This window comes from Diabrotica undecimpunctata, chromosome 6, assembly GCF_040954645.1.
Source record: "Diabrotica undecimpunctata isolate CICGRU chromosome 6, icDiaUnde3, whole genome shotgun sequence".
In the NCBI taxonomy this organism is placed as follows: domain Eukaryota; kingdom Metazoa; phylum Arthropoda; class Insecta; order Coleoptera; family Chrysomelidae; genus Diabrotica; species Diabrotica undecimpunctata.
This window is the reverse complement of record NC_092808.1, coordinates 99,128,309-99,200,397: the sequence shown is the minus strand read 5'-3', so window position 1 is coordinate 99,200,397 and position 72,089 is coordinate 99,128,309. Positions and strand designations below refer to the sequence as shown.

Here is a 72,089-nt window from a genome sequence, read left to right as displayed (position 1 = left end):
CTGCCTTACGAAGATGGAATGGTAAAAGCAGAACTTCTAAAAATTGCCCTTCTTCTTCATGTGCCTTGTCCGTTCCGAACGTTGGCAATTAACATGGCTATTCTGACTTTGTTTACGGCAGATCTGAATAGTTCAGCAGATGACAATCCGAACCATTGCCGCAAGTTTTGGAGCCACGAGTGTCTTCTCCCTGGACCCCTTCTGCTGTCTATTTTCCCTTGAACGATCAGTTGTAGTACTCTATATTTATTATGTCTCATAACGTGACCCAAGTATTCCAAGTATTCACAAAAATTGCCCGGCAACACAAATCTAAGTTCAAGGAATACGTATTTGACAAAATGGCGGAAAAACGAAACATTACAGTCCTTAGACTTCCACCCTACCACTGCGAAATAAATCCAATTGAACTCATTTGGGCACAAATGAAAAGTTATGTGGCTAGAAAAAATACGTTATATAAAATACAAGCTGTACGTGAATTGTTATATGAGTCTTTACAACATATTACAGAACAAAACTGGAAAGATGCAGTAAGGCATCTAATAGAAGAAGAACAAAAAATGTGGGATCTTGATAACATAAGTGATGCGACCGTAGAGACACAACCGCTAATTATTAACCCTCAAGATGACTCGGATTCCGAAGTTGATCCTATTTATTTTGAATTTGAATAGTTTTCTAATCGTAATTATATAAGATAAGTAATAATAGTTGTAATCGTAAGGTATTAAAGGGGAAAGGCGCAAAATATCGCCTGTCAAAATGTTCAATGTGTTTTAAATGTATCCATTTTTTTTTCAAATCCTGATAAAACTAAAAAACATTTTTGAAAAATTTAAAGGCATAATGAAATATTTAATAGAATAAATAAAAAGTTTCTTTTGCATGCAATATTTTCAATTAAAAATTATACTATATTTTCTCTTTTATTTTCACCCCTGTTACATAACATTTTAAAATAAACATTGTAGAAGTTTTCAGGGACTTTCTGCCCTCAGTAATAATGTAATCTTTCATTCTGCGTTTAAATTTTTTAAAAATATTTATTAGTTTTCTACGGATTCGAAAATAATGGATACATTTAAAATACATTGGAAATTATGCCAGGCGACATTTGGCGCCTTTCCCCTTAATTAAATAAATGTATCTTTTACAAATGGCAAGAAACTTTTTATTTTTGAATAAAATAAAGAAGTTTTATTAAAAAATACAATTTACATAAGTACAATTTAAAAAATATATTTATTTAGTCCAAAAAAATGTTTCAATCATTTACTCTACGACACTAGTGTATCACATTTGTAACCATTCAAAATACCCTCGTAATAGGATTATAAGGTATTGTATTCCTTCAGATACAAGGTGGGTTAGTCGAAAACATCTTAAACCGTCAGTTTCAGGTTGGGTTTTACTATTATATCGTATTACCTATCCTCTCTGTATTTCAGCTCTCTAATTAGGGTTAAACTTGTAGTGAGCTATCGACAAATTGTGAACCGTGTATAGGTGCGCTTATAACACTAAATGTCGTCAATGTTTCTCGTTGACAATGACCGAAATCAGAAAATTGAACAAAAGCTTTTATAGCAAACCATCAAAATCTTATCAAGACATGTTTGTATTGAAGCACTACGTAACAAATAATCTAAAAAGACCTGGTACGAAAATTAAAGAAAACGTTCTAAATAAACTAAAAACAGTCACTGTTAAGTACATCATCAACACTTCAAGAGGATCAATTCCTGTTTGTAAAAAAACATTTGTAGCGATATTGGGTATTAAAAAAAACCGATAAAAGGGATAATAAAGGAGTATCATAAAACAGAAGTTTTGCCAGCAGAAAGAAAACGAGGTGCCAGAACTTCACAAAAATCAATTTGTAAAAAGCAAGCTATAACACATTTCATTGAATCTATTACTTGCTGCGAAACTCATTACGCCAGGAATAAAATGGTTGTTAGATTGTATTTACCTTGTGAACTAAATACACTCGCGATCATAAAATCCGGGTCACCTTGAAAATTTCAAGTTTCTTGAATATTTTTGCATCTGGTGCAGTAATAACCTTTTTTTAAGCTAATGTATTTTTTATTTGTCATCAATGTTTGTTTTGAAAGAAAAAAAAAACGGTTTTTTTATTGTTTTTATTGAAAAAGCAGAAAACAAACCAAATTGTTGAAACAGACATACGAAAGAAAAAATGAAAAATACAGAACTTGGTAAAACATCAGTAGAATTTCAATGACTAATATCGTGTATTGCCTCCCCTTGCTCTAATAACCTCTTGCAGACGACGGGGCATATTCTCAATTTTTCTCCGGATTACATGTTGTGGTATGTTATTCCACTCTCTCACTAACAGATCCTTAAGCTCCTGTGCGTTGTTAGGAGGAGGTGTATGGGTTTGAATACGTTTTTTCAAATCGTCCCAGAGATATCTGATGGGATTCAGGTTCGGAGACCTAGCTGGCCAGGGTAACCTCGTCCAAGTATTGCATACTGATCCTGGCAACGTGCGGTTGCGCGTTGTCCTGCATAAAAACGGCGTCTTCTCCTAGCCCTGCCATGGTGGGTATAACATGTTCTTCCAGAATCTCCGTAATGTACCTTCGTGCAGTTAAGGACCTATTTTCGATGAAGGGTAATTCTGTGCGGAAGTCGGAAGATACACCTCTCCAAGTCATGACCGAGCCTCCACCAAATGGCATTATTGGAGCAATGCAAGCTTGGGAAAATCGTTCACCGGTTCTCCTCCAAACTCTTACACGTCTATTGGATCCAGTTAGGCAGAAACGGGATTCATCTGACAATAACACTTTGATTCAATCATTAATTCCCCAATGCGCGTATTGTCGAGCAAAAGCTACTCGTGCAACTCGATGCGCCCGGCCAAGTGGCGGTCCTGTAGCCTTACCCGAGAAGATAGTCCGGAAGAACGAAGTCTTCTCCTGACTGTTGCAACGCTAACATTGCAATTTCGTACTTCCTGTAGGCAATTTCGATGCATAACCGCAGTTGAGGTCCGGTTTCGTAAAGCCTGAAACACAAGAAAACAGTCATCTCGTGCCGTGACCGTCTGCCACAAACGCAACAATGCGTGCGGTCTCAACAACAGTCAAGGCATTTTTGGCAAAAAATAAACAATAATAGACACTAATAAACACTAATGGCGGCAATAATAAACGTTTGTTTATTGCGTTTGAACAGAAAGTCGAAGCACAAATGAGACGTTTAAAACAAGCGGCAGTTACAGGTACCATTCATTTTGGGAAGTGTACAGTTTTCCGCGCAATCGGCATTATTGGAATTCTTTGTTACAAAGGAAACCGCTAAGCTGACAACAATTCTCAGAAACATGCATTAGTTTGTATTTGTGTTATTAATATTTACGATAAAGCTCGTTAAAAATGAAATAACGGCGATTTTCAAGGTGACCCGGATTTTATGATCGCGAGTGTATATCGAAACTGTGAAAGATGTATAATTCTACAACGGAGGAACATCTAAAAGTAAGACAGTGCTTCTTCAGAAATATTTGCATATTATATACACCAAAAGTTGATGTATCCAATTTTCCAATTTTTAGAAAAAATGAAAAAAATCACAAACCCACAAGAAAAAATAAAGATAATGAGAAAACAGCGCGTACACAAAGTTGCGAGAAGACAATTGCACAGTAGCAATATTTCCCTTTGATTGCCAAAAGAATCTACCACTACCAAAGATTCCAGACCAGGCCTGCTATTTTAGTATGCAAATAAATTTGTACAATTTTATAGTTGTAACTGGAAATTCAAAGTCCTCACTTAATCTTGAATCAGTAAAATCGTTTATATGGACAGAGAATCATTGCCAGAGCAGTTCAAATGAAATAGTTTCCGCTGTTTATTAAACATTGACAAACTTTATTTGGATGAAGGGGTAGAGAAAGTGCGTTTAATGGCTGATGGTTGTGGGGACCAGAATAAGAATATCACAATTGTTGGAATGGTTCAATACTGGCTACAATGCTGTGCTCCACTTCATATAAAGTGTGTAGAATTCGTATATACGCGTATATACGTAGAAAAGGTAAAAAATGTGCTACCATAATTGATCCAGAAACGTATATTAATTTTATTAAAGATTATTCTACAGTGCTGAAGATGGGAGAAGATTACACAGTTTTTGACTGGAAAGGTAAGGTGAAAAAAGTTTTTAAAAGTCCTGAATCCTGGCATTTTCGTTTCCATCCTACCATTTAAACGAATATTATTTTCAAAAAACAAGAAAGGGTGTGTTTATGTAACAGGCGAACCATTTTATAAAAATGCGCTTTCTAAGCCGTAGAGCATCTGCAAGAAAGGAATGAATATTACTTAAATCCAGTTACGTTTATTAAGTGTAGGAAGACGTTTAAAACCAAATAAAATAAAAAGCATATCAACTTTGTTAACGAAACACTATGGGGTGAATTGGGCGGCTGATGAACGTCTTCATTCCTTCACAAGAGATTTTAACTACTTGGAAAACACTAACCAGGCGGAAAATCATCCTGAGGGACGAAAGATCATCCTGAAGGTGCAGAAGACAAAAGTATGATTAATTCATCTGATACTGAAGATATTAACTTAATAATTAATTTTTGTTTATATATTCATTAAAAGCAATATTTTTCAAATTTAGTTTTATATTATTATGACCCTTTTTAAGTATAACACCCGAGGCTATCAATGCTATAAGAAATACAGAATCAGTTGAGGTTTATTTAGATGCATAAGCAGACATGTGCAACTCTAACGTGCAAAACAAGACATGTTTAACTTTTAAACCAAAATGTCTTTTTACTAACAAGTCTAATTTATTTTTTGTTTTATGTTTTGTTTAGTAATAAATATTTTATCAAAGTTAAAAAATTTGGTTAAAACACGATATTTATTGGTGTCAAATTACGATTTTGGTAGGTTTTTTGCGATTTACTCAAAACAACTTATACGTCAAATGTCTGGTTTTGTATTTATATGCTTCATTGTCATTCAGTCCACCGCATGTGTTTTCAACTTGTTAAAAGCTTTCGAAATGTGGTGCTCCTGGAGACATATTAGGTCATCAATGAAGCTGTCTCGCAAAAAATAGGTCAACCATAACAACTACTTTTAACGGTAAATCAAAGAAAATTATCAAACTTTGTTCACGTGGACCGGTCACGTGGACCAGTAAAACTCTGTTGTAATTATTTAGGAAAGCCGTAAATAAGGTTTTGTGGGCTAGAGTGACTTCCAACCTCCAACGAGGATAAGTCACTGCAAGAGAAAGTCTACGATAGTTACTATAATCGTAAAAAAAAAACAGATATAGCCCTTAAGGCTTGGGAATTGTATTTTCCGGACTCTACACTCATGCACAATTCACGAATAGCTTGCAAAAATCAGAGTATAGTACTAGAAACCTTGTTATAGCAGTTAAAGACGCAGGAGATACATTGTTGAAATCAAAGTTCAAAGTTGTATTAGGTCTCTCACATTTTGTAGGCGTTCTGAGTTCATCCCTATAATTTTTAAGAATATAGAGATGTAAGACGGTAGACTGGAATATTTCCGGCTTACCATAAACTTAATAGTTTTCAGCCACTTTTAAAGAGCTATTTAAAGATGATGTAAGAATGGAGACAATACAACTAAGAGGTAGAGATGGACCTACAATTACCAAATCAATTTATCTATAGGCTGATTGTATAGCAGATATGATATTGCTTCTTCCTACGAGCATTCACTGACAACAAGTGCTGATATGGTCTCAGCTAGTAGTTTTGAGTGTAATTATGTGGCTCTTATATAATATAATAACGGATTTATTACGGCTGTCGCCGCTTCTCCGCCCCCAATTTCCATCTTTTTCTGTCATATGCAGTTGCCTCTTCTAAGTCTCTTGCCGCCATTGCTTCATCAATATCGTTGCGCCAACTTCTCCGTGGTCGTCCTCTCTTTCTTCTTTCAGGAGGGATCCATTCCAGTACTCTCCTAGGCCATCTGTACTCTGGCATTCTTTTAACATGTCCGAACCAGATTAATTGTTTTCTTTCTATGTCATCATTGATATTTCTCTCCATTTTCATTTCGTTTCTTATTTGTTCGTTTCTAACTCTCTCCAGTTTCGATCTACCGCAGCTTCGTCTCAGATAATCCATTTCTGTCGTCAAAAGTTTGTTTCTATTAGCTTTGGTGACGTCCCATACTTCCGAACCGTAAAGTGTAATACTTTGAACTATACTACCGTAAATGTGTTTTTTGGTTTCTCGTCGAATTGTTTTTTGCCAGAGAAGAGAGTTTAAGGCACGGGTCGCTGCTCTGCCCTTGTTTATTCTTTCCCTGATTTCGTCTGCGCTATTTCCCTTCTTGTTGAAAATGACCCCCAAATATTTGCAGGATTGCACGCCTTTGATTTTGTCGTCTTCCAAGACTAGGTCACATATTTCATCTGTTCCCACTGAGAGATATTCACATTTTGTCATATTCATGTTTAGACCTGCCACCTCATATTCTTCTTGCAGTTTTCTTACCATATAGCTAAGATCGTAGCTGTCTTCGGCAATTACTACCTGGTCATCCGCAAAGAAAAGTGTATATAGCTTGTTTTCTTCCACCGTTATTCCCATGTTTCTACATTTTTTTACCCATTTCACTAAGGATCTGTCCAAATAGATTTTAAATAAGGTGGGTGACAGACAGCAGCCTTGTCTTAGTCCTTTTGTTGTTTGAAAAGGAGAGGTGATTTCTTGTCCCATTTTAATTTAATGTGGCTCTTACGCATGCATTATATCTACCTGCAGCTTACTTCTTATATTTTTTTTTTGACTCTAGATGGTACTCCTGATTTGTACATTATATTGGTCTTAAAGTAACGGTCTTTCGTTCTTATTCAACCAGTATTCCGGCTCTATTATGTCTGTAGATAAGTTTTTCTATAGTTTTCATTACAAAAGACATTTAGCATACTGCTTTAAGTGACTTTTCCAACACCTATCCATTTTACCAGTTTTGGTGTAAATACTAACCTTGTTGACCTCCATGCTTTTGGTATATACCCAGTTCGATACTCAGCGGAAGCAACATACTCATTTGTCTGTACAAAAGTTTTGTTCTCTTTTGTAACAACAATATATATATATATATATATATATATATATATATATATATATATATATATATATATATATATATATATATATTGTTATATATATATATATATATATATATATATATATATATATATATTGTTATATATATATATATATATATATATATATATATATATATATATATATATATATATATATTGTATCTTAATAAGAGATCTGAGATCCAGAATCTTAGCAAAATTTACAATTTTATATTGACTTTTGACTGAGCTATTTTGCATCTCAGAGTTTTCTTTGGTTCTTTCCTTTTTTTGAAATTTCATTATTAATTGAATATTTACGATCAAACTGCTATTACTAATTCAGTTTTGTTTTGTTTTGAGTTGTTTTTTCTAAACCTATTTACTAAATACTATTTTCTTTCGATTGCTTATGTTATAATTTACATTTTTAATTTCCCGCTTAATTTCAAGTTGGTAATACAGTTGGCAGTACTAAAAATTCACTAACAGTATTCTGTTAGACGTTATTTTCAAAGTTGTTTTTTGTATTTTCTCCAAACTATTTAAACAATAACTATCCACTCACTTTCTCTTTCTGCTCGTGAAATGTGACTGAAATCAAGCCTGCAACGACGACTGTTTCAACATGTCGTCCTTCATTTTGTTTTTAACTTTTATCGTTTTTAGTAATTTTTAAAGTGTTTTTTAACAGTAACATTTTTAAGTTTAGTTGCAACCTCAGTTTTATCATGTTATTTAACGTTGTTGTTTATGCCACGAATCTTACATTCGGGTAAGTTTTTTATAGTTTTTTACAGCCTTTTTGGCACCATTCAGTTTGTTACAACATAGTAATTTTCTTTGTAGACCTTGATAAAGGTGGCAAAAAACCACCGAAAGCTTGGATTCAGAATAAATAGTACGCCTTAGCAAAGCTCTATTTTTTATTGACTACCACACCCAAAAAGAAAAAAGTATTTACATATATATATATATATATATATATATATATATATATATTTATATATATATATATATATGTATATTTATATATATATATATATATTTATATATATATATATATATATATATATATATATATATATATATATATATATATATATGTATATTTATATATATATATATATTTATATATATATATATATATATATATTTATATATATATATATATTTATATATATATATATATATATATATATATATATATATATATATATATATATATGTATATTTATATATATATATATATTTATATATATATATATATATATATATTTATATATATATATATATTTATATATATATATATATATATATATATATATATATATATATGTGTGTGTGTGTGTATATGTCAATTATTGACAATTGAAAGACGTCAACTACTTCAATGATTTACTAGGATTCGTTTTTCGCTTTTATTATTTTTTTAAAAACCTCCTCAGTTCTCTACAAAAAGTAATGATATTAGAATATAAATAAAAAACGAACAGGGTTCATACTTACAAAACAATTTGTAGGTTTTTATAATGTTATAAAAACTCTACGATAACTAAAAATTAAAACTTATGAAAAAAAAACAAAAACACGAAAAACTGTATGCGAGCACTAGTTCATTTATTTAATTTTTGGTGATTTTTTTATTTTGACCGATGCCTTCATTTGGATGTTTTTATTAAAGCTCTTTCAAGGGTCAAACCACACTAGTATACTTTCAGTTGTTGAATGTTATAGTTCCACATGTGGCTTGCTTTCGTACATGTGTTTATTTGGAATGCAGTTAGGTACGATTATTGAGGTAATTAGTAAAAGAAAACAAACCGAAGTTTTTTGAAAAGGATTTAAATTTTTTTTTTACATATTAAATTCAATGGAGAATGAAACAATTTAGACTATTACTTAAAAAAAATAAGAAGAATAGGGATTATAAAGTTCTTGTTTCGTCTGTATGGGGTTTTTTACTTGTTCAGTATGATGAGAAAGTGATATATCTGGCTCGGGTTATCGATGTCGGGTCTTTTATTTAGGGAAGCTGAATGTTTTAGAATTTGGCATATTTCAAGGATGAATCGCTTATGATAATTTTGTTATTTGTGGGACGTTATGTCGCTTTTATGGAACGTTAGTCGACCTTGAAGAGAGCGAGTGGTCTGGCCAATGTAGCAGGAGTTGCACTCTTCACAGGATATATGCTAGACGACATTAATTTGTTCTAAAGGCACCAATGGAGTTTTTGTCTTCTAAAATAACTTTCCTACGGTTCTGGTATCTTTTAAGGCTATTTTAACTGGTAAGTTTTTGAAAAGTTTGGTAAGCTTTTTCGTGATTTGTGGGAAGTACGGCTGCGAAACATATTTTGTGGTTTTTTCAAAATTGTTTGTTGTTCAATTGGAAATGGTCGCTAATGTTAGCCCGTTAGGGGTTTCAGTAATGGACTGTCCATAGCTTTCCGAATATTGAAATTTATTGATGATAGATTCGGGATAGTAGCTATCTATGAGAATGGGCTTCAGTAGATTGAGAAATTCTTCTTTATAAAGTGGGTGTGTCAATGTGTGTACTCTAAAGCTGAGGGCTTGTACCAGGTTAAGTTTATATTTGATTGGGTGTGTCGAATGGTAATTAAGCAACGGTTGCTAGCCATTTCTTTTCTGTACCAGGTAGTGACTAATATGTTATCATGTGTGCGAATAATTTGCATATTAAAAAAGGTAATACTGTTATTAACCTCAAATTCACATGTAAATTGCAGGTAAAGATCAAAGCAGTTAGAAACTGATAAGATGGCCAGCGTCTTGTCCAGTTGATTTGCTAAAATCAGATCGTCGATATACCGTTTTATAAAGGGAACCTGGAAATCTAATTTCTTGACACTCTCATAAGATCGTCTAATACAAAGTTGCTAGAATAGGAGAAATCGTGGATCTCATAGGTATTCCAAAAATTTGACGACAATATTTTGTCATTGAAAATTAAATAATTGGTGTCAAAAGAAAATTTTAATAATTCGGAGAAAGTTTCCCAAGATAGCGGACTGTGGGGTTCGATTTTTTTCCAATGATTGTGAAGAGACGTTAATACACTGGAAAGTGGAAGATTTGTGAACAAGGATACTATGTCACATCTTACTAAGACAAAGTCTCTGATTAATTAATAATTATATATAAATTAACTGAACTGAAAAAATCTGTGATGTTGAAGTCATTATTATAATTGTATGCTTGCGAAAGAATGCTCGTTAGAAATTGAGCTATATTCGTGCTCGAAGCATTTATTGACAATAATATGAGTCGCATACTCAGTTGTGGCTAGTGAATTTTGGGGAGACAGTAAAATCTAGGAGCATAGCTATTGTAATTATTGAGGGATTTGGCTAGTTTCTCGTCAAGTTTGGTAATATATCGGTTGATTTTATTGATGTAGGTGGGTTTGCGAAGAAGTGGTGTTAAAATTGACTTTTGACACCAATTCTTTAATTTTCAATGACAAAATTTATCATATCTGTGTAATATTTAATATTATCGCCAAATTTTTGGGACACCAATGAAATTTACGATCCACGTACATAACTGATAAAGCTGTTAAAAAAAATAATAAAAGCGAAACGTATTTGCCAATAATTGACCGATCAAACCTCTGCAATTCATCTATTGAATATATAGCAAATATAGCTACCAAAAACTTTAACCTAAAGAAAGCAATCTCGTTGACATTTCTACGGTCTAAAAAGTACCCCAACTTACCTTAGCGTTAACTATGGATCCAGATAATACTAAAAGAACAATAATACTATACATTTTTTCTGAGGAATGCGATGAGGTAACTATAACAGTTGAATATATGCAACACTGATTTATCAGACTAATACAGCGCTGCTTTTAACTTCTTTTAAATATTTAGAGTGTAATTGATTCATTTAAGTTATTAAATATTTACCTTGGTGCGTATATTATTTGTTTCGATTTTTGACCACGAAACTGATTTAATAATTTAATCAAGCTATTTACGACCGATGTGAAACATTTAGGATAATAAAATAGGTTTAAATTATTTCGGTGTAGTGAGTACGTGGAAGTATTTACTTAAAATAAAATAATTATTATACGGTCTAAAGAATAAGATAAATATTTTTCTAGCAAGTTGAAATTATTTTATGTTTTTAGATAATTATATCATACTCTCATTTGACGTGGCGATCCTTTTGTTTTATTTTATTGATAACAGCATCATTCACCTTGGGCTATTAGCTGCCCTGTAATGAAAACCTAAATACTTAAATCTAAACAGTATTTTTGATTAATTATTAGATTTACAATTAGGCAAGAATGCCATATTATACAATTTGTAAATAGGATTTACAAAACATTAACAGTTCTTCTTATTGCGCTGCCTCCTTTCGAAGGTTGGCGGTCCAAATGAAAATTGTAGCTTTGGAAACCGCTGCACGAAAAATTTTCAAACCATCTTCTCAGGTTTTTCCGCCACAAGTTCTGGCGTCTTCCAATTGATCCTTTGCCCTGCACGTTACCTTCCAATATGATTTGGAGTAATTCATATCTTTAACCTCTCAACACAAGACCTAAGTATTATATTTTTCTCTCTTTGATTCTTTCTCTTCTTCTTCTTCTTTTTATATAGACATGACTCTGTCTGTTTTTTAATGTGCCTCCAGTAAGTTGTCGTTCCATCGTTTTTGTGGTCTTCCTACTGATCGTCTTCCTATTGGGGAACCACCTCTTGCCGTCTTTACTACTCTATTTGTTGTCATTCGGCTTATATGATCGTTCCATTCTACTCTTCTATTTCTTACCCAGTTCTTAATGTTCTCCACCTTGCATCTACTTCGTATATCTGTACTTCTATCTCTGTCTTATAGTGTTTTTCCATCAATTTTTCTAAGTTTTCATCTCTGCTGTTTCTAACATCCTTTTTGTCCTCTCTGTGTCAGGTCTTGTTTCTGCCACCAATATTTTTATTTCTACATGTTTTTTTTTCTAAATGTTGTTTCATTAAGGCAGCTTGCGGCTCTGTTTTCTCTATACACTTGATCTTCCACTTCGGTTTCGAGCTTTCCGTAGCTAGATAATGTGATGCCTAGATATTTAAACTCCATCACTTGTTCTATTATCTGACCTCCAGCTCCAATTTACATCTTAGTAAATTTGCTGTTGTAACCATACATTTTGACTTTTTGGAGAAATTAACATTTTAAATTTTCTGGCGGTTATATTAATTTGTTGCAGCATACGTTGTAAATCATCTTCACTTCGAGGGAGTAGTATTGCGTCGTCTGCATAGCAGATTATTTTAAGTTGTTTTTCTCCCATTTGGTATCCTTTTTTAGTTCTTACTTTTTTTTATTATTTTGTCCATAATCAGGTTGAACAATAGAGGACTCAGGGAATCTTCCTGTCCTATCCCATTACCAGCTTCAATAGGGTCGGTTAGTTCCTCTTCTACTTTTACTTTTATTGTGTTGTTTTGGTAGATATTTTCGATCGTTTTGATTATTTCTAGAAGTATCTCTCTTGCATACAGTAAGTGGATAACGTCTTTTACTTTGACCCGGTCAAATGCCTTTGTAAGGTCCACGAAACATAGATATGCCGGTTTGTTGTGTTCTAATGATTTCTTGCACTTGCCTTATTATAAATATAGCGTCGGTGCATGATCTTCTCGACCTAAAACCTTATTGTTCTTCTGCTCGTATTATAATTTTATTCAATTTATTTATTATCACTTTGGCTGTTAATTTTAGTGCTGTGTTTAATAAATGAATTCCTCTGTAATTTTCCTGGTCCGATTTGTGTTTCGTTTTTATTAGTTCGTTAATCTCTTTTCTTTGTCCTCTGATCATTCTTCATATTTCTTTTTGTGTTCCGTAGAAATCGTGTTCTATCTGTTTAGAGAAACTCTGCCAGTCTTCCTTTTGTATTTGCCTAACTAAAGTATTCGTTTCACTTCTGATTCGTTTATTGTGGTTGTATGCCTGTTGTGTTTGATTGTCTCTCTTTGATTATGCTGAGTAATTATTTTTGTCTACTCATGCGCTGAAGGCTCTTCTTCTCATGGCGCCGTCTCCTTGCGAAGGTTAGCGATTCAAATGGCAATTGACTTTTGGAAACTGCTGCGCGAAGGCTGCCCACGCTAAAGTAATTCGTCTTCGGATTTCTCTTGTTTGGTTATCTCTGCTGATTCTTATTTCGTGGCCCAAATACGTATATTTCTCCACCAGTTCTACCACTTTATTTTAAATAGTTAGATGGTTATTTAACATTTAATTTGAAGGCATCTATTCTTTTTTCTATTTCAGAGTCCATTGTCCAACTTTCATAGCCATACAGCAAAACAGAGAAAATGTAATATACCTGATTAACTTTGAAAAATAAAGGCAGATATCGAGCACAGTTTTATTAATCAAATCTTGCTCAAGTACTTTCGCTTCCTAGAGCATCTTCAGGGGCATCTGAAATAAGCCAAAAAACGTTTTTTAAATGAAGAAATTGATTAACCTCGATAAAAACTCGAAGTTAATGGATGATGAAAAGTTTTTTTGTGATGAACGTTTTAGACTTACTTCGTCAATTTTGGGCTATCCAAAAATTGCAGAATGTCATACACATAAAACTAGACATAAATTTGAACATGACACCACACTAAACAAGAACAAACAATTTAAAATTATTTAAAAAGTCGAAGCTACATTCTGGTCGGCAACAGGAGAGAGAATGGCTCCCGGTATTAACGGAAATGTTTAGGTGACATGTGACATATGACAGATTGGATGGGCAGTCACAATCATGTAGATGTGATCTGCACATTTTAAAATTCTATGTAACTAAGGATTGAACAAAGATCCAACTGACACTACTCTAGGAAATCAACTGATGAAATATGATATATAGAATATTTTAACTAGATTTCATAATCCAGACCTCACACTTAAACCTCTCTATAATAATTAGGGTGTTAGTTTGAGAGCAATTGAAGTGGACGTAAAGTATGAATGTAAGAAATAGACTAAACAATCTATTAGACAGTGGGTGGTTGGCTACAATAAAAGGGTCTACCGGGCACTATCAATACTGTCGAAAAGAGGAAATCTGACTATGAAATTTAAAATACCTACTAAAAATTACAAAACCAAAATTGAAAGCGATGTATAAATGGGGTATAATTCAAGTAGTTCAGTTAAACCCCCAGTCAATGGGAGAACTATAAAATTAATATGTAAAAGCGTTACTAAAGACCTACTGACCAACAGTGGGAGATGTTGAAATATACAACTGTGAAGATGGTATATCTAAATTACGCAGAGGTATGGAGAGTGTAATTAACGCCAACTATAGATCAATTGAACCTGAGCAAGCTAGTTTTTAATTTTAAACCTATTTTTAAAAATAGGTTTAAATTTAGTACAATTTAAATTAATTTGGGTATTAAGACAGTGAGAGTTTCCATTTGATTCCTTTGTGGTCTCCAAGTCTTCCAATAATTCCAGCAAATAAGCCTAGTTAAGATAGCATCTTTGTCTTTTGCTGGTATGTTGCATTTGTTTAGAAGGTTGTATACTAAAGGTAATGTTTCATCTCTTGCTACAGAAGTAAACAAATTGGAAACATCAAAAGAAACTAAATAAAAACTCCCTTCTATTTTAATGTTATTTAAACGTTCTAATAAATCTAAAGAATTTGTAATGGAGAACTTTGGTTTAAAATTAGTGATAGACTGAATTGTGTTATAAACAAACTCTGACAATATAGAAACTGGAGTGTTACAAAAACTTACAACAGATCTTATGAGACAATTGTGTTTATGGATTTTAGGAAGTCCATATAACCTAGGTCTTATAGGATTAGATACAGTTAACTTTCTGTTGTTATATTTAGTAATAGTATCATTAAACAATTAAACCATTGTTTTTGTTTTATTAATAAAGGTGTTCAGTGGATTTTTTTCCAAAACTACAAAATTGTTATCTGAAAGGAAAGATTCTAATTTCTCTATGTATTGAATTTGTTCTAAGATTACAACAAAATTTTTCTTATCAGCCTTACTGAGTACTAGAGAACCTCTATCGATTTTTTGTTTAATTGATTTTAGCAAATTCTTTTGTTTTTTAAAAGAATGGTGATTTCTATGAAATTCCAAACTTATTTCAGATGCCCCTGAAGATGCTCTAGGGAGCGAAAGTACTTGTGCAAGATTTAATTAATAAAACTGTGCTCGATATCTGCCTTTAATTTTCAAAGTTTATTTATTTGAGCATTCAACCTTATATCAATATATCTGATTATTCGAATTCTCAGCTCTAGACTAAGGTCTGATCCTGTAAAAAATGTTTTCCCTCGCTTGTTCGATTCTTGATAGGATTTCTTTTTTTTTTGGTTACACTGGCTGATGATATTTGTTCCCAAATATTTTATGGAAGTTACCTGTTCTATTATTTACCCCTTGGCATACAAATGTACGCTTGTTGGTATCTTTGAAAATACTAGAATTTTAGATTTGGAAACATTTAGATGTAAACAGAACATTTCGCTATGACGAACTACAGCTTATTATATTTTGTAGTTCTTTTGAATTGCTTGCTATTAGGACGGTATCATCAGCCTACGTGATATTGTCTATGCTGGTTCCGTTAATCTTAATTTCACCTTAAATTTTGTCTAATGCTTTTCTGAATATAGATGCCGAATACAGATTAAACAATAGCAGTGATAAGACGCCATCTTGTCGCAATCCTCATCGGATTCGTATATTTTCGAATGTTGTGTGCTCTATTTAAATTGTTGCCGTTTGGTGCCAATATACTTCTGAGATAATTCGCAAGTTTGGTTCGTCAATTCCAGTTGTTCTCAAAATTTCAATCATCTTTTGATGGTTAACGCAGTCAAATTCTTTTCGATAATCAATAAAACATGCATAAACATTTAAATTCATGTCTCTGCATCGTTGTGTTAAATCATAATAATATTTATAATAGCTTCTCATGTTCCCAATCCATTTCGAAATCCGAATTGAGTGTCACTTATCTATCTGAAACTAACACTTATAAATTTGTGTAATGAATGATTCTGAGAAAAGTTTTAAGGGCATAAGACATCATGCTTAATATTTGATAGTTATCGCATGTGTGAGGCATCAGATTTTTTTGTTAATGTGATGAATGTTGATTTTAGCCAATCTGATGGTATTTTACCTGTGTCATATATCTTATTGAATAGTGCTGTTATTAAATCTAGGCTTTTACTTTCGTTGTCTGCAATTAATTTAAGTATTTCGATATTAATAGTTCATCATCATCATCCAGCCCCATTTTCACATCCATTGTTGGATATAGGCCTCCTCCAAACGTCTCCAGTTCTCTCTATCTCTAGCTGCTGCAATCCAGTTTGTTTCTATTCTCCTTAGGTCGTCGGTCCATCGGGTGGGTGGTCTGCCTCGACTTCGCTTGTCGGTTCTTGGTCTCCACTCCAATAATCTCTTCGTCCATCTTCCGTCTTCCATTCTAGCAACATGTCCAGCCCACCTCCACTTTTGTTTATTGATTCGCAGTATAATATCGTATCTCCTCATTTCTCACGCGATCTTTCAAGGTCAGGCCCAGCATTGATCTCTCCATTCGCCTTTGTGTTACCCTCAGTTTTTCGGCAGTTAGATTTCCTGCTAGCTGTTTGTTTATGAAGAATCCGACGCCTCCTACTGACTTATGTTGTTCTCCGTGATAGTAAAACAAGTGACGGATTTTAGGGTCTCGAGGCCTTCACCTCGCCTTCTCACTTCACTAACTCCGACGATGTCCCATTTGATCTTTTCTAATTCTTTTTCCATTTCTTTAGAGCTTTCATCAGAAAGTAGAGTTCTAGTATTCATAGTTGCAATTTTGAAAACTGTTTGTTTTCTAAAGCATACTCTTGTCAAATTTGTGTCCCCCCCAGAATCCTTGGGACAGACTGATAAATCAGTGTGAGAGTGTCTACTCACCTGAGGTAGTTTCCGTTTTGTTTTAAAATCTGACATTTGTAAGGGTTTTTGGCTAAGTTCAATGCCACGCGAGCCACTGCGTGTTGGCAAGGTTTCAGTTTCAGCCGCCCACTCTGGGAACAGACGCTGTTTGCAGCCGCCCACTCTGGGTCAGACGCTGCTGCTGTCGCAGTATCACAGCCGCTTAACTCATAATGTGAGTGACGCCTGTGAGTATCTGGAATTAAGCCTACAGGATTTTTACTTCCCATAGCCTTAATCCAGTAATGACATTACTGCTGCCTAATGTCATATCCTCAGTTGATCCGCGGGTACTTATTTGGCAATGCCTTATTCGTACCTGTCCTGCATATCTGCAGGAGCTTTCCCTATCAGCCATATGGGACGTGCCGTGTCGAGGTTGAGGATATCCCCCGTCCAGTCTGTCCTAGCCCCTACTCAGTTCAGAGCTCCTCCTCCACGAAAGCTAAGACCGACACGGTCTACGTAAAATAAACTGTAACATTAACAGTTACAGTTTATTTTAAACATCAATACCTTTCAAGTAATTAAATATATTTGTAAATTTACAATGTGCTCTTAAGACTGCTTTTATATTCTTAGGTAAGTTTTGTGTTTCACTAATATATTTAGGACACTCTATTAAAATATATGTTACATAATTTCGCAGTTACATAAGTCACAAATAGGGCGATTTGACTTAGAGATTAAGTAACTGTGAGTTAATCTGCTATGACCTATACGTAGACGAGTTAGGTTAACAAACAGCTGGTGATTTAAGTTTACCTCACACCAAGATTCGATTGAGGGCTTTAGGATGTGTAGAGTTGATTGTGAAAGATTTCATTCGTTTTCCCATTAATTGGACACTTTTTCTTTAAGGAACACAAAGGTCTTTTTCCTTTTTTAAACACTTTTAAATAATATTGTTGAGTTTTCCCTTAAAACTGCCTCATTTGTTGGATATTTCACGTTGATATATTCGGTTTGGAATTTAACAAGTAAGAACCTACTTTTTATGAGCTACAACTTTGCTTCTACTAGGTTTACAGACTTCACAAGTACACCATTGTTTTTTCTTTTCTTATAAGCTACCTTTTTGCTAAAAATATTTTTTACTCTATAATAAAACTCTATAATATAAAAGTTGCTCAAAATTTGTCAATTTATCCATTACCTTTACAGAGAGGGCTTTCACCCCCTCCCAACCCCCCCCCCCCCCCAAGGAATCCTGGGATTAAATCCAAAAGTGAAGTAGAGGGAAAGAGGAACCCTAATACATTTTTTTAAGTAAATACAGCACGGCAATTAAAATTATACTTCAAAGCGGCCATTTACTGAAGTACAAGTTTGTGGTGCGTTTCAAGCAATAAAATATATTCCAGCGTTTTGTTACAGCTTTTTTTTGAATTATTAACGCCTTTTATTACAGCTTTTTTTTGAATTATTAACGCCTTTTATTTGTGTGTGCGTGCTAAATATTGTCATTAACAAAAATAGGCATTGTCTTAAATGTACAAAAATAAAATATAGTAATTTTTTATCTTTTCTTTTATTTTATATACAAATTAAATGTTAATTAAAACTAATTATAAAATACAAAAACGTATACAAAAATCTAGAGATCTTGTTTTAAATCATATCCTTGTGATGCTGGTCTATTTTTTAACCACTTGTTGATACCTTTTGCTGCTAGAACATTTTTCTTAACCTTCTGTAAACTTGGGTAAGAATCTACATCTTCTTTACCTACAGCGTTGACCAGTAACTCATAGACACAAGTGAATAAAATATCAGCCCATGATAACTGAAAACAAATAAAAATTAAAGATAAAATTGGGTGTTATAAAGAAATGAAAAAAAAACAAAAAAAAAATCGGTTGCCTGTAAAGTCGGTTTTACGGGCGAAGATTTTACGTGACAACGTCTTTTTCTCGGTAGAATATTTATTGATATGAATATTATTAAATTGCACAATAGGAACAAGGAATTGAATGAAAATAAGAATTGCACAAATTTTAACTATAGAAATATATTTTGTTTACTAAAACATTGTACATGTAAACTTAAACTTAACTAATTTCCAACGCGCCTAATTCTCTAGTGCTGCGCGCGCAGCGGACCGATCATGTTTGAGTGGGAGAGAGACGCAAGGCATTCGCCGGTCCGGCGGGCCTCTCTCTCGTTCGGTGACTCATCGTAACAGACGTGAGCGGGCGTTACACTTTTTTATGAGTGACTCCGAGCCACAACCTAATTTAAGACGTTGTCACGTCAAAATCTAATACCTTTTTCCAAATAAAGTTTCAATTATTTTTAGGGATCTGTGTCGGTATTTTTAGTGTCGGTTTGATTCATTTATGAAAAATGCTATAGGCGAGTAAAGATATTATTAAAATATAATATACTAAGTTAACTAATATTTATGTAATTCGTATACTACGATATAACGTAACTAAGTAAATAAAATAATGTTAATGAAATATTGCAGAATTTTAATTCGCGTCATTTGATTGTAAATGTACAAATAAACCCAAACGAGATAACTAAAGATTATAAAATTAGTTAAGATATCGTAGAAAATCTAATAGATGGGAAAAAATAAAAGGAGAAACTGATTGAGCTCATAGCCATACAAAGTTAATAAATGTAAATGCACTGAAATATACGTGAATAACACGTTCACGACGGCAATAAATTTCTCAGTAAAAGTTACTAACGTTACCAGAACCCCGTATCTGGTAACAATGTCTACTGTTCGGACTATACCAGACCTATGGTTATGGTAAACATGTCTATAAATAAAAAACGGTTTCTGTGACTTTGTATTTTAAATTACCTTGAATCTAAACACTATCGTCTCATAGTAAACATATCAATCCATTTCGGGCAGCCATAGCATCAGATTCCGATGTCCAGTAAATTATTTACCGTATATAAAAAATATACTGATACTGATGTGACAATTTGGAATATTTTACTTTTAAAAAATAAATATAATTATCAATTCTTATTTGAAGTAATATTAAAGTGTACAAAAATATATAATAATTAAAATAGTAATTAATAATTAGACATATCTATCATTAAAACAAGTTAGGCACAAAGCCGGTTCATTGTCACAATGTTCACAAAAAATGTTGTTTAGTCACCTTCTTGTCAGCTTGCTTACATTTCATAGTCTGTCTCAACTTTTTGTAAAAATAAACACAATTTCGTTTACGTTTTCTACCAGAACCTACTTTTCGTTTCAGACAATGTTTTCGTTTTAATAAATTGGTTTCAGAAATACACTCATTTTGATTTAAAAGTTGTAATGCTAACTGTTCACGAAATGTTAGCATTGGTATGATTTTTTCGATGTTTGTTTTATTATAGACAATCCAGATTTTTGTAGCAACAAAAATTTGTTCGAAGACTACTTTACGATACCACTTAAGACCTTTTCGTAAGGAAGAATAATAAGCTGCCATTTTGTCACTGTAATCTGCACCTGTTTTACCTTTGTTGTAGTCTTGGATAACTTGCGGTTTAAAAATATATTTTACTGGTTCTTTCCTGGATTTTGACCTCTTTTTCTTGTTCGTATTGCAGAAGTTTAGGGTATGCTTAGGTTTACTGGATAACTTGTCTTGCCAACGGATTACCTTTATATTGTCCTTATATTTGATGCTAATTATTTCATTTTTCTTCAGTTTTGTTTAAACTATTCCCTTTGGAATACCTTTCCGATTGCTTCTGAGTGTCCCACAATCAAAAGTTTGGCGATCTAATAGATCTTAAAGGAATGCCCGAATAAAAGTTATCAGCATATTTATAAAGTTTGCCGGGCATCTAACAAGCTATTTATTAAGGTCAGCACAACTTTCTGAGAATGGCTTTTGTTTATCATATTCCTTTCTTTTCCACAGTAAACCATTACTTTAAAGGTATATTCGCTAACGGTACATAGTTTATATAATTTAACGCCATATTTATGGCGTTTGTTTTTTATATATTGCCGTATACTCAGACAACCACGCCATGGTATCATACTTTCATCTATGACTACATTCCTTCCTGGAGTCATGATTTCTATGATTATATCATTAAGAAAGTCTAAAACATGTCTGATTTTGTATAAATTATCGTTGCTTTCTAGTATAGCGTCATTATTTTGAAAATATAGATACCATAGAATTAGTAAAAATATATCCCTAGTCATAACTGAGGAGATAAACTTATTATAAAGGTCATTTGTGGACCAATAGAATCGAATATTAGGGACCTTTATGAATCCCATGCAGATCACGATACGAAAGAATTTTTAAATTTTTTCCTTATTAGTCGGAACCCAGTTACCGTTAGATTGTTGTTTGATACTGTGTACACCAATTTCTTGTTCTGCATATCTATTGGTTTCTTGAACAATTATTTCCAAATTTTCATCTGTGACAAATAGACAAAAAATATTCAATGGGCTCATATTTTCACATTAAATATTTATTTTAGGATATGTAGGATATTCATCAAAATCTAATTTATCTGTTTCCTGAATTTCAGTCCATACATCTTCCTGAGCATCATTTAAAAATAAAGATAATGAGAATCAAAAGATTCACTTTTATTCTTACCAATTTCTTTTTTCGATTCATAATTATCAGTTTCGATATCGCTGAATACTTCTTTCGTTGAAATTTATGGATTCTTCCCCATCGGAATTGTAGCTATCTTCACTAGGAGTGTATTCAGGATCTCCATCAGATAAGTTTTCAAATGGATCAATATCAGATTCACTTTCAGTTTGTATCCAAGCATTTTGGTGCTTGTTCAACACCAATTGAACCATTTTTTCGCCTCTAGATGACATTTTTATAGATTTCAATAAGAAAAGAACACACGTATATAATGTTTACTATAAAACTAATAACCAGATACGGAGGTCCGGTAAATCCCATAGCGTGAAAAATTTCTTTGTGGGACGTTACCAGGTGCTGGCATCTGGTAACTTAAAAGAGAACTAAAATATAAAGCACATCACGACGATTTCGTAGGTACCTATATCATAATATTTATTTTATAAATAGCTATTTTATCGGTGTCGGCGCTGGCGCAAGGTCTCCAAATTTCAGTACCGGTTGAACGTAAAGGTCATACCAGACCCATGTATCTGTTACGTGTAAAAACGTGTTAAAAAAAATGTAAAAACATACTTACTCTTTCAAAAGCTATATATCCGTTGTGCTTTTTAGCATAGTTTTCTAACTGTCCGAAATATGTAGGTATAACTTGTGTCAGCTTTTCAAGTGCTTCCTTTTTCGTGGTATCACTTCCAAACATAGACTCAAAGCCAACTGTTAGCAAAAAATATTCAGATATTACAATATAAACATATTTCGAGTATTATAATTGTAAATAAAATTATCAACAAAATGGGTATTATAATAAATTATTTTTTGACTACTGGATAATGAAAAATACCATTTGTGGCGTGCCACACATCGATATTTTTGAATATTCACGTTTGAACTTTAGTTCAATCCCAAACGTAATGTTACTGAAAATATAGTTAAATACTAAAGTAGGTTTGATGTATAAAACATTCACATGACATTACATCCTATTGACCCATCAGCCTATTACCAGGTTTGTCCAAAGTCGCAGGGAAAGTCATTGAAAGTGGACTGATTATTGAAATATAGAACAAAAATATTATACCTCATCATCAGTTCGGTTTTCGTCAAAAACACAGCACAACTGAACAAGTGCATAAGGTGCTAGAAAAGATACAATCAGCTTTTTAGGAAAAGAGCATTTGAAATGCCATTTTCCTGGATGTTAGTCAAGCATTTGACAAGGTCTGGTATCCAGGATTACTATTTAAACTAAAGAAGTAATGTCTTAGCCACTATACACGATAATAAAATCATACCTCGAAGAAAGACTTATGCAAGATAGGATGAACGTGTGTTTAGCATCCACAAAATAATCTTTACTATTTCCCAAAGAAGAATCCACAATTACAACATTCGCAGATGACACTGCAATTCTAGTCAAAACCCAGATCCCATACAAGCAGCTGAAATATTACAGCAAACCATACATTTAATTGAATTATCTAAGAAATGAAAGACTAGATCAACGGAGCAAAATAAGTTGACGTAATATTTACTAAATGTCACAAAGAAACAACCAATATCCTAATGCATAACAAGAACATCCCTAAAAGAGATAATGTAATATATCTTGGATTACACCTTGACAAGAGACCAAGATGTCTGGAAGACATACATCTGGATGAAGAGGCAGCAATTAGAAATAAAATTCAAAAAGCACTACTGGTTGCTCGGCCGTAAATCTACCTTATTATCTTAAGTCAATTGCTGACATGTGGTAACGCGAGATTGTTCCAAACCAATTTGGTTAAACATGCAATTGCTAAGTTTGTTTAAATAAAATACAAAAGCATCCAATCTGTAGTTTGGAAAGTATAACATTGAAAACTAGTTGGGTTAAAGTGGAAAGGACCTAACATCACATATTTAACTTATTTATATTTACCTGCTTACTTTTGTTGTAGTTTTACTTTTTCGATCATTTTTAAGCTTCATTATACTCTCAGCGGTAATAAAAATATCATCTGCAAAATGTGAGTTACTTAAATGTTTACCATCAATATGTATTCCCTTGTAACCCAACTCGTCTTTAAACGCATATTTCGAAGCTACCGTGAATAAATATTCACGTCAGTAGACTATAGATACTCAACTTGATAAAATCTATATATTAGGTTCTATGTGTTCGGTTTTTCTATGTAAGGGTCGTATCTTAAATTTAAATATCTGCCAGTGGTGCATTTAAAAAACAACTCAATTTATTAAATTATGATACATATTGAGTTTAATAAATCATAATTTAATAAATTGAGTTGTTTTTTAAATGCACCGTTGGCAGATATTTAAGATACGACTCTGAACCCCTCTTATTTTGAAGTAGATACCTAACATTTGTATTTAGGGTCAGATACCTTTATATGACATATTATCAAAACCCTCAAAATGTGGAGACATAAAAAGTGTGTTATGTAATGTTTATATAACTAAAGTGCTTATTGAAAATGACAAATAACCCGAACGTTTAATCATTAAGTGTTTTATTTATAACGTTATATTTATTGTGTCATGTAATGAGACATCCAGAGTGGTATAATGTTTTACACCTCACAATACAGGGCAAGATCGCCAGAAGCGAAAAGAACATCTGTTCTGTAGTATTACGCTAATCTGTTTCGAGCTGCCATAATCAAAGGTATTATTGCCAATACGATGGCCAACTTTCGATAATTGGACAGGAGATTGGAAAAAGAAAAAGGATATTAAAAAAAGAAAACATCAATCTCCAAACTATAACGAAGGCCAAAAAATAAAATTGGAATTATACGATAATAGTAACAGCAAAAATATTAGCACTAATAATTAAATGACTAGATTACTTAGAATGGCTAGTATAGACGGGAATAGTGATATTATCGAAGAGGCTATGGATAAAATTCTGGGTATATGGGTACATACATATATATATATATATATATATATATATATATATATATATATATATATATATATATATATATATATATATATATATATATATGTATATATATACATAATTATGTATGTATATATAAATACTAGACTAAATGCAGCTAGCAATGAAGTTGGCCTAAAAATGAACTTGACAAAACAAAAACCATCTCCAACGAGCTAGTGAATGTCCGATGTAATAATAAACAACACTGCACTTGAGATAGTAGACGAGTACGTATACCTGGGACAATTAATACATAAATCTGGCTCCTAGAAATCAACAGAAGAATGAAACTAGCTTGAACATCTTTTGGTAGAAATTGAATAGGGAGGCTACACCATAATTGGTAGAATATGCTGAGAATGATGATGATGATATAAATACTCACGTTTTTGTAAATCTAAAAGCGTTTCCACTGCAACGTCTAGTGCAAGATTTTCTTTCGCATCTTTGCCATGAGTTGTACTAATGACGCCACGTGTCTACATATTGCAATAGTTTGAGGGATTGCTTTACCATCTATCTCCAATACTGGAAGTTGTCCAAGAGGAGTAGCTAAAATGTTTAATAAATTTTAGCATACCAAAAACGCGATACAAAATCATTAATAAATGAAATCAAATATCAACGTTATAGTTGATAGTCTGGCGATCAACGATATAGTCTGGCGTTATAGTTTCAAACTTTTACTACTATTAAAAACTGGAACTATTATTTAACCTGGAAACAATCATTAATATTGTTTATAGATTATATTTATAGTTTATATTAAGATGCCACAAGATATTTTCTTGTGGCATCTTAGTACAATTTATTATGTTTGCTGTAATAACAAATAACAATAAACCATATTGTTATTTCTGTTGGTCATTATACGATTGTCAAAGCAGAGAGGCGAAGGCCAATCAGTCTCTCATTCTTCCTTTTATAGGCTCTAGAGAGACTCGTAGATCGGTTCTTACGTGATGGAGCACTTTGCATGCACGTCAGTATGCCTACCAGGCTGGGAAGTCTTATGAGACGACCCTGCATTACCTTGTTTACAGGGTGGAGTGGGTGCTAGGTCGGAAGCAATACAGCCTGGGTATGTTTAAGGATATTGAGGGCGCCTTTAGTTGCGCTACTTTTGATTCCATAGGTGATGCTTTTTCAAAGACAGATAGCTGCGTACCGAAACGGTTGTTGCGTTCGGGTGTTGGCATCTCTTGGTTGGACGTAGTTATACTAGTTAAGGGGCTCTTCCCGGGAACGGTGCACAAGGTCGCCCAGGTGAGCTTTGGGCTCGTTTGAGGAATGCTGCCGGAAGCAGGCACTCGGGGTTAATCCTGAGAAGATTGCTGTAGTTCTGTTTACTCGGAGAAGGACCATCGGACCTACAAGACAGCTTACCTTCTATGGTAAAACTGTATCGATTTTCAAAACAGTGAAATATCTAGTAGTGATCCTGAATTCTATACTTTCATGGAAGATACATGTCGACGCCAAGGTGAAGAAGGCCGCGGCAGCTTTCTCGGCGTGCAGAAAAGTTTTTGGAGTTAAATGGGGTCTGCAGCCAAACATTTAAAAATTAAAGGTTGTACAGGCCATTGTGACATCTGGAGATAGGCCCTCGATTATTGTCTTGTGCTCTCTATGGTACAGGACAACATGGCCCCCCAATGTGAGTTCTCATCCCTCTTCTTGGTTCAATTTCCTGACCGGAATGAGTGAATGGAACAAGAGCCTTCATTGATACGTCGAGGCTATCTCACGTCGAGCGGAATCAAAATTGAATCTGTATCATACATCTGTGTCATACATCAGTCTTTCAGGACCAGAACTTTTTCTTCTAGGCTGTAGAAGGTGCTCTCTGGTGGTCAGTATGCTTACCGACCACTGTAGACTCATGGGGCACCTTCATTTGCTTGGATTGACGGATAGCCCACGGTGCTGTTTGTGTAATGAGAAGGAGGAAACCTCCTCATTACGCTGTAATGAGGCTGTATATTGACTAAAGAAATATTGACTGTAAATACGATAAACAAATTTTATTATTTAATGTTTATGAACCGTAACTTGCTTTAAAAATCTGCTTTCAAACTAAAATTCAGAAAATTCAATGTGTTAAAGAACTTATTATTAATGATAATATATACTGTTTTCTATTTTTAATCCATCTAGTACCTACTGCCGCAACTGAAAGAAGTTTTTCCAAATTAAACTTGATTAAAATCTACCTCAGGATTTCTCTGAAACAGAAACGACTATCAGACTTGTCGTTAATGTCTATAGAAACCGAAAATCTAGAAATCTAAATCGAGAAATTTAAAACTTCTTCAGCTAAGGATGCTTTAATAAATAAGTGTATAGAACAAAAGGCGAAAAAAGTTTATTTTTAAAATGTCTGTATAACATAATATTGGCTGACAGAAGAATTTGTATTTGTAATTATATTTGTATACTTTATAACTATATCTAATACATATTTTGTTTAGTACAAGCGTTTTTGCTTCTTTTGTTGAACATTTTTTTAGTACTATGCCGTATCAGTAGTGAAAAGGACCCCGCGACAAGCCTGAATAAGAAGCCCCCATGGAGCTACTGACGCTACTGGAACCGCTTATATTTATTAAATAGTAGAGTCTATTTTTCAAAAGTCATAATAATTTTTACTTTCTGGATTTAATTTTTGGCCAATCCCCAAACTGGACACGTTTGTCTTCGAATGGAATTTCACCATAGCTGAAAAGCATCCGAATCGGTTCACCCCTTGCAGTGAGATCAAAATATGTGAGTTTATATGTATGTGCCATTTTTGGTTTAGTTAAATTAATCACAACAATCACCAGTTTCACCAGATAAATAGAAGGAGACACCGGTATAAAATGATTTTGATACAACATGATCAACCTTTTATATTTATATTATCTTATCTCATATTCTGCTAGTTAATTATAATGCTATAAACGTGATATAGGTATCTTACTATTTACTATATCGGGTGTAGCATAATCACACAATGATAATGCAATTTAAATGAATAATTGTTAATACACAAATGATTCAGCAATATACGGAACATCTTACAGAAAATGTATAGGGAAAAGAAGAATCAGAATAATCTGTGAATAACACTTTTAGGATAAAATTATTATTGAAGTTATTTTAGAAGATTATTAAAAGGTAGTGTCATTTTAGGGGGCTATAAATGACCAACTTATAAACAATATTAGAAATGCAGACGATACAGTATTGCTGAGCTGAGCAGAGCTCCAAAAGATAATGGATAACGTTGTAGAAACATAAAATAAATACGGCCTAAAACTAAATTGCAAGAAGACAAAAATAATGGTCATTATTCACATCACACAGCTCTTCAAATGAATAAGCTTCAAAGTTCGAATAATACAAGTCCTGTCCGTACTTGGAACTCCGGAGGCTGAAGTGCCACAGGGGGCGATCCGATTAACCCTACTTTAAACAAAATACACTGCCGATGTTCCAAGAATATTTGGAACACTATTTAGCCTTAATGCAGACGATACAGCGATTGCGGCTAACCATAGGACTATAGATAAAGTAATCAACAAAACAACCTAATTAAACCATTGGACAATATAGAATATTGGAGTCACTTAGGAAAAATAGCAATCATCTCCTGAAAAACATAAGTGGTCCTCTTTAAAAAGAGAAGGGAAGACCCAGTGGAACAGCTGACGGTGTAAAAAAATTCCATCGAATGGAAAAGATGCTAAATACCTCATAATGGGAGTCACAATGGACCAAGGACTAACATTCAAGCAGCACGTAGACACAACTACAACAATAAGAGGACTCGAAGGTTGAACAAGCAAATTAAGAATAAAAACCAAATTAGGATGGATAAACAGCATCATACTGCCAATACTGACATTTGCATTTCTCCTCGCATAAGGACATATCAGCAATACAAGTAAAAGAGGATAAAAGTAGCTTAAAACAACAGCCTACAGATATGTCGCTGAACGCTTTTTGTTCAGAGTACTTCAACAAGTAATGGTGACAAATCCAATGGTCGAAAAGGCCAGAATTAATATTGTTCTGAAGCTATTTTCTTGTGGCATTTTAAATTAATTACTATTTAAATGGGAATAAGCTACAATTAAAGGTGCAAAATACGTTTATTGACGTTTCAATTTCCACTTTGAAAACGATTTCCGAAGTGGAAATTAAAACGTCAATAAACGTATTTTAACCTTTAATTGTGGCTTATTCCCATTTAAATAGTAATTAATTAGGCCAGAATTAGGTTCGTTGATCTAGAAAACTACCCAAGCCCGATACTGAGAGAGATAAGGTATGATGCGTTCCATCGATGTAAGCACAATATATTAAAGCGGCAAATACTGGCCAACATGTAAATACTAGATAAGTTCATAACTCCATCAAAGGAAACAACTCATAGCACTCGTTTATTAATATTAATTTATTTTCAGAGATATTCTTAAAAAAAAATTTAAAAACGACCTTAAAAAATTATAAAATACTAACAAAAAGATGAAAGCCACCCAAAAAAATTAACAAAACTCAAAAAAACCGGACACGAAAGGCCCATGCCCTCTAGCACCGAGTAGCCGAACTAAGCGTAGCCCGGAGCGGAGACTCGAGGCCTGAGCAGCAATTTTAGTTCGAAGATACGTCACTAGAGAATGCAAAAAAAGAGAGCCTCACACTAGCCTGCATTGATCAGGTTAAAATATCGTGCTGGAGCATTGGAGCGCGGTAAAGTGATTCCTGGTTACACGAAATTATGAATTACAATGAATTGTAACATCCAAATGTAATTCTAAGGGATATGCAAATCTCTCAGGCTAGGTTTAATCAAATTACTGCTGCAGCTACTTGGTGTTTAACCAGTGTAGCACTCACTTGCGGTTTGTTTTTTTAGAAGGTGTTCATTGCTCAGTTCGGTATGTCCTATTTTTAATATGTGTAGTATAAGCAGGGACGTATTTATAGTTTTTTAATGGGGGGGATCCTAATTTCCAAATTAAGTAAAACCGGGGCTTGGTTTTGAAATACCTTTGAAAAAAGTAATAAAAACAAATTTCTAAAAATTTTATTAAAACTTAAAATACCGTTTTACAAAATTAAATTCATTCTCTTCCTTCTTTCAGCTAACTTATTTACAATTTCTGAGGAATTTAGACCTATTGTCACATTCCGATGAATACTCATGAGAGCTAATCCTGTAAGCCTCTCGTCTCCCATTCTATTTCTAAGATAAGTTTTTAACCGTTTAAGTGATGAAAAAGTACGTTCAGGTGTGGCAGTAGATACTGGAAGTGTTGCTAAAATTTGAAGAAGTTTCCTAACCGTTGGAAAAAAAATTTCATCACGTCGGTCCATAGCTTCTAGTGCAGTAGACGGCTGTTCTTGATTGCACCAGTGGTTGTGCCAAAGCTCATACTCACTTACTAAATGTTTTATTTCAACTTCCCTGAGAAATATTTCTCCGATTCCTGCTATACATTTCTTTGCTCTCTCAGTATTTTGGGTGCGATCTGGTAGAAGCAACTGAATTCCTGAAATTGCTTCTTCGTGAGGTTTAAAGCGAGCATCAAGCTCGGTCACTACATGTTGTATAAATGGATAAAATATATTTCGCCGATAGTAAACTTCAGCAGTGTCCCCTGGTATATTATTGCGGTTCAATTGTCTCCTACTTACTCTTGGAACAGTTATATCTGCTGAAATTAATTTTTTTGCTTCCTCAAAAAGATTTGAGAATTCACGTTCGTTACGAAGGTTCTGTAAAGTGGTTTTTATTGTTTTTACGTAACTGCAAGAGTCGGTTAAATCTACATTGACTTTTTGTAGGGTTCGGTTTAAGCTTGACGTATAGGAGAAAACCTTCCTTAAAATAGTTAGTGAAACTATAAATTGACTGTTTTCCATTGCGACTTGTAACTGGTAAGCTTGGGTTGCAATTTCCCTTCCAGATTCTTGAAGTTCTTGAAGCACGGAATTTACTACAGGAAACATCTCAGCAAATCTTTCGACGGCTGTATGTTTTTCTGTCCAGCGTGTCTCACAAAGCGAGATAAGCATTGAATGAGGTGCTTCAATCTCGTCCGCAGTTCTTTTTAAAAGTCCATCCCGGAGTGCAGATTGCCGAAAGAAGTTAATTATACTTTTAATAGTTCCGATGCAGTTTCGTATTGCAGGGATCTCGCATGAATGACCCAAAACTAAGTTTAATGTGTGCGCCACACAGTGTACGAATAGTGCTCGAGGATATTTGTCCATGATTATTGTTCTTACTCCTTTAAATCGTCCGCTCATCACAGCCGCACCATCATAGCCCTGGCCAACTAAATTCTCCAAATCTAATCCAAACGACTTAAGTTTATCGATGATTGTCGTAGCTAGAGCTAATCCTGTTACTTCATCAACGTGTATAAATTCAATGAAATCCTCTCGAATAAGTGCCTTTCCAGAAGAGCAGTCTACATACCGAAGGCAAAGTGAGAGTTGTTGGTGACGCGAAATGTCTTGAGTTTCGTCAGCAAGTACAGCAAAGAAACCTGATTGTTTCACTCTATTTATTATTTGCTCCTGAACAGCATTTCCACACAAATCAATAATTTCATTTTGAATGACGGACGATGTGTACATAGCCCGAGAATGATTGCTTTGAGAAATAAGGTGATTTTTAAGTACTTCATCACCAGCTTGCGCACGAAAACGAAGTAGTGCACGAAAATTACCGTCATTATGTAGAGGATCTATAATACCGATTTCACCAGAGTCTTGATTTCCTCTCAAAGGCAATTTCTGCCGTCCGCAAAATAAGATTGTGTCCACTATGGCACATAGCCTCTCTCTATTTTCTCGGGCAATTTTTTTATTTTCTTCATTAAACGACTCTGTAATATCACGAGTTTGACCTTCCATAACGCTTACAAAATTTCTTGCCCGTTCAACAGCATATTTATGATAATTTGTATTTCGATGATGTTCCATTTTTTCCAGAGCTTTTTTCCAGTTATTAAATGGTTTTGTGACAAAACTTCCAAGTTTTTGATCACCGCGACCACCTTCGGTCTGTCCAAATAAAACGCACATTTTGCATAATGATCCTTGTAACATATTTGAATATACTAACCATGGATTCTTTTGGGTCCAATGACGTTGAAAACAAAGTTTTCTTTTACCACAGACGGGGAACTTAAAAGTCTCTGGAGGGGTCCAAGTTTCTTTTAAAACTGTTAATTTTTCTTCGTCATTTTTTGGATTATTTGATAAATATTTACCAAAATCGTAGTCCATACCAGAATCCAGACCAGCTAAAAAAATGCTTTAAAATGGTGAGAGATTAAAATTAAAGTAACTTACCATTGCTTGGTTCTCTGTTTCTATCTGAGGTGGAGGGAGTTGGAGCATCCCCATCTGTACTAATATCCATACTCGGCGTAGTTAGGATTTTATCGTTTTGAGGATTCGGTTCATCATTAGTTTTCCCCTTCTTTGGAAAAAATCCCAAAAGCGACTGCTGTAAAGTTCGTTTCATACTTCTTTCACTAAAACATTAATATTAAGCAATATCCAAATAATAATTATTATATTATCTATATATACGTAACGACACTGTAGATACTTACACAAACACCACAAAAATTTCGACAAATACAACAGTTTACTGGATTTGTACTTGTACGATAGCAACAAAATAAAGAAAACAATACACAAATCCACATATGCACCGGCCGGCCGACAAACAAGACTGGCACTAGACAGACAGCACTAGACTGCGACTCATATATAACCACCGTTCAGTGATAAAATAAGTTGGGTCACTCTCGATTTAGCGCCGGTTTACCTGCCCCCGTCGTCTCACGCCCCGTACCTACCAAATTCTCACCGGTCAGTCCTCTCTAAATTTCTATCGTTCAGGCACCGTTCAATGTATTTGCGGAGCGTTCAATATCATTTATGACTACCGGCAAAAAATCTTTCGGCAAGAGCCGAGATCAAAAGAGTGAACCTACTATTTGGAATAGGTGTACGGTGATATAACTACTAATAGCGTTCTAATTCTAATAGGTATTAGTTTATCTGTATCTACGCTGCTACTGCGGACCGACAGCATCCGTGCGCTGACTCATTAATTTATTTTTATTTTTTATACATGTAATATTGGATTAAAAGTAATAGTTTTGCATGGACTGCAAGGAGGGGGTTTGAACCTCCTAAACCCCCCCCCCCCCATAAATACAGTATAAGTCGGTGTCTATTATTAAGTCCACTTGATATTGCTGTAGATATCTCGGAGTTTAATTGCAATTTGTTTGTGATTTCGTTTCAAATATTCCTTTGTGAGATGGTATCCAAAGTAACTTAACTTTCTTTAAATAATTTTTTTTTATTTAAACAAAAATAATCCTGCATTAATTACTGAAAAATATTAGCACAACACAAATTACTAGTTTTCAATTTCTTACACTGTATACAATTTAAATATATTATTAAAAAAAACATGGTAAAATTTAATGTCTTTTAAATATTTCAGTACTTAATTCAAATGGTAGCTCAGTACATTCGTCATGTTAGTAGTCAGTCAATAATCCTGCATTAATTACTGAAAAATATTAGCACAACACAAATTACTAGTTTTCAATTTCTTACACTGTATACAATTTAAATATATTATTAAAAAAAACATGGTAAAATTTAATGTCTTTTAAATATTTCAGTACTTAATTCAAATGGTAGCTCAGTACATTCGTCATGTTAGTAGTCAGTTTATTTATTTTTTTCTTTCGTGGATGTATTTTTGGCATTCTAACAGGATATGTTTAACACTGATTGGAATATTACAGTTGTGGCAAAAAGGGGTGGGTTCTTTATTTATTAAGTGGATATGGGTTGGTATCATGGTACAATGAATACACAAGGTATGATACATAATGTTCCAAAATCGGTTCGCTTTCGCGCATGACGTAGTCAAGATCGCTTATTCCCGCAACATTTGAATGTAGTTGTATTTTTTAATAGTAGTTAATAAGTAGACTTTTAATTTTAAGTTTTTTTATATAATTTGGCTAATTTAATTATAATAATTATAAAGATATGATAAAATTATGTTATTATAATATTTATCTCTTATAAAACATAGATATCCTTTATAAGTCAAGTTTTAATTATCTTTTATTACACGTAGGTACAGGTTAATTAACTTATACTCCAGAGTTCGATATTTCAGACGTTTAAAAAGATACAGAAAAGTGGTAATGGAGGTACACAAAATTTGTACGTATATATACCTACTGAACTAAACACAAAATCAAAATAAATAATGACAAAGTCAACTTTATTTATATCGAATGAGCTAGCTGGCCATCGAATATGAGTGTAGTAAGGGCACACAATATTGCACAACATTTAAAATGACATTTTTGTAATATTCGCACATAAAATTGTCTTGGTATTGTTTATAATAATGATAACATTGTATATTTTAATAATGATAACATGATTTAACAAAGAAAAATACGTTATTTTGGAAGATGCTAAATTGATTTCCTCCGAAACAGTTCTTATTGCAAATTGCATAGCAGGCTGAGGCTAATTTCTTACTTAACAAATCGATATGAAAAAACCGTTAAGGTTTCATGACTAATAATTAATAAAAATCAAGATTTAGACTTACGTCGTTGACCTAGAAGTAGTAAGAAGCTGCTCAACATACTTTTTGGACTCTCTGTGTTCGCCTCCTTGTACGCGTTTCTTTTGGTTGGTTAAAAGGGTAGCCGATGTTGATTTAGGCAAATAAAGACTAGGTACTGCCTCATGTTTGAGTTTTAGACCCTTTTTAGAAACGTAATTTAAAAGTTCCTGTTGTAGATTTCTTTGGTAATCTTCAGTTTTAAAATGTGTATACCAAATTCTTGCAGTATTACAATTAAAATTATCCTATCTACAACAAGATATAATCCACAGTTTTCTGGTCACGCTATCTTTAGGAAATGTATGAAACCTAAAGATTTTATCTTCATTGTCACTATTGCAACAAGCAATTGCACAGCGTACTTTGAAAAAGGTACAAAACCAGATATACAATGGCAAATAAAAACTTTCAGTTTTACAAAAAAATACTATACTATAAATAAATAGTAGGTAACTAAACACCATTTGTATAAAGACACATATATAAGCATATATCTAAATTATTTTTCTATTATAAAATAGATGACTCAGTCAGTATTGAGATACTTTAAAATATATTTATTATCTCATAACTTGCAATTTGCAATAGTCACCATTGATAACCGATATTATTGTTGAACTTTTGTTTTTATACAAGCTTTCTGTCTTGCCGGTTTAAAGTCGTCTGAAGTCGATATTTATTGTGTTTTGCGTTTGAACTAATTTGTGTCTTATTTTCATATTATTATATTGTTTGATAAGTAAATTTTGCATATAGTAATCGGTAGGTTATAGTAATGTGTATATTTTTTATTTTACTAAATTTCATTATAACTCATCTAAAATACCATATTGAATTGTAAAACAGATTTTTCTCTATTGTACTCTATTTTGTTTTTATTTCAGTAAAACTGCTTGGAAGTGAGTGACAGTGAATCAGAATAAGCAAATCTACTACTATTTACCTATTCACAGTATTTCCTCTGCAGAAAATTTTTAAATTTCAAGGGATTTGCATACAAAAAGAGTACTTTTTGTATGCAAATTTTTCTCTATTGTACTCTATTTTGTTTTTATTTCAGTAAAACTGCTTGGAAGTGAGTGACAGTGAATCAGAATAAGCAAATCTACTACTATTTACCTATTCACAGTATTTCCTCTGCAGAAAATTTTTAAATTTCAAGGGATTTGCATACAAAAAGAGTACTTATATTATTAGTATATGTATGAAAACAAAAATAAATATTTTGCCTAAATCTCTAGGAGAAGTAAAGGTTTTACGCTACTGAAAATATATTTTTTATTCAATTATAACCAAAACAAAACATTTAAAAAAAATTAGATCACTTTTTAACCATAATTTCAAAATTAGTGTGTACGTTAAGCTGTAATAATGGGTTCGAGGTGGTTCAGGCGATCTTAACTACGTCACACTCCTGGGCCAGCTGTCAAATGTCATGCGCAATATCATACCTTGTGTATTCATTGTACCATGGGTTGGTATAGTATTTCCTAATCGTAATCGAGATCAAGGACACCTTTTAATTTGATGGATGTGGATACGGAATTCCAGTTATTCTGATATAAACTACTAATATTGTTTTTGATATAGGCTTTATGGTATTTTCTTGTTAGCATGTTTGACTTAGGAATGTTTTTATCTATTGTAGATATTCGCAAGTTGGTACACTTCTGTGGTTTTCTTGATTCCCACGTTTGACGGCGACAATAAAAAACTTGTTTCTATGTTTTTAATTAATAGTATGAGTTCATTTTTATTAGCATTTTAATTTCATTTCATGGATATAGTTGCCGCACAGCCGTTGTTGTACTTAAAGAGTCAGATATTATAATGTAATGTGGTTCAGATCTCCTTCTACAAACTTTAAGTGCCTTCAAAGTAGCCAGTGCTTTTCTAGTAAATACACTACAGTTCAGAGGGAGATGTACTTTAAATTTTTCTTCTCCTTGTATGTAAGCAAGTGCTAACCTTGATTGAGCTTTTGATGCATTAGAGTGGATATTTTCAGAATTTTGGATATAAGGTTATTACATATTTCATAAAATTATTAAAGTATTATTGTTGCGTTAGTGAATGTTTTGGTATAACAAGTAAGGGATGTACCTACAATTGCTAAACTAGTTAACCGAAGGTAAAAGTTTTGGATTAGTTTTATGATAATACTAAACTGCTCAAAGTTGTAACCACTGTGTTTTAGTCTTTCATGAAAAAGTAATGTAATCATAGGTTTGTTTTTGTAGTCCCTGAAAAATTTAGATGAATTAAAAGATGGCATTGCAGTAAATGGCCACCTTATAAACAATATTAGATATGCACACGATACTGTATTGGTGGTAGATAGAGCTCAGGGGCTACAAATGATGATGGATAATGTTGTAGAAACATGTTACAAATACGGTTTACCACTAGATTGTAAGAAAATAAAAATAATGATCATTAGTAAGAACACTTTGGGGTGTAATGGACTAGTGATGCGCAACATATAGCCTCTTCTATTCAAATGTCAACCTTACCTGCTCGTATGATGATCTAGATCATGATCATCTGGTGAATATACCATGGGGTCCATATGTATGGAATAAATTCAGTTTTAGCGATATTATGCAATATGTGAAAAAAACCTGAAACAAGTGGATTTGTATTCTTAAATTGACAATTTACTACTACTACTACTACTACTAAGGATTTCCACAGTTTTCACTGTCTTCCTTCACTCAACCGTTTTCTCCAATTTTTCCTGTCATTCCAGTCTCCATCTCGCAGGGTTCTTTTCTCCATAGCCTCGTCGATTTCATCTCTGAATGACCTTCGGGGTCTTCCTCTCTTTCTTCTTCCAATCGGGCTCCATTCTGTGATTTTGTTTATCCAGCATCCTCTGTCCGCTCTTCTGACGTGGCCGTACCAGGATAGTCTCTTCTCCTCTATATAGTCGATTGTGTCTGATTGCACTCCCATTCTCGGCTTAATCTTTGCGTTTTCAATTCTGTCTCTTTTTGTAAGTCTACAGCTTCTCCTCAGGAACTCCATTTCTACTGCTCTTATTCTACCTCTATTTCTCTTGTTTATTGTCCAGTTTTCGGACCCATATGTCAGGATACTTCTTGTCAGGGTATTATATATTCTCTTTTTTGTCTTTATCGTAATGTTCTTATCCCACAACACTGAGTTTAGTTGTCTTATACAGTTTCTTGTTTGTCTCAGTCTGTTGTTTATATCTTCTTCTGTTGTTCCCTGGTTCGATATTATGGTTCCTAAATACTTGAATTTATCTGTTCCATTTATTTGTCTTCCCTCGTCTATCTCTAGGTTCTCATATCCTTGTTTTCTGTTGTTAGGTATTCGGTTTTCTCTAAGTTTATTTCCATTCCGTTGTTTTTATTGACAATTTACAGTATCCAAATTAAATTCATCATTCAAATCCAAGTAAATATTATCCCCCTCCAGCACCCCCTTTGAATTATTAGCACTTCCTCGAAAATTTTAAATAATAAAGGGGGTCGTATGGCACCTTGTTAGAAAGGGATTTCAGTCCTCTATTCAGCAATACAAAGTTTTTGAAGTTTGGTGCAATCATAACGAAAAAAATTTATTTTTAAGATGTAAAATTTTGATAATGTCTATATCAGAAAACTTTAGGTTGAATGAAGATAATAATGTCACATAATATTTAGAATGTATTTTTCAATGTCGATAATGTACAATTAAATTAAATGTTCAAAATGACTACCATTTCCTTCTTGACAATAACCGAGGCGATTTTCGAATTCTCGTACAACATTTTGTGCGACCTAGCTGGTTATTTTGTTAATAACCCCATAAAAAGTAATTGAGAGGAGTCAAATCGGGGGATTTAGCCGGCCATTCGATCGTTCCACGTATTCCAATCTGCTTATTGGATACTATACCTAATAATAATTTCTAATTATACGTGAAAAATGCGGTGAAGCTCCGTCTTGTTGGTAGTAAAGTAGAAACCCTCAATTCAGAAGAGTGATTTCATAGTTTAAACGCCGAATATCCTCAAATTTAAATGTACACAGCGGCCCTCGAAAACTGCCTGTTTTCTCGATTGCAATTTGCGTTTCCTCATAAGAAATTACAGAATATATAAAGTAGTATATTTATTTGTGCTTCTCTATAGAAAAACTGACCAGGAGTTATCGTACAGTGTAGCCAATTCTTGTTCACAAGTAGTAATTATGGTCATACAAAACCTGTATTCTTCCACGCAGCGATTATTACCGTCATAAAAATACCAAAAAATATTATTTTTTCAATAGTAAAAATTAAGTACAAAATTGTAATTAAATAAATTTTATTTATATGTTTCGTTTCGTTACATATTTAAAATTATAAAATAAAAATCGATATTTTAAAACAATATTTTTCAATCGTTTGGCAACTTTGGAATTAGCGACGGAATTCCGACCCGAAGAAATCCGCAAAACTAGTTTTTGTCGAGCAAGTGCCCAGCAACAATAGTTCATTTACATAGGCGTTTCTAAGGGTAGGGCATGTGTTGCATTTTGTGAATATATTTTATGCGATAAGTTTGTGTTATTGATAAAATGTGTTATTGATAATACGAGTGTTATAGTTTGTCGTTTTATAGTAAATTTTTAGTTATATTCTGTGATTATTTGGTTTCAGTTTTATTGCAGTTGGACAAAAAACCGAGTTGTTCCAAGAGAAGACAGCAAAATTCTGATGTTGATTCCAAAAATGAAAAGCCGCAAAAGAGACGGAAAATGTTAACGTCCGAAGAGAAGGTAATGATACGAAACGTTTATGAAGGAATTGTCGGCAGAAAAATGGCATTAAATGTTAGCTAAGCGGTCGACATTTGTAGCAGTTTAACAAAAGTATCCGTTAGCTGTATTTATCGTGTACTTAAAAATACATCGGAAAATAAAAAGCAAGAAAAAGGTAAAACTAGAGGTAGGAAAAGCATTGTTTTCGATGACGAGACAAGGAATTTTATACGTCGAAAAATTCATTCATTTTACTTTCGGAGTGAAATTCCAACACTGAAAAAAAATTCTCAAGAGCTCAAAAAAGATGACTCTTTACCCAAGATATCTCATAGGGTCTTAATCAGAACTATGCGCGAAATGAACTTTCGATATGTAAAACGCAACAGAAAAAGTATGCTATTAGAAAAAAATGAAATTATTCTATGGAGAAGAAAATATTTAGAAGAAATACGAAAAATTCGCAGCACTGCATGCAAAATATATTATTTGGATGAAACCTGGATTAACGAAGGTCATACAGTTGGAAAAGTTTGGCAAGATATAAATGTCAAAAGTAAAGGCGAAGCATTTATAGAAGGCTGGTCTACAGGATTAAAAGCTCCATCAGGAAAGAGACGGCGTTTAATCATCACCCATATAGGAAGTGATACAGGGTTCTTTGATGATGGTTTTCTTCAATTTGAGTCGAAAAAAACAGGTGATTATCATAAAGAAATATCTTCCGAAGTATTTGAGCGCTGGTTTAAGAGAATCTTACCAAAATTGGAATCTGGGTCTGTGGTTGTTATGGACAATGCGCCATATCATAGCCGCAAACTAGAACAATAATTACCGACGACGGCATGGCGAAAAGGGAGAATTCAAGAATAGCTTACAGAAAAGGGGATTGCATACGAAGAATCAATGCTCAAAATTCAACTACTTGACATTGCACGGTTAAGGAAAAGTGAATATCTTAAATATGTTGTGGATGAAACTGCAAAAGATTATGGTGTCAAAGTTTTAGGTCTACCACCTTATCATTGCGAACTTAATCCCGTTGAACTTATCTGGGCGCAAGTGAAAGGAAAAGTAGCACGCAATAACAAAACGCTCAAATTAAACGAAGTTAAGAAACTTTTGATTCAAGCAATCCTCCATGTAACTCCAGAGAAATGGGCTAAATGTATAGGCCACATAATTAAAGAAGAATATCGTATGTGGGAACTTGACACTCATGTCAAAGTTTTACTAGAGCCAATTATAATTACACCAGGTGAATATAATGACAGCGATACCAGCACTGCATCTTCAGATTTAGACAGCGAATAATAGTTTCTAATAGTTTAGTAGGCATCAGCATAAAAAAACCAAAAACAAAAAAACACGAGAAGAACATAGTGTGTATAGTGTTTGTGTTTAAATAGAATAGTACAATGTTTTGTTACATCCAAAATTATTTTTATTTTGTTTTTATAGAATTTTATTTTATTTTATAGGATTTTATTTTGTTTTGTTTTATACTGTTTAAGTGTTTTGTTTATTTTATTTAATGGGACAATATGGTTCTTGGCGAACACTCATTTAAAAAAAAGTGACGCGCCACAAGACATACCTCTGTGGTGTGGAAACTGTCTTAAAATTTGTTTTAAAAAAATTTCATTGTGTAACTCTTTAAGGACGGGTCACGTCAAAAGACGTTTTAGCGTAACTTCCGCGACAGCCTGGTGGCATCAGTAAGCTTTCTGCAAAATTACTTGTTTTTTATAGCTTTTTGTTTGTGGCATTCTGTATTTTTAGGAGACTGTATGGAATAAGCCACAAAATATTTATTTATAGGTTTAATTTACTGATTTTTTGATCTCTATATAAAGACATCGTTTTCAAATATACAAGTGATAGTAATATTTATTTTTCTATGGCTTTTTGCTTGCCGTTCTGTATATTTAGAAATAATGTTGGGAATAAGTAAAAATATATTTAATTGAAATGTTTAATTTACTGACGTTTCGATCTCTATATAAAGAGATCGTTTTCAAATATACAAATGATAGCAATATTTATTTTTCTGTGGATTTTTGCTTGTGGCATTCCGTATTTTTAGGGAGAATGTTGGAAATAAGCCACAATACATATATTTACATGTTTATTTTACTGACGTTTCGATCTCTAGTACAGAGACCGTTTTTAAAGTTAAGAAAAAAAAAGAAAATAATATAAGAATATATAAATATAAAATAATAAACAAATAAAATAAATATAACTATAATTTATATCTTTGAAAACGGTCTTTGGCAATAGAGATAGAAACTTCAGTAAAAACCTGCAGATAAATATATTGTGGCCTATTTTGAACAATAATATGTAAACAATATAATATAATTAACGTTAAAATAAAAGTAAGTGTACGCCACTGGATTTTCATACGACTTTCCCCACTTCTACGACTTCAAACGATGACTCACTCTCCCAAATAGTGAAATTAGAGTTTAAATAGATCGATCTATCTCATTTGGATCATTAACATCAGGAAAAAATCTTCGTAATGTAGGTACTAAAAAGTTAATTAAAAAATCTAGATAAACCTCACCATTAAAGGATAAATAAGGATATATAAGCCCTGAAAAAAAATAAGGACCAATAATTCTATTCTTAATGATACCTGCCCAAACAATAACTTTTTAGGATATTGTGTGTGACTTTCACACACCCAGTAAGGATTTTCTCAGCTCCAATATCTACAGTTCTGCTTGTTAACCGTTCCGTTTAAATGAAACGTCGCTTCATCAGAAAAAACTATTGTGTTTATGAACTGCAAATCTACGTTCATCCCGTCCATCATCAATTTACAGAATTCTTACCTTTTTCATTTAATTTCTGAACCAACTGAACTTTGTAAGGGTGGTAATTTTTGTTTATGCAAAATTCTCAAAATAGATGATTTACTTACATCATTGAATTCGGCAAGTTCTCGAGTTGTCTTATGCGGATTTTCCTCACTCTCTAGAAATACATCTAACATCAGCAAATTTAACATTTCTACCTGGTTTTTCAAGATTTTTTACATGTCCAGTATAACGAAACTTCTTTTCAATTTTGCTAACTGTAGACTGCGAAACTTGTTGTCTAGGGTATTTATTATTAAACATTTCACAAACTTTTTTTTAAGTTCTTGTTTTATTTCCACAACCAATCATAATTAAAATGTATATTCTATGAGTCTCGGACAAATGAGCCATAATTAAATTTAATACGCGCACAAATATTATACTGACGTGTATTAGTACCTTTAAATGTCTAAACGACAGTAGCCTACTAGATTCGTATCAATTGTTCATTTGGATTTTTGACTAATATTTTATTATCTTCAAAGTTTTTTTCCAAATGTTGTAAGAGAATTCCAAAATCGCCTCGGTTATTGTCAAGAAGTGAATAATGGTGGTCAAGTTGAACATTTAATTTAGGAATGGGAAAACCTACCGGTTTTAACCAAAAACAGGTTTTTTTATTTCGCAAAAACCGGTTTTATCGGTTGTTTTTTTGTCCCGGTTATAACCGGTTTTTTATTTTTAAAGTAAAAACCAGTTATTAGGTTTTTATGGTGATTAGGATTAGATTAGGTATTATTTTGGATCCCAATCATAATTATTATTCTCAAGTAATTATTCCAAACAAAACCATAATTCAAATTTTATTTTATTTTATAAATACAGAAGCAAACTGAAAGTGCAAACTTGTAACCTATTGGATTAAAAAAACCGAAAACCGGTTTTTCGTAAAACCGGTTTTTTCAGCCGGTTATAACCGCCAGGTTAAACCGTAAGCAAGAAAAACCGGTATAACCGAAAACCGGTGTTTTGTCAAAAACCGCCATCCCTAATTTAATTTAATTGTAAAAATCAATTTTCTCAGTTATGATCCACAAACTTAAAAAACTTTATATTGCTGAATAGAGGACTAAAATCCCTTTCTAACGAGGTGCCACAAAACCCCCTTTGTTATTTAAAATTTTCGAGGGGGATCTTATAATTCAAAAGGGGTGCTGGATAATACTTTCATACTGTAAATTGTCAATTTAAGAATAAAAATCCACCTGTTTCAGGTTTTTATCACATAGTACATAATAAAGCTAAACATGAATTTATTCCATACACATGGACCGCATGGTATATTCAAAGACGAAAGGCCAAAGAAAATTGGTTAAAACACAGTGTTAAGAAAACGAGTTGTTGCAACAAAAACACGATACATTTATTATGCATAAAAAGGTCAAACAAGCAGCTGATCTTCAAAAATCCAACACAGCTCTCAAACTGCAAGATCAACAGGGGAACATCATCATAGATAAAAATTAGAATATATGCATATGGACCAAACACATACAAAAACTCTTTGATGATAAGAGGTCCGAACAACCTCCGTCCTACATATGTAATGACCACTTACCAATCACATCAGATGAAGTGGAAAAAGCAATATCACAACTAAAACATAGCAAAGCTCCTTAACCTAACAATGCATATTTTTCTGAACTCAAAAATCTATTTAACACCGACGGTACTCAACTTTTAACAACAATATTCAAGGAATTTAAACGGAGTAATGCTAAGATCATGGCTGACGTCCACGTTTAGTGCTCTATCACAGAAAACAAAATCCATATCCTGCGATGATTTCCAGACCATCAGCTTTTTAAAATGTGGCTCATTTAATAAGCCATATTTTAGAGTTATTTTAGTTTAGTTTAGTTTAGTTTAGTTTTCGGAACGCGGTGTGTACGAGAAAGGTTTTCTTTAGCATACAAGTTCTATTTTAACTATGTAAAAATATTAACAAATAATGAAATAAACACGTGATCTAAGAAATACCAGCAATCACTTTATGTATACTATCACCCTTGCTGTTTAATATATACTCTTGAAAGAAAATCTTTTAAGAAGCAGTAGAGAATGTTGAAGCCGGAATTCTAAGTAACAAAGAATGTATTAATAACATCAGATACACGTATGACACAATGGTATTCGCTGACAGTTATGAAGCTCTTCGGGTTATAATAAATCGAGTCACAGATGTGAGTCAGAGATATGGACTTTTACTGAACATTACGAAAACAAAATGTATGATGATCTCTAAGAAGGAACAGCAAATTGAAAGATTCAGTGTGAATGGTCAACCAATAGAAAGAGTAAAAACATACACCTACCTTGGTACGAACGTCAATGAAAATTGGGACCACTCTCTAGAAATAAAATTTAAGATAGAGAAAGCAAGATCTGCATTTTAAAAATGGCTAAACTATTCAAATACCCATAAAAATCAGATCGGACAGAAAAGTCCGGGCTGAAGAATCCACGTACGTGGTTCAACACAACAACTGCAAATCGTTTCAGAGCAGCAGTTTGAAAAATACATATTGCTGTGATGGTCGCCAATATCCGAAAAGGAGCGGCACTACAAGATGAAGTAAGAACACAAACATAAATGCCGAAATTATAGTAAACGATACACCGTTAGAAATAGTGAAGAAAATATGCTATCTGGGCAGTTATATTAAGGGTACCTGGTATCATAACTCCGAAACAAAAGTTCGTATTAAAAAAAAACCAAAAGCTTTTTAACGGTCATAGAAAGATTCGCTGCAATTTATCTTTAAGTATCAATATACGGGGGTGTAGGGTTGTGTTATAGAGGTAGCACCTTTTATCGGAACGACCACATCGAGCGTCATAGATGGGAGATGGTTCTTGGTAACTGGTCCTCATAAGACACCTAACTCTCACTTATGGCTCCAAGTGCCACACCCCGGACAACTGCATTGGTCTGCAGGCTAAACTAAGTGAGGGTAGCCAGATATGGTGAAAATTTTACCGACCGATTGCCGGTATAAGCAATCTCACACTTGCTAATCAACGGTTCTGGGCGGAAGAATTGGTAGGTGGTAGAGCACCCTTTTATCCTGGGGTTGAGAAATCGATCTCGAAGATGGAGGAACCAATATACTGGTCAACAGCATAAGGATGTAGAAGGCAAGCAGAAACGACTACATTAAAGATCCCCATGGATATCCCTAGTAAAATCATCATGGTTTTAGAAACTAATAACGACGTTACTGATCATGGCCCTCGAAAGCCAAGATCCGGCAGGAGAGAAGAAGACAAGAACTCTCAGGTCGTTAATCAGCGAATTCCTTGTCAAAAGAACGCAGATAAAAAAATAAGACTGCCCAACACTAGAATAGGAACCTGGAATGTTCAGAGCATGTTTCAGCCTGGTAAAATGCACAATGTTATTCAACAAATAAACAGGTTGAATATCGATGTACTGGGTATCAGTGAAGCTAGGTGGCCCATCTCAGGTTGTTTTTTAACAGACGAAGCCACAATATATTATTCGGGTAGCGAGAATAACCAACACAGACACGGCGTGGCAGTAATAGTTAATAAAAAATCTAATAGACCGTCTAAAGAGACCGTCTGTTACAATTCTGTCAAGAGCAGAACTTTATTATTACAAACACATTTTTCATGTTACCAAACAGACGACTGTATACATGGCGATCAGCCGCAGATACATCGGAGAAAGTAGTCAGGAACCAGATAGACTACATTATGATCAATGAAAGATACCGTAATGCTGTTAAAGCCGTGAAAGCATATCCTGGATCAGACGTGGCCTCAGATCACAATCCACTTATAGCCAAAATTACACTCACCCTTAAAAATATTAAAAGACATCAAAGAATCCCTACAATAGACACAAGAAAACTTAAAGAACCTAAAGTAAAATAATGCCTCCAACATGAACTGCATGTGAACTGCAACATATTGAACATAAACACCAATGATATTGACGAGTACTGGAATCGACTAAAATATTGTCTACTGGAACCCTGTCAAGAAATACTAAAGACTTCCTCAAGGAGAAAGGAGGAATGGATGAATGACGAGATACTCAATATGATGGAACAACGGAGACAATTTAAAAACAAGGATAACAATAAATACAGAGAGATAAACCACGAGATTAGAAAGACGATAAAGCAGGCAAAAGAAAAATACTTTGAAGAGCAATGTTAAGAGATCGAAGACCTTTAAAATAAATATGATCTGTTTAACGTACACAAGAAAGTCAAAGAACTGGCAGGACTAAGAAAACAAAATCCCACTTGTGCAATTCTGGGTAGACACGGTACTGCTATAACACATACGGACGAGAAAATACAAAGATGGGCACAATATATCGATGAATTGTTCGATGATGACAGAGGAGATCTGGAGCATATAGAACTTACGTCAGAAGAAATAGGTCCATATATTACAAAAGAAGAAATATTACACGCATTAAAAACAATGAAGAGTGGGAAAAGCCCTGGACCTGATATGCTTCCTATAGAAATCCTAAAAATTCTAGATGAGAAGCACATTGATGTTTTAGTGACACTCTTGAACCAAATTTATAGTTCAGGCGTATTACCCAAAGAGTGGTTAACATCTATTTTTATTTGTCTCCCTAAAAAGAAAAACGCAAGAGAATGCAGCGATTACCGCACCATTAGCTTAATGTCTCATACGCTAAAGTTACTACTTAAAGTCATCCATAACCGAATATATCACAAACTGGACATAGATATTAATAATACACAATTTGGTTTTCGCAAAGGCCTAGGAACACGTGAAGCTCTTTTTTCACTTAATATACTAATACAAAGATGCCTGGACGTCAATCAAGATATATATGCATGTTTTATTGACTATAATAAAGCATTCGATAAAGTACGACATAAACATTTAATGTATGTCCTGAAATCAAGGAAGATTGACTACAACGACCTCAGGATCATATCAAATTTATACTATAAACAGCGAGCAAAAGTACGTGTTAACGAACAGCTGTCAGAAGAAATTGAAATTAGATGTGGAGTAACACAGGGATGCGTATTGTCGCCAATTCTTTTCAATGCCTACTCCGAAGAGGTCCTGAAAAAAGCTCTTGAGGGTGAAACAGCTGGAATAAAGGTAAATGGAGTAGTCATTACCAACATTTGATATGCGGACGACACTGTGATCTTAGCCGAAAACATTGAAGATCTTCAGAGACTGGTGACCAGAATAGCAGAGTATGGAAAAGAGTATGGTCTAACAATGAATGTCAAGAAGACGAAATTTATGAGAATATCGAAAACTCAAAGAAATAACGAGAATCTTCTAATCAACGAAACCAACGTCGAACAAGTGGACAAATATAATACAATATGATTAATATAATATAATACCTGGGAACAATGATTAACTCCACAAATGATTACAATCAGGAGATAAAAATAAGAATAGAAAAGGCTAGAGCAAATTTCAACAAAATGAGAAGAGTGCTATGTACAAGGGATTTAAAATTGGAACTAAGAGTTAGGTTGGCGAGGTGCTATGTTATTTCGACTTTATTTTATGGAATGGAATCTTGGACCTTGAATGCGACATCAATGAAAAAACTTGAATCATTCGAGCTGTGGGTGTATAGAAGAATTCTGAAAATATCATGGACAGAACACGTCACAAACAAAGAGGTTCTGAGAAGGATGAACAAAGAAATGGAAATTTTAAATTCAATAAAAACAAGAAAGTTGCTCCTTGTTCCAACTGATTATGCAGGAAAAGATCCAAGGAAAGAGAAGCATAGGGAGGCGTAGAATGTCATGGCTGCGCAACCTGAGAGAGTGGTACAGATGTACATCAAATGAACTTTTCAGAGCAGCCGTCTCAAAAGTCCGAATAGCTGTGATGATTGCCGACCTCCGCCGCGGAGATGGCACTTAAAGAAGAAAAAGATCAATATACGAATAAGAATTCTTAGATGTTACATCTTTTGTGTCCCCCTCTACTCAGTAGAAAGATGAAATCTTACAGAAGATGGCATAAAACGGTTAGATGCATTTGAAATATGATGATATTGACGTATGTTCAGGGTCTCATATATACATCATACAACTAACATAACTATTGTCGAGAGGCTAAGAAAAGATAAAAAAATTATTAACACTGTAAATAACAATAAATTGTCGTACTTCAGCCACTGATCTATTTAGAGCTGCTGTAAATAGAATAAGATAAGTCAACGTGGTCGCCAACTAGAAGATAGGCACTTTTAAAAGAAGATTAACCATTTAACCATTGATTTCTGATTGTATTTAATAATTCTCCAAAATGACTTAATAAATAAATTGATTTTATTAATGATATACACAATGTATAAATTTTACTTTTAACGATTCTTTTGATTCTTCTGTTTCCGACTCTCTTTTTCAAAAACGCCGTATATTGCTGTGTCATTTAAGATGTAACAATTCATTTAAATTCTGCAGTGTCATTCTATGATTATGCGACACCCAATATAGTAAACATTAGGATGTGTCATGTTTTTAACATTTCAATTTACTAGCAGATTATACTAAGATAAGATAATATGTATATAAAAGGTTGGTCAAGGCATCATTTTATACCGGTGTCACCTTCTATTCATATCATAAAACAGGTAGTTGCTGTTGATAAATTTGTTATTACCAAAAATGTCACATACATATAAACTTACATATTTTGACCTCACCGCAAGGGCTGAACCAATTCGAATGCTTTTCAGCTATGGCGAAATTCCATTCGAGGACAAACGTATCCAGTTTGGGGATTGGCCAAAAATTAAATCCAGTAAGTAGTAATTATTACGACTATAGAAAAAAATAAATGTAGATGTTTTTATTTTGATACTGACCTACATTATATTATTCGTTTTTTTTTGTTAATTGTAAATAATAAATATAATTGATTGAATTAAACCATGAAACATTATTTTGAAAGTCAATAATTACAGTAACAATTTTTTTTGTGTTGAATCCTGTGAGATCAACTTACATTATTTGTCAATAAATTCTTAATTTTGATTCTAAATTCTATTTTTGCATTTTCTAGCGATTTGTAAACTGTTTGTACTTATTTTGTTATCTTCTTGCATATTAATTACCCTAAGTTTCATTTACGAATAATGCACGAAATTTTGGATAACATAAAATTTTTATATATTGCTGTTTTAGGGAATTTTTAGAATTTAGCGTTAGTGATTGAGTTTTTCTGATTTTGCTATTTGTTGGTATATTTGTTTATAATTATTTTTAAATGCCTTCGATTAAGTTAGTCCTAACCTTTTTTTCTCTCTTGACTGATAATTGTATGAAGAAGAATTGAGTCACGTTCTGACTACAGCAACAAAATATTTAAAATAGTATATTGTCCCCAGACAACACAATATTACATCAGTTCAGACTTCAATGTCGATATTTGCTTTGATTTAACAATGATTTTATATCGTTTCTTTGCGTAGTAAAATTTATTTAACATTTTAGCCACTCCTCTTGGACAACTTCCAATATTGGAGATCGATGGCAAAGTAATCCCGCAAACTCTCGCAATCTGTAGGCACGTGGCATCTCTAGCAAAACTCGATGGCAAAGATGCGAAAGAAAATCTTGCCCTGGATGTTGCTGTGGAAACTCTTTTAGATTTACAAAAACGTGAGTATTTATATATTACCGAAATGCATATACATAAGATTTTGATTTACATATTGGGTATCCCAAAAATTTGTTTGGACTTAAATTTTCACTTATTTCGACTTACAGAAGATGAATTAGTATTTTAATATATTCTAGCCTTTCTGCATATACTACGTATTCTTGGTACTTATATTCTGCAATTATTGTTATCATTTTCAAGTTAATTAAATTTTTTGGTTCCTTATTATTGTCAAGCAGGACTGATATATTTTACACGATATTAAAATCAATACGATCTTGTGTAATTTTTTTGCATTCAAGGAGAATATGTCTGACAGTTATTTGTTTGTTACAAGACCCACAAATAAGTGGTTAAGTTATTGAGAATAAATATGAATAAGTAAGCCTGGTATAGCCTAGTCGTAGCTGGTTGAATACTGTTTGCTCATAAGAACTTTTATAAACTGTTTTGATTTTTTTACTATGTGTTTAGTTTACCTGAGTTTTGAATTTGAATTTTGCTATTCATCGAGCCAGTCATTTAACACATATTGCTTTAACAACACTTTTAAGTCATTAGGGGCACATTTTAATATAGTTTCTGAATCCGCACTACGCGCACTTGAGTCTGCCTCTTCATTTCCGCTAGTGTCCACATGAAAAGAAATCCAAATAAGGTTGACTATTCTACCATTTGGTTAAGATAAGTGAAGTTTCAACTTGATATTGTTTTCAATTGGATGATTTGGATATATCCTTTGTACCTATGTTATCGAACTAAGCGAATCAAAAAGAATCACTACTCTTATGTGATTGTTGTTAGAATACTTATGTGCTTAAAATAGAGCTAATAGTTGTTCGTCTGTTTATGTACTGCAATGTTAGTAAAGTCGAAATAAGTGCTTATTTTAATTAGTACCGATAGCCGCACCAACTCCTTCATTGGTCTTCGAAGCGTCTGTTAATATATGACAGAAATTTTGGTGGGGTTGGAATATATTTGACAAGTGTGCTTTAATGAGTGAGGAAGGTGTTTGTGTTTTATTATAGTAGCTTAGGCTAATATTACATAATGAAATATTGATGGACGGAAAGAGGTGAATTAATGACGAGGTTGGAGTAAAAAAAACTCGGGAAGTCATAATTAAGTTCACGCAAATATGTTCTGACTCTTTCGTAATATTATTTTCTCAAATTTGGTTTGACATTAAAGAAATTGCAATATTTATTAGTGAAGGTGTTACTGTACAAAATATTATCAGTGTTACAATAGACTGAGAATAAATTCGAAAGAGTTAGTTGCATTCGTCTGCGATATAGAGATGGTTCACACAGTTCTGTGTAAATACTTTCTGTAAGTGTCCCCCTAAATTCTCGCAATACTATCCTCAGGCCGTTCGTATAAATTACACCTAGAGTTATTGGAAGAGATTTTCTTGCAGATGTATAAGCAATGCAGCCATAGTCCAATTTAGATCGAATTAAAGATTTCTATACTAATAACATAGCGTCTTGGTCGGGACTCCACTTCTTATTTGACAGTATTTTTATAAGGTTCAGTTTTGAGTAGCATGTTAAAAGTTATATTAATCTATTTTATATGTTTTTTCCATGACAGTTTGTTGTCCGAATGCATTCCTAAGACTTTTAAATGAGAATAAAAGAAAGGAAAAAGACAGTTAAGATTTGATTTCACATATAGTGCGTCTGTATATCAGCTTATACGTATTTTACCCTTAAAAGGGATCATCAGAACGGCTATTCACAGACGCTCTGAACGTGAAAATAAATCTTTCCTCTCTTGAGAAGCAACTCTAACATGGGTTCGTATGGAGGCAAATAGCGACATCTGATAATAAATCCGTAAAATAATTTTTCGAAACCAAATTCAGATTTTTGCTTTAATCTGTGCCTTTTAAGAATTGCAAGGCAAAACACACGTTAATAAAGATGTTATTAGAGACATGGGGAATCTAAAATTGCATTTCACAACATATCTCCTCAACTAAGCAAAAATCCTTAGCGAATTGGTTTTTAGTACTCATAAAGAGTATATCGAAATAAAAGGAAAAAGACAGTTAAGATTTGATTTCACGTATAGTGCGTCTGCATATCCGCTTATACGTATTTCACCCTAAACGGGAGGATCATCAGAATGGCTATTCACAGACGCTCTGAACGTGAAAATAAATCTTTCCTGTTCTTAAAGCTTAAAACGGGTGGTGTTGATTATTTACTTATAAATGATTCGAGCGATTCGAATTTTAGTTTTATAAGGCTGAGCAGGAAAAATCAATGTTTGATTATCAACAGTATTTTCGATGGGTGGAGATAATGTTTCCTCCATGGTTTATTTGGCTGCGGGATAGGGTGATTCTTTCGTGATCACCAGAGAAGTCCACAAAATTATCTCTATATTTTAGACTGTAGCAGAAGATTTCAATGAAGTATTTTCATTAGTTTTTAAATCTTGGATTGCTTCAGAAACAGGCTGTATAAGTTGCACTGATGTAGAGTTGAAGGTATTTGGTGCTGACACTTGTAGAAATATTTGGGTATTTTTGTTATTTTAATCATTATTAGAAGTTTGGCTTACTTGATTACAAGCGTTGGTAGAAGAGTAAGAAGTTTGAACAGTAACGTGGTTAAGGGTTATGAAGGCCGAGAAGAATTTTTATTACTTAAACAGTTACAAGCAATGTAAACTGTTTGTTTACAAATATAACATGTCATACTATCATAACAACTAAATATTCTATAACTATTAGTATTATCATAATTTAAAACAATTGAATCTGGGATCAGTCATATGATACGGACTACTAAACACTTGTCTTTTAAAACTTAACATATGGCTATATTCTGGAAGGGAGCCACTGATTTTTAAGAAAGTGATTGGAGAGACTAAGTTTAGGCTGAGATGTTTTAATATGTAAATAATTACGTCATATGGGATAGTTCGAGAAACATTTGATAGAACTAGTCCTTCTACCGGCGTTATAAGCTATCTGGCCCTGACTAGTTCTCCATGTACCTCTATAGACCCAAAGTTCGTCAAAAAATCCTAAACAGCTTGCTTGCTATTTAAATACATACATATTCGATTGTTAAATAGGCGGGACGTGCATGAAATGTTTTTAATATTTATTAAACTACCTAAGGGAATAAGGTAATCTTGAAGTTGTGCATTATTAATAGCGCTAAAAAGTATTGCTTGTTCTTTTGTTGGAAAATTTTGCTGGGAGGCTGCTAAAGAATTATTCTAAATTTTTATTCTCTGAGACATTCTGTATAGTAACGTCTGATGACATTTTGATAATTTTAAATATAACTTAAAACTGTAGGTGTTATACAACATACCATGCGGTCCATATGTATGGAATAAATTCATTTTTGGCGTTATTATGTACTATCTGAAAAAAACCTAAAACAGGTCGATTTTTATTCTTAAATTGACAATTTTTAGTATGAAAATATTATCCGCTTCCAGCACCCCCTTTGAATTATAAACACCCGCTCGAAAATTTTAAATAACAAAGGGGGTCTTGTGGCATCTTATTAGAAAGCAATTTTAGTCCTCTGTTCATAAATAAAGTTTTTTAAGTTTGGTGCAATCATAACTGAGAAAATTGATTTTAAAGATATAACATTTTGATAATGTCTCTTTCACAAAACTTTAGGTTGAATAAAGATAATAATGTCCCATAATATTTAGAATGTATTTTTCAATGTAATTTTCAATTAAATTAAATGTTCAAAATGACCACAATTCACTTCTTGACAATAGCCGAGGCGATTTTGGAATTCTCGCAGAACATTTTGTACGACCTCGGGGGTTATTTTGTTAATTTCTTCCGTTATCCTAACTTTTAAATCAGCAACACTGTTTGTTCTATTAAAATATACTTTAGATTTTAAATATCCCCATAAGAAGTGATCGAGAGGAGTCAAATCGGGGATTTAGCCGGCCATTCGATCGTTCCACGTCTTCCAATCCACCTATTGGGAAAAATCTCGTTTAAATATTTTTTAACTATACGCGCAAAATGCGGAAGAGCTCTGTCTTGTTGGTAGTAAATAGATCGATCTATCTTATTTGGATGATTGACATCAGGAAAAAATCTTCGTAATGTAGGCACTAAAATGTTAATCAAAAAATCTAGATAAACCTCACCATCAACTGTGCTCCCAAAAAAATAAGGACCGATAATTTTATTGTTAATGATACCAGCCCGAATGTTAATTTTCGTAGAATATTGCGTGAGTCTCACAAACTAAGTGAGGATTTTCCTCACCATCAACTGTGCTCCCAAAAAAATAAGGACCGATAATTTTATTGTTAATGATACCAGCCCGAATGTTAATTTTCGTAGAAGAGTCTCACAAACTAAGTGAGGATTTTCCTCACTTAGTTTGTTAACCGTTCCGTTTAAATGAAACGTCGCTACATTAGAAAAAACAATTTTGTTTATGAACTGCAAATCTGCGTTTATTCTGTCCATCATTATTTTACTGGACTCTTGTCTTCTATCGGGATAATCTATTTTTTTTTATGCCAAACTCTCAAAATAGATGATTTACTTACATCATTGACAGCGGCCAGTTTTCGAGTTTTCTTGTGTGGATTTTCCTCAATCTCTAGAAGTACATCTAACTCTTTTTCATCAGTAAATTTAACATTTCTACCTGGTTTTTCAATATTTTTTACATGTCCAGTATAACGAAACTTCTTTTCAATTTTTATTACTGTAGACTGCGAAACTTGTTGACCAGAGTATTTATTACAATTAAACATTTCACAAACCTCCTTTTGAGTTCTTGTTTTATTACCAAAACCAATCAAAATTAAAATGTTTATTCTTTGAGTCTCGGACAAATGAGCCACAAATATTATACTGACGTCTTTTAGTAACTTTAAAAACCTAAATGACAGCAGCCTACTAGATTCATATCAGTTGTTTATTTGGCTTTTTGACCAATATTATTATTTTCAAAGTTTTTTCCCTAATGTTTAGCAGAACAGATACGAAAACACCTGATTATTTCTAAAGTATATTTTAATAGACCAGGCAATATTGCTGATTTTAAAGTTAGGATAACGGAAGAAACTAACAAAATAACCCCCGAGGTCATACAAAATGTTGTACGAGAATTCCAAAATCACCTCGGTTATTGTCAAGAAGTGAATAATGGTGCTTAAGTTTAACATTTAATTTAATTGTAAAAATCAATTTTATCCGTTATGATTGCACTCAATTTAAAAAACTTTATTGCTGAACAGGGGACTAAATCCCTTTCTAACAAGGTGCCACACGTCCCCCTTTGTCATTTAAAATTTTAGAGGGGGTGCTTATAATTCAAAGGGGGTGCTGAAAGGCGATAATATTTTCATACTGTAAATTATCAATTTAAGAATAAAAATCGACCTGTATCAGTTTTTTTTCAGATAGTACATAATAACGCTAAAAATGAATTTATTCCATACATATGGACCGCGTGGAATGTTGTATAACACCTAGAGTTTAAAGTTAGTTTGCTCACTTTATCAAGACATCAAGAGCCGAGACACTCGTTAACTTTCTGTTGTATAGGAATTTTTCACTTTCTATTTTATTATTGATTTTATTTTTATAATTAGAATAATCTTATTATGATTGTAACATCTGAATATTTTTTGGTCGCAGTTGGCTTTGAATCTATGTTTGGAAGTGATGCTAAGAAAAAGGAAGCACTTGAAAATTTGAAAAAAGTCATACCCATTTATTTCGGACAATTAGAAGACTATGCCAAAAAGCACAACGGATATGTAGCTTTTGAAAGAGTAAGTATGTTACTACAAAGTTTTTAAATGATGTTCTGTGCATTTCGGGGCATCTATAAACTTTTTATTGTGACAAGATTAACCAGTTGCTCTTTCCCTCTTTTCCCATCTATTATATTTTTGATATAATTCTATTGTTTTATTGTAATATCGTAATTACTTTTATAATAATTAATTATATTGTTTGCGCTTATTTACATATTTTTAATTACTAGTTGGTCTGATAAGTAACGTCCTTTGAAATAAAAATATTTTTTTCTAGAAATTTTTTTTTGATAGTTTTACCTTTTTCAAGATATATATATATATATATATATATATATATATATATATATATATATATATATATCTTATTTATTTATATTTCAAGATAAAGTTATGCTTTTTCAATCACAAAATACAATATCCCTAACCTTTCGTACCCACGGAGAGACTCTTGGCCACTTCGGAGCACTTTCCCCGGCTTTAGTCCACTGCCATGTGTTTATTATGTTCCCTTGTCGTCTCCGGTGTAATTAATAAACGTATGAAAATGTGTTAGCAACTTGGTGCAAAATTCCATGTTTATTAATTTGTCCAACTATTGCGCAATATGGTGTAATATTGCGTAGTTAGCCGGTACGCTCTTATTGTGGCATTATCTTGAAGAGACAATGCCATTATGGTTTTATTAAAGGTGGAAATAAAACACATTCTTTCTAAGAAGAAAAAAACTCAGCTTCAGAGGCTTAGAAAGATTCAGAGCCCTTCGAGCAAAGTGCTCTAGGGAGCTACCCTTCACGGGTAAAACCATGTGTTGACACTGACTGACTTGAGATCCGAAAATGTCCCATATTTAAAGATAAATTAACTTTTATATGAAACTTTTTTATTTCTCAACCAATTAAATTTAATTATAAGTTCCAGAAGGAAGGGCGATGAACATCGAAGTAGCGATGACACCCTGGTGTATAGTATTCATCATTCATCATTCATCATCGCTTACCAATAAACGCCAAAAGTCCGACGCCGACGGATTGCACTTCATAAATTCCAAACACTGCTAAGTAGCCACACAACCATGTTTATGGTCAATGGTCTGCAAACGCGGCATTTATCGGCAGGATAGATCTTTCATATTCAAAACTTCGGTCAAAATATAACTAGTGTGCATTTTATTAATTTTTGTGGCTTCTTCCAAATCCCGCATCTTCACTTTACGATCAGCAGAACTATTTTGTAGACTTTCTTCAAATTTTACGGTGTAATCTCATTGGTTAGCGGTCCACTACATAGTTCATCCAACGTAGATATACAGTGCGATCGAAATTCACAGAATCAAAATTTGATACTGTAGTCTGAAGGAGCATTGGTCCCATAATATTTATTTAGCGTTTATTTTGTTTTCTTTGCCGTTTAATTTCCCAAATAATATTGTTTCATGAGAGATCGAAATACTTTTGTCTCCATATGCGTCATTTTTTTAAACATGTCAATTTTATGCCGCTGTCAAGATATACTAATAGCCCCATCACGCTTAAATCTGAAATGTATGCTTAAAAAAGATTAGACTTTCTAGAACTCGTGTTTTTTTTGAGATTGCAGTGTCCTAATCGGCGAAAAAGGTTACTTATCAGACCACGAGCTAAATGGCGTTTCAACATTAAGAGCTATAATGTCAAATGTCAGCAAATATATTGAAGTAACAGCAAAATAGAAGAGAAGAACAGAAACTTGTGCTTGGAAAATTGTTTGTTTGATGATGAATACAAGAATATAAAAAAAGAAAAAAAAAGCCTACAGAGAAATGTTTACACGACGAGCTAGAACTCTAGAAAATTACCAAACATAGAGAAGACAAAAAAGGGGAATACACAAAAGAAAAAACCAAACCACATAAATAAGGAACTTAAGTATATAGAAAACCTTAACAAAGAGAAAGATCTCAGACCATTAAGTTAACATCAAAAGAATTCAAAAGCAACTACAAATCCATGGAGAAGTGCGAATTAACAACAAGAAAACATGTGCTGAGTCGATGGATGAAATATTTTAACCGGGCACTTAATATATAGGAACAAGAAAAAAGCCTGAAAGATAAAAGCGAAAACGGAACAGATGATAGGGAAGAGGAAGAATCAAAGATTTTTAAAGTTAAAGACACAGTTTAAAAACTAGCCAGAATAGATAGTCTTTCAGCTGAACTATATAATGAATGTGATCATGATACAATAATGTCCCTACAGCAGCAGAAATATGGATACAGAAATCCCTTTCCAGTGATTAAAATACTGGAACACTTTGCACCATATACAAAAAAAGACATTTTTGAATGCTGTAATCACAGGATAATTAAGCTTCTTAACGCAGCGTATAAAATATTTTCACTATAATATGACACCTATGGCACTATATAAAGAATGAATAAGAGGAGCATACCATGCTGGTTTCAGAAGTGGTGAATCGACAATTCATCAGATTGCAACCCTAAGACAAATTTTGGAAAAAACACCAACAAAACAAAGTAGGTACATGAAAATAAGTACGTGCCTTGTCATAGACAACGACGTCATCGAAGCAGTCAATTTGAAAATCCAGGAGCGCTCGTCTAATCTGAACATAACATTACTGCAGAAATAAACCGCAGAATTTGTACGACCAACAGGTGTTATTTAGGGGTCAATCTTCTTCGTGGATCTCAATTATATCGAGAAAACAAAGAAAAAACACATAAAAAAACGTAAATACGCCCAGTCCTAACATAGAGTTCAGAGACCTGAACTCTACAAAAAGTAATGCAAGCAAGCAATTTGATTAAACCCAGCCTATGAGACATGTTCACCCCTAAGAATTACGTTCGGGTGTAACAATTCATTGGAGCGAGGTGTGTTAACTCGAGTATATACAGGAGTCACCCCACCGCGCTCCAATGCTCTAGACCATCCCTTTCCCCCCTATAGCACTCTGATGCGCGATAGGGGCACAACTATCAGCCAAATGCTCTTCATGTGGAGGTCCTGGGTAATAGAACCCCAACATGGTTTCCTAACCGGTTGCAAAACTCAGGACAGCGCATTGTCGCTATGATCCTGTTATCATGATGTGGCTTATCCGCGAACTAAAATTGCTTACTTGGGCCTCAAGTCTCCGCTCTGAGCCTAGGCTCAGTTCGGCGACTTGGTGCTCAAGGGGTTGGGCCCTACGTGCCCGGGTTTTGGGGTTTTTGTTAATTTTTTTGGTGGCTTACGCCGGTTTTTGTTAGTATTTTTATAATTTTTTTGGTGGCCGAAGCCGGTTTTTTTTTGTGTTTTTTATGATTTTTTTTTGTAGGTGGCCCTGAAACAAAAAATCAGAATTAGTGTAAAGTCCATACTATAACATTGAAAATATATATATATATATATATATATATATATAAACAATATAACAATATAGACTTTATCGTCTATAGGCAACTGGGCCCACCCTGTGCTTTGCGATAGTCTTTGGTGTTTTGAGCTACGAACTGTCTTCTGTGTGCGTTGTTGTTATTTTTGAGGTGTTTTCTCTCTGGTGTTTTTGTTTTCTCTCTAGTATTTTATTTTTTCTCTCTGGTATTATTTTCTCTCTAGTACTTTTTATTTTATTCTACTATTTGTTGTTTTGGTCTTTTGTGCTTCCATCTGTGGAAAGCGTCATACCTCATCATCTCTCTAAGTATGTAGTTGGGGTGTTTCTCTATATCTGCAAACTTTGTCCTGGCTTTTTCTTTCATCGTGTCTGTCACTCTGATTTGTTGCAATTCTCTGAAGAGGAATCTTTCTGCAACGTATCTTGGTACGTTGACTGCTTCTCTAAGGCTGTTGTTGTGAGCCGCTTGTATTTTCTTTTTTGATGTTTTGCATACATGTCCCCAGGCGAGGGATGCATATGTCAGTATGGGCAGTATTATGCTGTTTATTAGTCTTATCTTAGTTTTTAGTCTGAGTTTACTTTTCCTCCCTGTTAGTCCTCTTACAGAAGCTCTTGCCATGTTTGCCTTTTGTACTGTGGCTTCTACGTGTTTGTTGAATGTTAGTCCTTTATCCATAATTACTCCGAGGTATTTGGCTTCGCTTTTCCACTCAATGGGATTGTCTTGCACAGTTACCTGTTCTTCTGGTTGCTGATGCCGCTTTTTGAAAAGTACAGCCTGTGTCTTATCGGAGTTTATTGCTATTTTCCATTTTAAACTCCATTCTTCTATGTCGTCTAGTGCTGTTTGGAGGTTATTCACCGCAGTGTCTATGTTTCTATGTTTGGCCGCTATCGCTGTGTCGTCGGCATATAGGCTTAATAGTGTACCTGGTGTTCTAGGTATGTCTGCTGTGTATATTGAGTACAGTAGGGGTGACAGTACCGCTCCCTGTGGCACTCCAGCCTCCGGGTTCCCGAGTTCGGATAGGACTTGTCCTATCCGGACTCTGAAACGTCGGTTGCTCAAGTACGACGAGATCAGCCTTGTCATTGCTCCACTGTACCCGTATCTTCTCATTTTGTATATTAGTCCTTTATGCCAGACTCTGTCGAATGCTTTGATTACGTCAAGGAAGGCTGCTCCTGTGTATTGTTTATCGTTGAATCCAGCTGCTATGTACTCTGTTAGTCTGAGCACTTGTAGCTCACTGGAGTGTTCTGATCTGAAGCCGAATTGGGCTTCAGGTATTATTTCTAGTCTATCTGTTTCCGCTTGTAATCTGCTGAGTATGATTCTCTCTACAATCTTACTGATTGCAGGTAGTAAGCTTATTGGCCTGTAATTTTGCGGGAATGTGCTGTCTTTTCCGGGCTTTGGTAACATTATGACATGGGCCTCTTTCCATCTGTTCGGGAATTTCTTGAATCTTAGCATTGCATTAATGATGTTAGTTAAGTATACTATAGCTCTCGCTGGTAGGTATTTTAGTGCCCTATTAGTGATTTGGTCAGGTCCGGGTGCTTTTTTCGGCGAGCTGTTTTTGATTAGTTCGTTTATCTCCTCTGGTGTTGTATGAGGGATAATTTCGTTTGGATTATCAGGTCTTTCTCTTTGTCTTTCGACTTCTTCTATGAAGTCGATGTCTTCGTCTGGGTGGTAATTTAATGTACACTCTCTCTCGAGAGTACTCCTCATTACCTCTGCTTTTTCCTCTATGGTGTATACGATTCCATTTTCCCCGTGTAGTGGGGGGATTGGTTTTCTGTCGGTTCTCAAAATCCTCTGGAGTCTCCAGAGGTTTTGCATGTGTGGTCCTTGTTCTTCCATATCTCTTATGTGATTATCCCAGCTTTCACTACGGTGTTGTAGTGCTGTTTTGACCTCTCTGTTTAGTCTGTTTGATCTGTTTTTGTCTGCCTGATTCCTTGTCCTTCTTGCTGTTTGCTTTGCTCTGTTCTTTTCCCTTATCAAGTCTTTTATTGCTTGTGGTATATCCTTAAATCTTCCAGAATGCATTTCTACTTCCTCTTCTGTGGTGCTGTTTCTGAGCGCTTGTTGGATGATGTTTTCCAACTCTAGGACTTTGTCTTCTATTTCTCGTGGGGTTTCTATCACTGGAACTATATTTATTCCAGTGCTCACGAGTCTCTTAAAGTTTGTCCATTTTGTTTTCTTTTTAATTCTTCTGATTGAGCTTTCTTCCTCCCACGTACCTAGTTCTAATAGGATGGGATTGTGGTCGGTTGTGCCTTCGTTTAATGTTTGTAACTCTGTTTGTAGTCCTAGGTTTTTTGCTACTACTATATCTATGTGTGTGGGAAGTCCGTTTCCTGGATAGTGAGTAGGGTCTGTTGGGCCCATTGCCATAATGTCTTCATTATTTTCGATGTAGGTATTTAATAGTCTTCCATTTCTGTTCGTAGCTCTGTCGTTCCAATTAGGGGATCTTGCGTTTAGGTCTCCTATTATTATTGAGGGTTCGTTATTTAAGAACGTGTTCAGGTCGTCGTCGATCAGTAGATCTTGTGGTCTTACGTAGGCGGAGGTAATGTTGACTTCTCCTTGCCTCATTTGTATTCTTACTGTTGTTGCTTGCATAGTATTTAGTTGCGGTGTTATTATTCTGATGTGCTCTATGCCTTTTTTCACTAAGATTGCTGTGCCACCTGATCTTGCTGTGTTGTCGTTCCTATATATGTCGTATCCTGGGAATTTTATACTTATGTTGTTTGTAAGTTTTGTTTCTTGTATTGCTACGACATCCATTTCGTATCTATTGACCAGTTCGTCCAGTATATTCTGGTTGGTCCTTATGCCTCCTGGATTCCAGGAGCCTATCCTCAAGTATCCCCTATTTGCTTGCACTAGTTCAGTGCTAGCTTTATATCTGCTATCGCCTCGTTGACTACTCTAGTTAGTAACTCTTTCACAGAGTTAACTAGGCCGTCTTGGTGTTGTCTTGAGATAAGGATGGTGTTTTCCTTATCTTGTGTTTTTGTTGTTGCTGCCTGGGCGTATGATGGGCCGCCGGGAGTGATTTGTGGCCTTCTTTGCGCCGTTGCGTTCTGTCTTTGTTGGGGCTGCTGTTGACGTCCCCATGTAGGGCATCTTGGGCATCCCCTGAAATTTGCTGGGTGCTGTCCTTGGCAGTTTGCACATTTTGCCTTTTGATCTTTGGGCAATTGGCAGCTTTTGCTGGAGTGTTCTTCTCCGCATTTTACGCAGCGGGGTGCTTTAAAGCACGCTCTCTGCGCGTGATGGTAGCCCTGGCAGTTGAAGCACTGTGTGGGCCCTGTTGCTTTGCGTAAGTCCTCTATTTTAATTTTCATGTGCATCAGGTTAGTGATGCCTTTTAGCTTTTCGGTGTCCTCCCTCTCCACCGTCATGACAAACATTGGTAAGTGTCTTCTATCGCTTTTTCTTGAAGTCATGTTCTTAATCGACACGACTTCTATATCATACTCATCTCTGATGGCCTCGAACATCTCTGTCGTGTTCGTAGTTGGAGGTAACCCTCTCAAAACCATCCTTGGTTTGATGTCTTCTTCTAATGGGAATGCAATCCATTGAATTGGATTTTCCTCATTGAATTTCTCAATGATTTTCACCATTTTGCGATAGTCCTCGGGGTTCTTTGCTTGGATGAGTGTTTCTCTTCCACTTCTCGACAGCTTGTTCGCTGTGATGATTTGTTGTTTTTGTGCAATACTTAGTATTGCACCTGTATATCTCACACTCTGTAATTTGATTACAGGTGGTTTTGCCCAAGTTTTCTTGGGAGCAACTTCAATGTCCATCTGTGACGGAGACGGAGGACGCCGATCGGCTTTAGCTTCACCTTCCTGATGTTGTTTCGGAGGGGTGAGGGGTGGGAAATCTTCTTTTCTTCCTTTTGTTGTTGTTTTTTCTTCTTTTTATGAATTTTTTGGGATTGTTCCCGTAGCTTCGGCTTGAGTATTCTTTGGAATGGCTCCTGTGGTTTTTTGTTTCTTTTTGCCCTGAGTTTTAGGGTTTTCCTCCGGTTTTGCCTGATTTTTCAGGTTGTCTTCTTGTTTATTTTTCTGTGCCTGGTTTGCCAGGTTTTCCTCGGGGTTTTTTGCGTTCAGTTGGTTGAACTTCTTGTCCATGTGTTCGATGATGGACTTTTGAGAGGCTACCATTGTGTCTTGGAGCTCTTGTATCTTTTTCCTTAAAGATGCAATTTCTGCATCTTTTTCTTTTAATAATGTCCTTAATGCACGTAGTTCGGACTTGTCGTCCTCGCTACTTCTCTGTCTTGTCCTTTTTTGCGTTAGCCTTTTTGGCGTATCGTCGTCGGTAGTTTGTGGTTCTTCGCGGTTTCCCTCCGCTCTGTCTTTTGTCCTCTTCTTCTTGTTTTTGGGACGTTTGAATTCCCCTTCGTTTTCTTGTTTTTCGTCTTCTATCGGCAGTTCCTTGAATATTTCGTAGTTTGCGCTGTCATCATCCATGGGGGGTAGTGCGTCGTAGATGTTACAGTGGAGTTTCCTCTCACTGTAACCATATGGGGTGGGACTGGGGGGTGCCTTTCTGTCAGGCGGGGATCGAGAGCGATCCATTTTGGGGGACGGATATCTTAATGTGAATGAGGGCTTTTTTGTCATCCGTCTGGCCCGTTGCCAGCACGGTTTCTGGGTGCCACCCAGTGACCTCTTTCGCGGTAGTTCACGCTTTAGACAGAACTAAAGCGGGGATCCTCTTGAGTTTCTCAATTCTCTGACCCTGGGGCCGTGTCTGCCAGATATAGAGTTCTAAACAACTATATCCCACAGTGTCATCCCAACGGAGGCACAGAGAATATCCCGACGGGCAAGCCCGTATGCTTTTTCGCTTTCCTACGCCTCAATTTTGGCCTCCGTGAAGATCTGATTTAAAAAACAAATCTCCCCGGCTAACCTAGTTGTGACGTAGGATTTTGCCTCTCTTTTTCAGGCCTAGGCGCTGTTAACGCCAAGTCTCCGCTACCGTGCTTACATACACGGCACGAACTGATAAGTTCGGCTCGGACTTGGTCGCTGCAGTTCCTCGGCGGTGTCGCTAGTCGCTCTTCGGCACGTCTGCTGTGTTCGGCTGCTGGAGTCGAACTAACTAACTTACTGTATAACTACAAAAAGTAATGAAGACATGTTAGAATGTTTTAAAAGAAAATTGTCAAGGTGAATCTATTGAGCGGTAAATGACAATGGAGTATGGAGATGAGAACTGTAAACGACAAATGGCAACTGTAAACTTTATAAATATATCAGGAATCAGATATCGCAAAATATATTAAGATAAGACTTCTGAGGTGAGTGTAGCATGTAATGAGAATGAAACAAACGTAGCTATAAAAACGCTACTTGATAGACTTATTGTTTAGAAAAGAAGAGGAGGACCCAGAATAGGGTTTCTTGATAACATCGATAAAGACGATGAGAAATTTGGAAATACATGTTTGGCAGAGGAAGGCGATGGATAAGGCCGACTGGAAAAGGCTAGGACCCACACAGGATTCTAAAGCCAGAAGGATGATGATGATGAATATTGCTGTCTATTAAAATAAACAATATTACGTTTTACTAACGAATTAAACCGACATAGTATAAAGGTACTTACAAACAATTAAAAACTTAACTGGAAAAAATATAATAGACATTTGTTTTTATTTTTTAAATAAAACAATGCTAACCTTAACTTTTATTTGTTTTTAGTTATCATGGGCTGATATTTTATTCGTTTGCGTCTACGAATTATTAGTTAACGTGGTAGGTAAAGAGGCCGTAGTTTCTTATCCTAGTTTACAGAAAGTCAAGAAGAACGTTTTAGCAGCAAAGGGTATCAACAAGTGGATAAAAAATAGACCAACATCACAGGGATATGATTTGAAACAAGATCTTTAGAATTTTTGTATATGTTTTTGTACTTTGTAATTAATTTTATTTACTTTTAAATTTATACGTAAAATAAACAATATAATGAAAAATATTTTAATTTTTTTAATTTAGCTTAGAATGTATCTAAATATACCTAAGAATGTAGGATAGATGTAAATATTGTCTACTGAGTTTACTATCTGTTTTTCTGATATTGAAAGCTATTGTCTGTTCTGCTATACGTTTTTTGAAAATTCTACTAGTTTGTTCAATGTAAGTTTGTAGTCAGTCGCCACATTTAACTTTGTATATACCACTGTGTATTTGCTTTTTTTAAGGACTGGACTGACCGAGTCACAAATGAGGAGGTCCTTAGAAGAATGAATAAGAACCGAGAGGTACTGACCACCATCAAATCTCGAAAGTTACAGTTCTTCGGACATATTATACGAAATGAATCCAGATATGCTCTCCTTCAAGCCATCCTGCAAGGAAAAATATTTGGAAAACGAGGTCCAGGAAGAAGAAGAACATCTTGCTTAAAAAACCTTAAAATCTGGTTCAATACATCATCTGTGCATCTTTTCCGCGCTACTGCAGATAAGATAAAGATTGCCATGATGATCGCCAACATTTGTAACGGATAGACACGTCAAGAAGAAGAAGAAAGTGCTTTTTATTTTGGCTCCTGTTGTTCTTAATTTTAATTTGCTTAAGTTGTTGTTTATTCTTAAAGCAGGTGCTATTCCTTCCTTTGTTATGTGTTTGGCTATTTTCGTGGATATCTTGCCTGTATATTTAATCGACAAAAAGAATTGGAACCTGGAACGTCCGAAGTATGTTAAGGCCAGGAAAAACGGCCAACATCATAAAAGAAATGAGACGACTTAATATAGATGTATTAGGGTGCAGCGAAGTTAGATTGCCGAACAACGGCAAAACCGAATCAGACGAGCATCACATATACTATTCAGGTGATAACACAACAAATAATAGAAATGGCGTTGCAATTATTATTAGGAAAGAATGGGATGAGGCGGTTATAGGATTTCTCCCAATTTCGGATAGAGTAGCTTTGTTGAAAATAGATGCAAGACCAAACAACCTTAATATCTTACAAATTTATGCACCGACATTGGATCTATGAAGAATTAAGGAATGCATAAAAAAATATGAAAAAAAAAGAAGTCAGTATAATCATCGAAGACTTTAATGCCAAAATTGAAAAGGGTACAGTAGAAGGCATAATAGGAGAGTATGGATTGGGTATATGGAATGAAAGAGGAGAACGACTGATACAATTTTTTTTTAAGAAACAGATAATGTAATCATGAACAGCCAATTCAAACTACCAGCTAGGAGCCATACAGCCATAACAGCCATACCAAACTTCCCCGTCCTTGTCCCCTGCCTTCCCCGTCTCCCGCAGATAGCCCGCAACAAATAATAAGAAATCAAATAGATTATTTTCTAATAAAAAATAAAAGGTTTCTTAATGCGGTTACGTCAATAAAAACCTATCCTGGAGCAGACATCAACTCCGACCATAACTTATTGCTTGCTGAACTGAGAGCAAGGACGAAAAAAACTCGAAAGTCGGGCGTTATAAGAACGGTGGACATACAAAAACTGAAACAAAGTAACGTAAAACAACAAATGCAAGAAGAAATAAAAACAAAATTTAACGACATTGCAACACATAATAGGAAAGATATAGATACAATGTGGAACGAGATCAAAGATGTATTGGTAACAACAACAATAAACAACATCAAACGGGAAAGACAAATAAAACAACCATGGATGACACATCAGATTTTAGAGCTTAGGAGCAAAGAAGAGAGTTTAAGAATAAAGACGCAGAAAAGTACAGGGAACACCACAAAAAGGTACTTAAAGAAATAAGATTAGCAATTACTGGCTGTTAGCGAGATGCTTAGAAATAGAGATCCTACAAAAAAAAAACATGATATATTCAATATGCACAGGAAGGTCAAAGAAATGGCAGGAATATATAGAACAGCAATGCCCACTGCACTGTTTGATAAAAATGAAAACATACTATTCAATAGTTTTTGATTTTTACTGTATCCCTGTTTATTAAATATAAATATAATAAAAATAATAAAAATGTCCAAAAATCAACAAACACCTATTCACTGAACAAATTATTATATCTACCCGCGCGCTGTATTTTATTCACCAAACTGTACTGCACTAAGGAAGTGATAAATAAATGTACGAACTCTATAGCTATCAATGTGCAACTGTGTGTGTCTGTATGTACCAGTGTACCTAGAAAACACATCGGTCTAAAGTTACATAGAGTGTAATGGCTCCAGTACACGTTCGGCCAACTACTTGGCCAATGAGTTGGGCCAATAAGTTGGGCCAATAAGTTGGGCCAAGTAAGATCAGTGATTACACGTTGGTGGAGTTGATCAGTCTGCATTAACCTTTCAGTGAGTAGAGTAAACTCTAAGTATGGATCTGGATGTGGAGACTGTACCAGCCTCCGCAATTAATTTGTATTGCGCTTTTAATTTGTATAGAAAAGTGTACCAAACAAAGGTAATTAAAAAACAATGGCGCAAAAGACGGTGCTGGATGCTGAGTATTCATCGAAATAGGACAAGGTAATTATAAGAATACATACAGTTTGCATACAGTATGGTGCAAAATGTTTGGAATAAATTCGTTATTTTGTGAACCAGCGACTTTAAGGAAAAATCCTAAAACAGGTCGATTTTTATTTTTAAATTATGATTTTCCGACATATATAATACTAGGGACATCATCCATCTGGACGTGATGACCTAATTTATGATTTTTTTTTTAATGAGAGCAGGGGTCATGTGCTAGCTCATTTGAAAGGCTATTTAATTCTCTATTCAGTAATATAAACATTAATATAATTATTTATACAGCGTGCCAAAGAATTTTTTTTTTTAATGAAATGACACAAAAACAAGAATTTTTTTTTTTAAAGGTTAAAGTACGTTTATTGACGTTTCAATTTCCACTTCGGAAATCGTTCTCAAAATACAAACATTAGTAAATTAAACAAATTTTGTTTTTTTGTTACTTAGTGAAAAATTCGTCTAATAATTTTATTTTATCTGACTCATCTATATTGACAATTCAGACATACATTATACATTTTAAACTAGACGACTTTAAAATAATATTGCCAATATTGTTGAGTTACGTTCCTGGGACGCCTTTACTTATAAGATAGTTCATTCGATTACATGAAATCAACTTTAACTTGAGGATATCCGTCAGAAAAGATCATAGCGTGTAATTCGTCTTTTTAAAAGACAAACACATGCCACGATGACAGTAAAATTCTCCTGTTAGTGATTCAATAGTAAATTATGAGGAAAAACCCAGGAAAAAAACCTCATAATACTATCCCGACATGGTAAGTATTTGGTCGTGCATTTAATTTACCTTCAATAAACACCAAATTCTGATTTTATATGTTTGTTATTTAAAAACATAAGTGATGTAACCTCTATATGTTACTGACTTACCAGTACTGGTATTTTCCTTTTAATAACTTCCTCTTTCAATATGGGTAACCAGATCCTACTACATTCTGCCGAGGAATTCGCGACACAATTGGTCTCATTTAGCATAATTAGAGCCGCTTCTTTGATTTTTCTCTTTTTACCATCCGTTTCTTTTAGGACTATATTTGAATCATTCCATTGAACCTTATGTTCATTATCCCATGCGTGTTTACATATTTGAGATCTATGAAATTCTCTATTTTTAATATAGGATTCATGTTCACTTATTCTAACATTTAATGGCCTTGATGTTTCACCTAAAGAAAACTGATCGCATTCACAAGGTATTTTATAAATGCAATTCTTTGTCCTTTCTTGTTCATTGTTAGGTTTGGTTTTGGACAAAGTAGATCTCAACTATTTGTTGTTTTGAATGTTGTTGAAATGTTGAATTTATTTCCTATCCTTTTAAGCTTTTCCGATAATCCTTTTATGTATGGTATTGTTATTTTCCTGGTATTATTCCTTGTATATAAAAAAAAACAAGAATGTATGTAATTTATTTAATTCAAAATACATTCTAGTGCTGTCAGAAAATAGAAAAAAAATGTTTTTTGATAAATATACATTGCTTTTCGCTTAATATTAATGTTCAAGCTGCCACCCATCTGCCTCTTGGCAGTTTGAACATTGAATTTAAGCGAAAAAGCAATGTTTATTTATCAAATAAACATTTTTTTCTCATTAGAATGTATTTTGAATTAAATAAATTACATAAATTCTTCTTTTTGTGTCAATTAATTTAATTTAAAATAATTTTTCTTGGATACCCTGTATAAATAATTGTTAAGGTATATGTTACTGAATAGATAATTAAATAACCTTTTAAATGAGCTAACACACGACCCCTATTCTTATTTAAAAATCATCGATTACGTCATTGTGCCCAGATGGATGACGTCACTAGTATGATATATATGTCAAAAAATCATAATTCAAAAATATACTTGTTTCTGAATTTTTCCTTAAAGTAGTTGGCTTACGAGATAACGAATTTATTCCAAACATTTGCACCATACTGTATATTAACTTTTACAAGATGAACATGCACTTAATGATCAGAGTGAATGAATGAAGGGAAAGAGGAGTGTCTGCATCTAAAAATATTTGATGCCTTTTTGTAAAATTTTTCTTTTAGGGAAACTATGAACAACCAACTTGCTGAGCTGCTTGTGGAACCATCTGAAGAGTTTGATAATTTCATTCGGATGTCATATGCCGATTTTGAGAATCTTTTACAACAAATTTCCCCAATGGTTGCAAAACAAGACACTGACGGGCGAGAAGCTATACCAGTAAAAATACGACTTGCACTGACGTTAAGATTTTTAGCTACTGGAGATAGCTTCAAAAGTTTACACTATCTGTTTAAAATATCAAGTACACTTATTTTACGCATAATAATTGAAGTCTGTTTTGCATTAAATTTTGAAGTTTTGAAAGACCAGATCAAGTTAGGTAAATAAAACTATTCATATGATTTTTATTTATTTTTATATGCAACATGCAAAATATTTGAACGCTGGCTTGGCTGAGATTGCGAAGAATCTTCATTAGACTGTGGTGAATTCAGGTTCACCATCACATTTGATGGTGAAACTGATTGAAGAGTTTGGATAGGTTTCATTTCATTAGAAACTAATTGAAACAGTTCATTTGGTGCTTGATAACGAGATTAAGTACGGCTGTGTGGTGAACGGATGTATGAATATGTGCGATCTGAACTTGGTGAAGAGCCTTGACGAGTATATGAGTACAGATTATTTTGAGCATTTTGCTTGTATCGACGTCTGTTCCATATTATATTGTCCACTTCGGACATAATTTCTTCTTGTTCATTCTCAGAAAAAATTTTCAATTTCTTTGCGAGGAGTTTGCAGTACAAATCACATTTATCTTCTTGTGCTGCAGTTTTGTTGGTAAGGGCTTTATTAAGTGTAGAAAAAGCATTTGTCATTTCCCTACTGGCCTCTGCTAATTCTGGCGGATCTTTGGCACGGCGTTTATTAACCGGAACTTTTAATTTATTAATTTTAAAACTGCTGCTAGTCCCAGGTACAACTTCGGATTGGCTGCTGGTTTCAGGTAAAGAAGCATTTAAGTCTGTATTCGTGCTTGTTTGCTTATTATCTATCGTTTGTGAGGCCTGTAATAGAAAAAAAAATAGTTTATAGTTATCTTAATTATTTTATTATTGTTAAAATAATTATTATATCGTATTTATTACATTATTTCAGATGCCTGAAACTGCAGAAGGATGGATTTCCAAATCACAGGAGTTTAGCTTCCCCCATTGCCTTGGAGCTATTGATGGGAAACACATAACTATACAGTCACCTTCACATTTAGGATCGGAATACAAACTATAAAGGAACTTTCAGCATCGTTCTGCTAGCAGTAGTAGACAGTAATTACTGTTTTATGTTTGCCGATGTAGGCTCTCAGGAGAGAATAAGTGATGGTGGAGTATTTAACCAAAGTGTTTTTTGCCAAAAACTATTATCTAATAGTTTTAATTTACCCCTTCCTAGTCCATTACCTAATAGCAACAAGGATATGCCTTATGTATTTTTAGGCGATGGCGCATTTGCTCTCAGTACACATATAATGAAACCTTTTTCAGGTCATCATATCTAGAACCCATCAAAGCCTCCATTATTTCGTTGACTTGTATTTATCTACATAATTTTTTGAGGAAGAGTAACACTTCTCGAGACAATTATACATCCCCCGGTTCCTTTGATACTTATAATGCTAACGGAGAAATAATTCGGCCAGGTGTATGGAGAAATAATAAAGATAATGCTTTGTTACCATTATCAACTTTGCCTCGAAGAGCCCCACGTGTTGCCACAGACATACGATTGGATTATATGGACTATTTTTATAGAAATCGTACGTAAATAAACATTGTGTAAAATAAAAATGTTGTTTTACTTACATTCTTATCCTCCTCGGTATTAATTAGGCTGTGGCACTCATACACTTCCTTCAAAAAGTTATACAAAGGCTCGTAAAATGGCCAAATGGGATTGTAAAGCTCATCCTCGCCCATGCCTGATTTTATGGACTGAATTTTCTTTTTATGATGCAATCTGAAGGTAGCCATTAGCGATTCTTTTTTCTTTTTTAATTCATTTACAGGTACATGCATATTATCACCTATACGAGTCCAAGCATCATTAATCTAATTTTAAAATAATAAATAACAGAGATAATAAAATTTCTTGTATTTCTGATCGATTTAAAAATTAATTTTTAAATACTTAATTATTTTTTTGTTATTCATTTCATGGCATCAATTCAGTCATGACATATTCCAAAATAAAAGCAAGTTACTTACTTTGTTCTTATTTTAATGTTGTTCATGTTTAGGATTCCATATTATCGTTTCTTTTTGGTACAAATCTATAAACTCTAAAACTTCTTCACTATTCCAAACTGCCATTGAGGCTCGTAAATAGACTTTTTACACCGCAAAAATATTAATAATAAAAGCACAACGTTAAAACTTATAAACAGTAGTACATGAGAAAACAAATATTTTAAACTCAACGATCAGCTGTCAATAAACCAAACATGGCCAACGGCTGTTTGGCAGATCGCGCAAGCCCCAAAAATCGTTTGATTTGTGCACGAAAAACCGACAACTTTCGGTTTGTAGACCAACGCTGGCCGCCAATCGCAAATTTATGCCAAGTGATCCTGTACACGTTGGCCCAACTGTCTGGCCCAACTGATTGGCCCAACGTGT

The 72,089-nt window shown here is 34.0% G+C and overlaps 4 protein-coding genes and 1 long non-coding RNA gene across 6 annotated transcripts in view; 1 reads left to right on the top strand and 4 right to left on the bottom strand.

Moving 5' to 3' along the window:
* The window catches only part of LOC140442738 (B1 protein-like), a 14,270-nt gene extending 3,253 nt beyond the window's left edge, over positions 1-11,017 (bottom strand). Inside the window, exon 1 of the mRNA XM_072533718.1 lies at positions 10,887-11,017. Coding sequence (XP_072389819.1) covers positions 10,887-10,940 — 54 coding nt within the window. The 5' untranslated portion in view covers positions 10,941-11,017. The remainder of the gene's footprint in view (positions 1-10,886) is intronic.
* A 7,737-nt stretch (positions 11,018-18,754) lies between these two features.
* Positions 18,755-50,286, bottom strand: LOC140443629 (uncharacterized). Its single transcript, XR_011951244.1, has 4 exons — positions 50,153-50,286; positions 25,085-25,251; positions 22,327-22,463; positions 18,755-18,937 (listed from the first exon to the last, which is right to left on the bottom strand). It is a non-coding gene; the product is annotated as an uncharacterized lncRNA (long non-coding RNA).
* LOC140443627 (52 kDa repressor of the inhibitor of the protein kinase-like) lies at positions 29,666-32,893 on the bottom strand. Its single transcript, XM_072534984.1, has 3 exons — positions 32,319-32,893; positions 32,053-32,237; positions 29,666-32,003 (listed from the first exon to the last, which is right to left on the bottom strand). The coding sequence occupies exons 2-3, from the start codon at positions 32,225-32,227 to the stop codon at positions 29,797-29,799; spliced, it is 2,382 nt and encodes a 793-aa protein (XP_072391085.1). The 5' UTR covers positions 32,228-32,237; positions 32,319-32,893; the 3' UTR covers positions 29,666-29,796.
* Positions 48,596-64,870, top strand: LOC140443628 (glutathione S-transferase-like). Its single transcript, XM_072534985.1, has 4 exons — positions 48,596-48,812; positions 49,505-49,672; positions 55,339-55,475; positions 64,599-64,870. Exons 1-4 carry the CDS (start codon positions 48,677-48,679, stop codon positions 64,785-64,787), a joined length of 630 nt encoding a protein of 209 aa, XP_072391086.1. The 5' UTR covers positions 48,596-48,676; the 3' UTR covers positions 64,788-64,870.
* A 4,994-nt stretch (positions 64,871-69,864) lies between these two features.
* Positions 69,865-72,089, bottom strand: part of LOC140442737 (uncharacterized) — a 2,352-nt gene continuing 127 nt past the window's right edge. The window contains exons 1-3 of one of the 2 annotated variants that reach the window (XM_072533716.1): positions 71,679-72,089; positions 71,277-71,497; positions 69,865-70,481 (exon numbers count right to left, since the gene is read on the bottom strand). The exon at positions 71,679-72,089 is cut by the window's right edge and continues 127 nt beyond it. In XM_072533716.1, coding sequence (XP_072389817.1) covers positions 70,011-70,481; positions 71,277-71,489 — 684 coding nt within the window. In that variant the 5' untranslated portion in view covers positions 71,490-71,497; positions 71,679-72,089 and the 3' untranslated portion in view covers positions 69,865-70,010. Of the gene's footprint in view, positions 70,482-71,276; positions 71,510-71,678 lie in introns of those variants that run through there. The other variant, XM_072533717.1, reaches the window with a different exon arrangement.

Excerpts from the sequence above, each read along its gene's own strand:
- LOC140443627 (XM_072534984.1), bottom strand. The coding sequence starts at position 32,227 with ATGAAACGAACTTTACAGCAGTCGCTTTTGGGATTTTTTCCAAAGAAG. Across the intron at positions 32,004-32,052 it reads AAACAGAGAACCAAGCAATG|CTGGTCTGGATTCTGGTATG; the intron begins GTAAGTTACTTT and ends GCATTTTTTTAG.
- LOC140443628 (XM_072534985.1), top strand. The coding sequence starts at position 48,677 with ATGTCACATACATATAAACTTACATATTTTGACCTCACCGCAAGGGCT. Across the intron at positions 48,813-49,504 it reads TTGGCCAAAAATTAAATCCA|CCACTCCTCTTGGACAACTT; the intron begins GTAAGTAGTAAT and ends TTAACATTTTAG. Across the intron at positions 49,673-55,338 it reads TCTTTTAGATTTACAAAAAC|TTGGCTTTGAATCTATGTTT; the intron begins GTGAGTATTTAT and ends TTTTGGTCGCAG.